Genomic DNA, 59,455 nt, shown 5'->3' with positions numbered 1-59,455 from the left:
CTTTTTGATGATGATCAAAAACTCCTTTGAATTAAAGCTTTTAGTAATAATCTGGATAAGAACATAACTTATGGAGGAAAAGAGCATTAGAGAATAACAATAAGCTTTAAACATTTTCTCTCCCTTTTTGATCATAATTAAAAAGTTGTGTTTCGTGTTCTCCCCCTCAGATAATATTCCCCCTTAATAAAAACATGTATGCATATGAGCCCAATATATTTCCGCTGCAGTCGATTTTAACAATTGGTATCAGAGCTCGCTTTGATAGTCATTCAAATGGCAGGATCACATCAAAAGGGTGTTAAGTATTTCCTGAAATATGTAGAATTTTAAAAAGGGTGTTAAGTATTTCATGTTCTCTCCTGATTTTTGTTTTCTTTCATTATTTTTTACCAAAACACTCCTGTCTTATTTTCTGTCGGCATTAGTTAATCTGTATATAAAAACTACTTATAATAAATTCATAAAAATAATTTACTTTAAATCTCACTCTTAAATAATTATGATACAAAATAATTCTTTATATTAAAAAGAAATGATACGCATGTGCTTTGACTTGTTTTCCACTATTACAATGCATAAGGTTTTTTTGATTAGGGACTTAAGCTTGAAGTAAGAGCTTGAACTGCCTTTCAGTTGCCACATTGTTGGATTTATAATAACATCTCATGGTTAGCTCAGAAGTTATTCTACAAATGATGTATACTGTTTATGGAGTAAAAGTTAGAATACTTTGTTGTGACACCTCACGTTTACATTTAATTATTGATTTATTTAAGGAAGTTATAATACACTAAGTATCATTTGGTGCATGTGAATGAGAAAAAATAAAAGAAAAGAAAAAGGAAAAATACAAACACGAGGGAATTAGATCAAAACTCAAACAAACATAACATCTCATCACATAATATCTTGTTTATGAACCATCTATTAATCAACTAACGTATAATGTAAGTATTAAGTTAGTTAATGTTGCATTTGTCATAACCTCATATCCAAAAACGTAGTTATAATTTTCAGATCTTTCTTAGTGTGATCGCACCATTATTGACATTTAATTTGATATGAGTAACCTGTTGGGTCTATCAAGGAGGGGGTTCACCGGCGAGATACAAACACCAATGAAATATGAGCCCAACCATATAAAGGATTGACACCACTCTTTACTTAAAACCTTAGGACAATGGGTTAATGAGTCTTTTATCTTTATATAATGCTCTACTTTCTCATTTTTATCCAATATAAGACTTGAACTCGCACTTGCATTTCCAACTTAACCTTTAGAGTTGGAGGATGTATGTTAATCAAGAAATGTTTCATAATAAATAAAGTTATGAATATAATCACTAACAGGTCTTGTGAACGTCTTTTAACCTAAACATTTTAAACCAATTATAAGATAAGAAGTTTGTATAACTTAGAGTTTAACCTAGGTTGTATATTAAAAGAAACATTGATTTGCAATCTAATTTTAATCCATGTTTGTTTATGATGATTTATTGGATATGTGGATGAAAGAGCGAGCAATGTACGACTTTGTTTAAGATGATTTGAGCGGAATTGCGCGTGTGGATTTGTGAGATGCAATGAAGAAGGAGTGCTTATTTGCTATCGTGATGAGAAGAGAAATGAAAAACACATCACACATATGAAGTTACACGTTTGTCCTTTGATAGAAGCCATTAACATGGAAGAGAAGGAACTTTTGCAGAAGAAAATCGATTTTGGAAAGAAAAGAATAGATTCACCTCTCTTTATGTTTTCAAGAAAATCGACTATCCTCTTTTACAAAATCAAAATCAATTCTTATTAGTGTTCTTACTTCCATGCAACAAATCCTTCTCTACCCATAACTGATTTAGTAGCATTTTGTGTTCGTTATTACTTTTTCATTTGTGATTTTGTTTGTGAACTAGTGCTTGTTGATGAGGTTGAAATAAATTGCATGGGAGACAAAAAAAAAAAAAATAATAATAATAATAATAAAAAATAATAATAATAATAATAATAATAATAATAATAATAATAATTAACTTTTACAAACTTTTCTCTTATTTTCGTACATTTCTAACCATAATTATTTGAAGACATAAGTCACTTCGACCTTTGTTTTTTCTTAAATTTACTTTCTCAAATTCATCTTCAACTGTTGCCAAATGAAAATCATTGATTTTCAGGTCTATTTGTAACCACAGAATAGAAGTATATGAACTTTTAAATATTTTTAATTTGAATTAACGAATTAGAATTGATATACTGAATTCAATTCAATTCAAACCAGCATCATGAAATAAACATAAGAAAACAACTATAAATATCTAAATTGAATCCAGGCTGTAATTGAAAATGTTTTACCAAACAAATTCAGTTGTATTTAAATAATATTGAAGTACGAATGTTTAGAATCATAGAAAAATCAAATCTCAATCAATAAGTAAAAGATACAATCGAAAAATGAACTCTAAAATTTAGGAATCCATAAAAGAGTAATGAAGTAGAAAATTAAATTATATTGTAGAAATGTAAAGAGAAATAATAAAAAGAAGGAAGCTAATGAAAGAACTCGTATTGAAATTAATTGAAGTTGTATAAGAGTGTGAAAATAGTTGAAACTGATCATGCTGATCTTAAAGAACATAGATGACTTATCAGAAGTCACATTACCACTTTCTTTATGAATCTAATGAGAGAATGTTTCTTTGGCTCAGACGCTTTTTCCATGTTCCTTGATTCACGACATATCAAATACACCGCTGTGTTCTTGACTACCAATCCATTACCGAAACTCACAAAAATCTCCACATTGTCTCCACATTCTAAATTTGACATTATGCAATGTGAATCATCATCATTAAAGCAAATGACTGTGTCACGGTTGTGTATTTGGAATGTACACTTTGTGTAATTAACAATTAAGACACTTTTAAGACATTCATTTTCCGTGATTTCAAGGTTTGATAAATAAACAATACACAAAGTCATTCCTTTCATGTCACGATCTTGAGGCACAATGAAAGAAACAGAGTGTCCATCACCCATATGGGCCAAACAATAAGGATCATTCACAGTTGGGAGAGAAACATCACCAGACTCACTGCTTGCTAATACCTGCACCATAAGATAAAAGGTTTGGTCATTTATATAATTTTTCTATTCAAAATGTCTTCTATAATCATTATTTTAACATTAATAATTACAAAGTAGGCATTTATAATCAAACAAACAACAATGCAAGTGCATAATCAAAACATACCAGATGCTAATTCATCTAAACAAATCTGATTAATAGTATTGTTCTGTAATTACGTCGTTAGTGATTTACAAAGCATTCATGTTTTTGTCTCCTTTAGTATATTTCTTTGACGATGGGAAATATAACCTGATATATGTTGTCGCTGACAGCATTGAAGAATTGATGGTATGCTCCAACACCAATCAAAGAACATCTAAAGTGCTGCTTTGAAATTCCTGATTCCGTAATACTCGGAAAGTATTCTTCCAAAATATTTTTCACTTGCTTAGATAATTGAAAATCGGTGTCACATGCTACCAAAACATTTGGAATATTTGCAAGGGTACTAAGAAACGGTGCAATATCAATCGTATAATCCTTCGTATCCATGCAAAACGAATGAATACAAGAGAAGGGATTCATTATTGGGGACATCCAAGACCGAATGATAGAAGGAAAAAGATTATGAGATAATCCCTCAAATCCAGGTAGAGATATATATCCAATGCTTTTTGAGCTTACAATTGAAAAAGGCACTTCTTTCACAGCTTTGTTTTCAGCAATTAGAGTTATCAAGGATCCCAACTTTGCTATATCTTTATCCATTATGTGAATCTTGGAACAACCAGAGAGAATGAAGGTTCTTAAAGATTTCAACTCATATATCTCTGTTGGAAGATTGTTTAGACTTGTACAGTCTTTCAAATTTAGCAGTATAAGACTGTTGAGTGATCCAATAGATTGGTGTACTTTGCTCAATCTCGAACAATATTTCAAAATGAGGTATTCAAGACTTGGTAATCCGGTAAAGTCAGGGGTTGTAGTTAAATGCTTGGAGTGACTGAGGTTAAGGACTTTTAGCGATGTCATAACCTGCACCAAGATAGTTTTTCATTTTAGACATATTAGAGTACAAATTAAAAATGAAGCAATAGCAAGCTACTAATTTATTTTAATGAAGTTGTATTTTAAGGAGAAGTGGGTGGTAATAAAACCTGGGGTCTTTTCCTGAGAAATCGAAGAAGACTGCGTTTTGAATCAATAGCTATTGGATCATGCTCTGAAGAAAGCCCATGCCAACTGATCCATTTTATTTTCTTAAGAAGGTACTCAAAATTTACACCACCTACGTTGTCAGTAAAAGGCAACCACTGCATGGCTCCTGTCCCCTGTGATGAAAAGAGCAAATAAAAACTAATGTACTACAGAGGAGAAAGAAAACGCTTTCAAAAGAAGTTTCAAACCACATGTAAAGAATTGTTCTTACATATATTTTATCCTTATGAAACCACAATAGCCTGTTCTTCCCAAGATCCTTTCCTGAATTTTCAATAACAATTTCTCTTCCGATTTTTTGTAGCAAAGGATGCATTCCAAATTTGTTGTTCTTGTTAATTTTGATGAGGTTACGCTCCATGAGAACTCTTATTGCAATATCAACATCTACCCCACAACCATTTAGGATCTTCGTGACATAAGCTCTGCTCTTACCAACAAAGAAATAACATATATCAATGAATATATCTTTTTCCATTTCATTCAGTGAACTTTCTATGCTTACTTTTATTATCTCTGGAACATAACGAGTCCTGTAATTTATCGAGCAAATAATAAACTGAACCATTCTTCTTTCGTCTTTTCAAATAAAGTACTTCCAATGACTTCAAGAGCTAGAGGTAATCCTCCACAATAACTAACAACTCTTCTTGCAAGGTCTTCGTATTCTTCTTTTGGTTTTGGTTCTCTAAATGCGTGCCAACTAAGAAGCTCAAGGGACTCCTCTGTGTTCATTCCCTTTAACCAAAAGACAGAATTAGCTTGATCTCCCAGCCCTATTCCATATGTTGTAACGATTATAACAGTTCCTTCAACTAACAATTTAAGACAATCCCTTAGGCCGAATATTTTATCGTAATGAACATCGTAATGAACATCGTTAAGTACAATGAGAACCCTTTTCCCTAAAAGTCTTTCCCGAATCATAGTTCTTCCCACATCAAGGCTAGGAATCTCCACCTTTTGTTTTAGGACATCTAAAAGAAGTTGTTCTTGTAAACGAAGAAACCCTCTTATATCTTTAACATGTGAAATATTTTCGATGAAACTTTTGTTCTTGAATGTCCAATGAATTTGATTGTAGATCGCTTTGGCAAGAGTTGTTTTACCAGATCCCCGCTCTCCTAATATCTCTATCATACAAACTTCAGTGGATTTATTTTTGATAGTTCGAATCAGATCTTCCACGCGGGATTGTAATCCAACAGGAAATTTAGTAGCAGACAAAACTGGTAAATTAACAACGCTCTCAACAATTTTCTTCACTAATTCAGCATCACTCCTTCAAGTTCAAGAGCAATAATAGAAGTAGTCATGTATTAGCAAAATGAAATCGGAGGCTTAAAAGATAGTTGATTGAGTGAGTGATGTACCTGTGATTGCTCTCATCCCATCCAAAGAAATTTGCAGCTTTGGTGAGTGCATGCCTCCACCTGGACATGCCATGCTCCAGTTCTTGTCCTGAAAATGTTTGTTGTGCAGTTGCCTCCAAGGCTTTTCCAAAGTCACCCATCTGAAGCCGTACATCAGATGGCTGGATTTCATAATATACAGGCAGAACATGTCGGCTATAAGTTTCGTGCCAGTTGATGATTCGTTGAAGCTGATTAAGACACCAAGCAGATTGAGAATAGGTTTGGGTGAAAACAACAATTACTACACGACAGTGACTGAGAACAGGTTCTTGGATTTGAGTTGACGTCACTGCACTGGGGTGATGAAGGAAAGTGGTGAGATCAACCGTAGAGAGGGCAGAATTGAGATGAGAAACAAATTTTCTGTGGATATCTTCTCCAGTGAAGTTGATGAGCACATCGTACTTCCGTGATAGTTTGTATGATGAGGAGGCGTTATCCATGGATAGGAATTGATGAGAGGTGAGGAAGAGTTAGAAAGAGAAACTAATACTAGAAGACAGAGAAGGAGATGAATGTATCTTATTACAATCATATAGTTTTAATCTTTTATTTATAAATGGGACGATGATACTTTGACAACTTTTTTTTAACAATTTTTTTACAAGAGGACACGTGTCATCATTTTATTGGTATGTTTGAATTTATCTTTAAAAAAATATTTAAAACAGACCAATCATAGACTGTCATGTATGTGTTGTCAAAAAAAAGTTATTAAAGAGATATTTTCTTTATAAATGTTAAATACAATGGACCTTTAGCGTGTCCTATCGGTCACTATGTTGACTTTAAAGTGTAGTATAATTATAATCGATTTCGCTTTAAATTTGGAAGTAATTATTCATTTGCAGTATGATAAAAAAAAGGATGTTAATATGTAATTGTTATCAAACATTTCTAAAAAACTGGTAAATTGTCCATCTTGTTCATATTTTATCCTATTACGATAGAAAAGAATAACTCTCAATAAGAATATTCTTTTCCAGTGACTAATATTCATTTTCCGTCTTCTTGATGTGCATTGGATTTGAATTTTAAAATATTCTTTTCCATGTCGAGATACTACTAAATTTAACTAAAACTTTTGAATTATATGAACAAGTTTCGAGCCATTCAATTAGTTTAATTATAAAATTTTAAGGAGAAAAAAATTCCATCATGCGATAAATTATTTTTAAAACTAATAAGAAATATATCCCTGGTCAAAATATAGAAATTTTGATTGGTTATATTTTTTTTTTGGAATTTTCGAAATAATATTTCTGAAATAAAATTTTCTGAACAGAATTTTTGGAATGAAATTTTTAAATGTGATTTTCAAAACAGCATTTTGAGAATGTGTTTTGAAATAAATATTCAGAATGAGATTTTTGGAAAAGATTTTCCACAACTCATAATGTCTTCCGGAACACTTACATGAAATGTATTATGAAAAGGTTTGTTCGAAATTAGTGAGATAAATCTTTTCAAAATGATATTTTTTTCTGCATTTTTTCTCTCTCTCTGAAACGGAGAATTTTATTTATGCAGAATGCAACAGTACAATCAGAGAATTCTGGCTTATAATTGGAAATAAACTGCAACAAATTACAGAATAGAAAAACTCATAGAATCTTCCATCTATAATTCCTCAGAGTGTATAGTTTGACCTGAAGAAGAAGATGAGAAAAGATGGGTGAATGTGAGGTTCTCTTTCAGACAAAGAGAGAGAAATGAGATCAGAATTCAGTAGAAGGAACATAATTTGGTTCAAAATGCTTTTTTCAACTAACCATTTAAGACAATCCAATACGTCGAATAAATTAAAGCAAACAACATCGTCAAGTACAATGAGAACCCTTTTTCCTAAAAGTCTTTCCCGAATCATAGTTCTTCCCACATCAACGCTAGGAATCTCCACCTTTTGTTTTAGGACATCTAAAAGAAGTTGTTCTTGTAAACGAAGTTGCCCTCTTATTCCGCTAACTTGTGAAGTATTTTCAATGAAACTTTTCTCCTTGAATGTCCAATGAATTTGATTGTAGATCGCTTTGGCAATAGTTGTTTTACCAGATCCGTGCCTCCTATTATCTCTATCGTAGAAACTTCAGTGGATTTATTTTTTATAGTTCGAATAAGATCTTTCGCTTGTAACTCAACTGGAAATTTAGCAACGCCTTAACAATTTGCTCCACTAATTCAGCATCATTCCTTGAAGTTCAAGAGCAATAATAACAAAATGTCATTAAAAAAATGAAATCGGAGGCTTAAAAGATGGTTGATGGAGTGAGTGATGTACCTGTAACTGCTCTCATCCCATCCAAAGAATTCTGCAGCTTTGGTGAGTGCATGGCTCCACATGAACATGCCATGCTTCAGTTCTTCTCCTGAAAATGTTTGTTGAGCAGTTGCCTTCAAGGCTTTTCCAAAGTCACCCTTCTGAAGACGTACATCAGATGGCTGGATTTCATAATATACGGGCAGAACTTTTAGGCGATAAGTTTGGTGCCATTTGATGATTTGTTGAAGCTGATTAAGACACCAAGCAGATTGAGAATAGGTTTGGGTGAAAACAACAATTGCTATCCAGCATTGGCCGAGAATAGGTTGTTGGATGTGAGATGACTTCACTGCATTTGGGTGAAGAAGGAAAGTGGTGAGACCAACAGTAGAGAGGGCAGAATTGAGATGAGAAACAAATTTTCTGTTGATGTCTTCTCCAATGAAATTGATGAGCACATCGTAGTTCTGTGGGAGTTTGTATGATGAGGAGGCGTTATCCATGGAAAAGAATTGATGAGAGGTCATCAATAGTTAGAAAGTGAAACTAATACTGCAAAGCAGAGAAGAAGATGAATGCATCTTATTATTATCTTTCAAGCTTTACTCTTTAGCTAAAATGTCTTAATCAGTATCCCTACAAGAAGAAAATTCCACACCACGTGGTGTGCCGCTGAAAATAATAAATCGAAGTTAGGTTAATATTATCTATATGTCTTAATAGCTTATTAAAATTTGATTTAGCGGTTATCAGTGTAATATTGTTTAACGCAATTAATTTTATTATTATTTCTTTATTCAATTTCGAACCCATCTAAGCCCTAAATAATATTTTTCATCCCAGTTTTACATATTTCTTATTTTTTTCTCCTATTTAATTTTTTTTTTTTATATTTAAGATTCTAATTTTGTCTTATATGACAAGAGAAAATGTTTTATGGAATTTGGGAAATTATGTGAGAATGAAGATGCAAATATAATATCTAAATTCATTCTTGATCTCCATTCTTAGAATCTAGGAAAGACTACTAAATATATGCAACATCCACAGGCACATTCTCAACACTCCTGCTGACCTTGGTGGTTGCAAATTCGTTGCTTCTTCCTTAAGAATTCAAACCTATTAACTAGAAAAGATTTGGTGAACATGTCAGAAGCTTGGTCTTTTCTTCAGTACGACTGTAAACCAAATTTGTGTAGCCATTTTCTTTAACTTCTGTTAAATGAAACAACTCCAGATTAAAAAGATTGATCTTCCTATAAAATAGGATTATGTTCAATTGAAATTGGTGTTTGGTTATCAACAATAACTTATGTTCTTTTAACTTGATGCAAATTCCATTATGTTAAAATATTCCTCAACCAACCAAAGAATTTGAATCACATTTGCTACAACTGCAATAAACTCAGCTTGTGAAGTTAATTGAACTACAACCTTTAACATCTTTGAAATCCAAAGAGAAAACACATCCCATACTAAAGTTCATATTAAAAATTTCAAATTGTTCCGATCTTAAATCTATTATTATCTTATAAATAGATTATTTTCTTTTATATTTATAAGAGATAAAATCTAATTATAATTTAACTTATTATATTCTATATATATCTAATATCACTACTCAATTTTCTTTTTGGGTAATTAAAATTTGTTTTTGAAAAAATCAACTAAGTAAAACAGTATTAATTTTAAAAAAAATATATAGAAAATATTAAAAAACAATTTAAAAGAGATGAGATTAGAAAAGATGGAAAAGCAACAAAGGGAGAAAAGATAAAAAGTAGATAGAAGGACACTGGAAAAGATAAAAAAAAAAAGAAAAGAAAAGGAGAAAGAGAAAGATAAAAAGTAGATAAAGGGACAGTGGAAAAGATAAAAAAGAAAAGAAAAGGAGGGGCTGCTATAAAAAGATAGAAAAAGCAGATAGCAACTGAAAATGTGAAAGTGGGAGATAAAGAAGGAAAAAAGAGAGAGGGAGAAATAGGAGAGAAACTAGTTGGGGAAAGTAAAAACATTTTGTACCTTTTTGCTGTCATTTTGTATTTATCATGGTGACGTCCATTGCAGGAAAATCATTTAACTATGACAGATTTCTGATAATAGCGTGATATTACAAGTTAGAACATATCATGTTATTAAAAGTTTGAAGGTTTTCGTTGTTTTGTGATATGGGTAATAATATTTATTATTATTATGATATAGCATGATTGTTGAAGTTTTAATGATCCAATTTCATGTTTCATTTTCGTAAAACATGAATGACAAGTTCTATTTAGTTGATTGCCCAAAAATGTATAAGAAATGCATATTCAGACAGATGTTGTAGCAGAAAGTATGAGGTTATGAAAGTGGTCCATTTATTACAATAATTTTTTAATAAACTTATAATTATTAATTATTATGTTGAATTTCAAATTCAGTTAATAATTAAATTTTTTATTTATATAATAATTTTAAAATAACACTGACTATCATATATTCATTTGATAATTAAAGTTTATATATATATATATATATATATATATATATGAAATTTGAAAATTATTTTATTGTTATGTTAAATCTTAATTTTTTATTTTCATAATTAAAATTTCATTTATATAATATTTTGATAAATAAATTCCATTCACATAAATTTGAGCAATTTTATTCTCATTTTATGTTTTGAACTTTTTTATAACAATTTTGTCTATATAATAAATTAAGGCTTGTATCAAGACCTAACTAGCTTAGGATTTTTCTTAAGTTAGACATTGAAACCTAGTGGAAAGTGTGTGTCATGTGTCATGCTTTCATTCAAGAGAATTTGTTTTTTAGAAGTGGCCACATGACACTCTAAGAGTGGAGAGGATTTTGTTTTAGTAGTGGCCACATGTACCTCCATCATTTGAGAGAATTTGCTTTTAGTAGTAGTCACATGACACTCTACGAATGGAGATGATTATATTTTTGTGAGCCACATGTCCTCTCATCATTGGAAAGGATTTATGGACAGTTGTCCTCTCCTTAGAAGGTCTCATATTTTTTGCCAATAAGAGCGAAGGTGGGAGATCATGTTTTTAGGGTTAGAAGGAGGCATTTTTGGCCTGTAAATAGAGGTGTCTCCACTCTTGTATTTCATCTTGGATTAATGTAATGTTATGCTGCTAAATTATGGCCATACACTTCCTAGATCAACTCTAGAGCAGGAACCTAAAGGCCCCTCTAGTCACCTTTCTGCTTGAGTTGGCCTCACCTCTCTTGCTGCCACCAAATACTACATCATCACCGTCATATCTTCTAAAAGCCATGAGTTTCTACGCCATCCATACTTTAGCTAATCATCCTTGATCATTTACCACCACTTTTTTGTACCATCCATCCAAGAAAACACATTTCCATGCACATCTCCTAGTTTTACCCCAACCTAACTAAGGAGGTTGCTATCAACTCAAGTCGATATGAAACTTTCAACACACATAAAACAAAAGGATGAGAATACAAATATATCTTTATTTTATTTTCCAATTTTTTGTACTTGTAATGACTCTCATGCGTGACTAAATTTCTTCTTGGATTAAATGTAATTTATTCAAACTCAAATGTATTAAAATGATATTTTGACATAGTAATCTAATTTATATGGATATCGATATTTTTGTTCTATTCTTTAAGGTTCATTCTATTCGATCAATTACTTTATAACATCTAATGTAATATTGGATAATCTTGTAATGACCTTTTTGCTTCCAATCATTTGGACACATAGAATGTACAATTATGCAACATGTTTTTGTTCATAGTTATGACTATATTATTGGACTTTAAGTGAAAACTCAAGTCTAGTAATGATTTGGATGATGATGTTTGAAGATGTTTTAAAACTTTGTAACTTTCATTGTATGTTGGTGATTATTTCACATAAGGTATTCACAAGGTTTCTAATATATTATGCATAAAAACATATACTAAAATTAACTAAAAGAAAATTGTTTTATAATATTAAAAATATTAAAATAAGTTTTATGACTTTGGTAATTATCTAATGGATTAAATTATTTAAGAGAAATTTAACGAAATCGATTATCAAATCAGTTAATCGATTAAATTATAAATATATTTAAATATTTTCAACATACTTAGATAATATAACTAAAATTTTGTACAATCTATTAACTTTTTTTTATAATAAATAAAAATAATATAATCAATTAAAACATGTCATAATCTATTAAAAATAATATCGTAACTAATTTATATTTTGAGTAAGTTTCTTATTGGATAGTTTGACCAATGAAACCTCTATCTTAAATATAACAAGAATAACCCTAACTACATACAATTTGTCTATTTTATTTTTAGTTGATATTGAAATTTTGATTCATTTATATTCAATTGTAATGGTATGCCTTTCCTTATCATGAAAATTATAATAAACAACAAAATGATAATAATTAATCATAGACAACAATAGAAGAAATCAAAAATGCATTAAAAATATAAAATAAACAATAATGATGGTTTATTTGGTTTTATTTGAGAAAACATAAATAGCTCAGGAAAATATGGAGAGACCAAAGTTTCAACACAAGCAACATTTATCAATATCTCGAATGCTCAAGATTTTCTGCCACTTAATGTTTAAGATCCTCCAAATGCAGAATCAAAGGACTGTCTTGAGTCTTTCAACATCATCCAACCAATCCTTATTGAAACCACAATTACGCAGTTCTTTTAACAATTCAACAAATTCAGAGTGACTTCAGTGATCTGATGTAGTTTCTCTGAAAAGGAGGGGAAAAGTAAACATACATGTGATTTAAAAGAAAAACATTAAAAACACATTCAAGTGATAAAATTCATGTCATCTCTCTTAGAACAATACGAAGATAATTAACAAAACGTACAAGAGATGTTCTAATAACCTGGAGAAGCTTCTTGAATGTCTCCAACACCAACATCTTCAAGTTCTATATTCACAACATGTTCCTACATAGATTCAATCAATCCGTTACAACATCAGCTTCAAGGCCTACACTATCACTCCATTCAAAAGTAACTCATAAGTGAACTAATGAACTAACTGATTCTGAATCACTTGACAATGCTATTGTCTCTGCATGTGGTGATATGGTTCCTTCTTCACATGTTCTCTTTATTCCCTACATAAAATAAACAAGATTGTTCACATGATGTTTTCTTTGTAAGTGGAGTTGTTAAGCATTTGTTTGACATGGAATGCTCTTGATCATTTAAATTAGTATTTGATTTTTGTATAGTATTTTTTTTTATTACATCCACAGTGTAATCATGTGAGACTAATTATTTTAAGGAGGGTTGATAGAAGGACTTCTGTTTTATCCTTGTGGTTGTTGACTGTTCATAAAAAAAGTAATTATTAACTCTAATATTAATGAAGGAAAAATTTGTTAGAAATAGACTTTAAATCTAATTATCTTCACAAAATCAATTTGTATAATAAGATTTACATCACTTATCTAATCAATAGGACTTCCAACAAAACTAAGAAAACCTGCACTAACATAATGGTTATTTGGTCTGAAACTTCAATTTAAATTGAATATTTGATTCGATGTCATTTTCATTTAGATATGTTAATGGAGATAGATTGATGTGTATATTGACCTTTGATGCAGTCAACTCACTCCCTGATGCTACTGCAGCTTTAGAATCCTCATCAAGATTATCCGGCATCTCCAGTAATATGTTCTTTACATGCTGATATTTCAGTTCTGACTCTGTAATAAAGATTTGCATATAAATAAAGAAATTAGAATGAAATGAAAATAAAGAAAAAATAGAAAATTATATATATATTCTTCATCAATTCTTTTTAACTATTACTAAAAGAAAATTTTTAAATATCAATCAATTTTAAAAACAAGAAATAATTGGACACAATAACTAATTTAGATATTAATTTATAAAATTAAAGATTATTAGTTTTTAAAATAATCATTATTATGCATAAAAAATTATAATTAATAATCAATTAGACTATAAATTAGTCATTGACATTAAATTTTAAGATTTTGCTATTTTTTATATTACAATTTTCTCTAACGGTATGGTAGGTAAAGAAAATAAATAGAAAAACGAGAGTCACATAACCTGTAGAATTAGTATTTTGAGAAACCACTGAGTTAGATGTTCTCTCAAAGTCTCCATCATTAACATCTTTAGGTGTAGCAAGCTCCATGTTAAGATTTGAAGAAGGTATCGCCATTTGTTCTTCATTTTCCTGCATAGATTCAGTGAAACTATCATCTTGTAGGTCATTAATGTTCATAAAGTCATCAAATTAGCAATATTCATTACTACTGTATGTTTTGTTGGCCATGTTACTATAATAAAAAAAAAATGAAGTCATCAAATACAGAAAAACTTACTGGTGAATCTGTTTTGTACATAGGAGTTTCTATTGGTGATATTATGGATGGTATCCGAAGATTGTGTTCATCTTCGATTGTTTCTTGGCTTTGGTTCTCTACTTCCTCCAATTCATTTGATCCAACGTCATTTTGACGTTGGTTGTCTTCGTCAATCTTAGTCAGGAATAAAATTCAAAATTTTGAGAGATAAAAACAACCTTAAAAATAAGTTTTTTTTTTTTTTATATTTATTTACTAATAAAATAATGGATTAAATATGTTTTTAGTCCCTATACTTTGAGGCGATTTTGGTTTTAGTCCATTTTCAAACTATGGTACAATTTAGTCCTTCAACTTTAGAAAACTCTGGTTTTAGTCTTTTTTATCAAATTTTTTTAACTTTATTTGTTGTTTCAAACGCGTTTCTCAGTTAACATTGAAGTAAAAATGTGTCAAACAGTGTAAACAATCCAAATGCTATAATAAAACATGCTTGAAACAACAAATAAAGTTAAAAAAATTTGGTAAAAAGGACTAAAACCAGAGTTTTCTAAAGTTGAAGGACTAAATTGTACCATAGTTTGAAAATGGACTAAAACCAAAATCGCCTCAAAGTATAGGGACTAAAAACATATTTAACCCTAAAATAATTTGTGTTAAAATATATCATAATTTTATTTAAAATTTAATTTTTGAGTTTCTTGAGACCTTTATTTTTTATTTTGTTAAGGTCTAAATTAATTAATAATAAAAACACTTTAAAGCAATTAATAGTAAAAATAGTTTTTTGAGGTCGTATTATTTTGAGGTTTAAATAAGGACTTACCTGTTTAAGTATTGGGCTGTCTCTAATCTTAGCATGACTCCATTTACTGCTTATCGATGTTACTTCAAATTGAGTTGCAACTTCATAGCCTATTGACATTCGATAGCCAATCTCTCCAAAAAGATAAAGATGACAAAGAATATCAACTAATCTTTTTGATATATCCCGATCTTCTTTAAAATATCCTGCAGGAAAAAGATTAACACCCTCTTCAGTAACTCAAAAGAATACAAAACTGTGTATTCTAATGAATCCTAATTTTAAGGCTTAAATATGTTTTTTAGCTTAACTTTAAGTGAAAATTGGAATTAGTCTCTCTTTAAAATTTTGGTCTAATTTAGTTTTTCAACTTTAGAAAAGTATGAACTTAGTCCTTTTAATTAAATTTTGTTAGGTTTATTTGATATTTTAAGCACGTTTCATGACAGTATCTGGGTTGTTTATAGTGTTTGACACATTTTTGTTTCAATGTTAACTGAGAAACACATTTGAAACATCAAATAAAGTTAACAAAATTTGGTTAAAAGGACTAAATTCATACATTTTTAAAGTTGGGAGACTAAATTAGACCAACGTTTTGAAGAAAGACTAATTTCAATTTTTACTGAAAGTTATGAGACTAAAAACATATTTAACCCTAATTTTAAAGTTAAAACTTTAAAACATATATGTTTTTTAAACACTAATGATTAAAATTCTTCAATGTTATATTTCTAGAGTATATCGTTTGTTATAATGAACAGACTAACAACGTTTAGACTCTTCACATAGTTTTCAAATATTCTAAATGGAGCATGTGTGTATGTACGTTTTGTTTTTCACATTCTCAATTCAATAGACCAATCTAGTTTTAAAAGTGTTGAATTGATTTTTTTTATTATTATTCCAAGCATGTGATATTATTATGCAAAACCAACTCGTAATGTGTAAAAAAATATAGTATTTAGTACCTTTGGCAGAAGCAAGAATATCTTCAAAACTTGGAAGGGATGAAGACAAGGAAAATTTTGGACCATTCTTCACCAAACTATGCTTTACAGTGAGAAATTCAATCTTCTGGCGAAGGCTTGGAAGTTCAGCAAATACTGCAGTTTTCAGATTTGGAATCTCAACCTTTTCATCACTGTTCCCTTCGAATACTTCCTCTAGCATACTTGCTTTTACGATTACCAGAACTTCTAACTTTGGTAGCATTTTGGAAATTGAGATGGGAATGATACATTTCAATTTGTTGCATTCTTCTATGACAAGTGCTTTCAGTCTAGGAAAAAATGGCTTTCTGTGATTCTTTGTATCCTCACCAATTATCTGTTTTAATTCATTGCATCCAAATATGGTAATTGCATGCACATATGGTAAACATTCCACCATAGAAGCACAAAATAGTACTTCAACTTTTTTACATTTATCAATCAATAACTCTGTAACGTTTTGTAGAGTCAGAAAAATGTTGGAGCCCACACGCATCTGAGGTGTATTATTGAATGCAACTTCTGTCAAAATGACAGTCATTTCTTGCGTTATAACATCATTTGCATTGGAGTCATTTACCTGCAAGTCATTCACCATATTCACTATATATACAGTAAGATAATGAAGTTCTTTATAATTGTTATATGGTTATAATTACTATATAAAATGATAAACCTTTACATTAAGATAAATTATATGCATAAAAATGAAGAAAAGATGTATGCTAAAAAGGGTGAGAAGGTTACCATTGAGTGAGAAGAGTCTTGCAATTGATCTGTGGAATCCAAAGAAATTTTTGTAGTTCTCCGTTTGTTTCTATATTTATGGATCCAATGTAAAATCTCACATTTCATGGGGTTTGATTCCTTTTGTTCTTTCGACTCCTCTTTGGAAGATGACTTCTTTACTGATGGACACATGAAAATGTCTAAAAAATTAGGCAAGTATTCAAGAACAAGTCGTTTCAAAGTAGTGAATAGGAGATCCTTTAATTCTTGATGTGATTCTTCCTCTTCATGCTTATCTTGGAATGGACAAAATATGTATTTTAGTCTTTCACAATACACTGCATAAATAGATTCAAGTTTTGGAACATTTCTTGGAACAACCACAGGAAGGATAGAATGTAACAGGGGACAATGGGCGACATGAAGAGTGGTTAAATTTGGAAATACTGAAACAATACTCTTGTTATCATTATGAGCACCAATTATCTCTTCTCCTGAATCTTTCCTTTTGCCTTCATCTTTTATTATACTTTTCAGTTGTCGACATCTGGTTATCGTTAAGTTCTCCAACAACACTAGGGTTTGTGTGGTCGACAACTCAAACAAATATGTCAACATTGGACATTCCGATATAGACAAGTGCTTAAGATTGTAGAGAGATATGTTGCTCTTAAACAATGTTCCTTCAAAATGTATGCAATCAGATAGAATGATTTTTTCTAAATTTTTCAGAAATTCAAAGGGAAGGGGTCCACTGCATAGTTCTTTCAAATTTTCCATATCTTTAAGTTTAAGTAAAACCAACTTGGATAAGGCATTTTGCACACGAGAGTCATTATTGTCAATTAGGCATGCGAGTTGTGAAATATCTTTCAATGCAATCTCAACTAGATTATTCATACCTTCATCATCATCTGGAAATATAATGTCAGGTATGAGACTTTTCCATACTCCTTCAAGTCCATTTAAACATAGAATTTCTGCTTTTTGCACTAGATTCTTGAATGTCTCTTTAGAGAAAACTTCATCAGCCATGAACATATTCAAGGAATTTCTTGCAAAAAATTCCTTCGTCATGAAGAAGCAAGAAAAGTCTAATATACAAAACCTTTGATAGTTAGGAAGATGTACTTTATGAGAAGTTTTTGAAATGCCTTCATGAATGAGATACAACTCTTCTAATGAACTGCAACTTTCAATCACTTCAAATGAATTGTTCCGTTTGAACATACAATCATTCAATTTCAACAATTGAAGTTTTCCCAATTTTGCAATCTCTCTCGGCAATTCAACTAACCAACATTTCACTAACTCGAGAGTCTCAAGGCCTTGTAGTTTTCCAAGAATAGAGATGTCACCTAAGGTGAAACTTTCAAGGAGTAAAGATCGAAGATTGGTTAGCAATTGAATTGATCGTGGTAATGACATCGTTGATTCTTTATAAGTATTGTTTGATAAATACAAAACTCGGATTCTTGATACATTTTCAAAGAATGGATCTGGGACTTTGACATAATAATCTTCCATTTCATTCAGATAGATAATTAGAATATCAAGTTTAGATCCATCAAACTTCAAGGAAGATAGATCTTTGCTCTTACCTTCGCATAACAAATATTTAATATTCTTCCCCTTTTCAACCATTGTCATTGCATTCTTGTTAGATGTCTTCACTGCCACAATCTCCTTGTTAGCTATCGATAGAGCCATTTCACGAACCAAATCATGCATTTTTACACTTTCAAATTCTTCATTCAATAATAAACATGAATCTATGAGTTTGTATTTTGCTACAATAACTTCATTACGATATACATCGTAATTGTAATCAACATCAATTTGCTCGACGAGACCTGCTCCAATGGCAAGCCTGACTAAAAGTTCTTCAGGTATTTCTTCATCTTCTCGAAACAAGGAACACAGAAGGAACAAATTCTTAGCTGTTTTATTCTTCATATTATCATAGCTATACTTTAAACAAGTATAAACTTCACTCCAATTTTCATCATCACCAGGTATGTGCATGGACTTTTGTAAGGATTTTAAGGCTAAATCCCATTCTTTTTTACGTGTTTGGCCCTTTAAACTACGAGCAATAACAACAATTGCAATTGGCAATCCTTTACATTCTTTGGAAATTTTGCGACCAATATCAAGAATACTTTTAGAGGATTTATCACTTAAAGCAGCATGCTTTTGGAACAATATCCATCCTTCTTCCTCTGGTAAGATATCAAGTTGAATTATCTTCTCACATTCCATTTTGTTGCATACTCTTATATCGCGAGTGGTCACAAGAATTCTACAATTCTTGTGGTTGTCCTTAAATGGAATACCTATTTCTTCAAAACTGATATCCCCCCACACATCATCTAGGATTACAAGAATTTTGTCACCATTGGTTAATCTATCCATCAACTTTCTAGGCCTCTCTGATTCTGTATAACCCTTCAATGACAGTCCTAATGGTCCTGCAATATCATCTTGAATCTTTTTTATATCAGGGGTATTAGATATTGTAGTATCAATTACTTGATTAAAACATTTTGACTTCTTCAGCTCCTTACCCACCTCTTTTGCTAATGTTGTTTTTCCTGTGCCCCCCATCCCTTGCAATCCAACCATATAGTTGTTGTCATCTTTCAAGGCATTAAAAAGTTCTTCAAATTTCAACTTTCTACTTTTGAAAGAAATGTAATTTTGAGAAGAGTGATATTCAATGTCAGGAACATCACGAGTGATTCCAACATTTTCAAAGTTGCATTCCATCAGTTTTTTAATCTTCTCTGTCTTGCTTTCCAATTCCTTCCCCCTACTATATTGCCATATACAGTTAGGACACCATCCAAAAAAACACTTCACTTTCATTTTGGTGTCTTCTTCAATAAGTTCTTTAGCTTGCTTTTGCCAATGTGTGACATCTTTTCGTATGTTATCACCTCTTCTAGTTACCACTCTAGCATACTCTTCCCATGTTTCCTTTTTTGCTATCAAATTTTCCCTTTCCTTTTCAAAGTCATCAGTAATGCATGTGAAGCAACAAATATAACGTGATTCTTCTATTGTTGCGTTAATCAATTTCTCCAGAGTTGACTTTGCCAAATCAGATACAATGCTCACCATCTAAATCAAATTCAATACATGAATGTTAATTTATAATAAACTGTTAAATTTTTTTTATGCATTGAAGAAAGAGTATAATCGTTTGTGTTATCCATGAACATGAAATATTTATAGTCCCAAGACAAAGAATGTAACATATATCTCGAGTTAATGGATACGTGTAATGTAGTTAGTTAATCCACATTAGAATTAATTTTTAAGATGTCTCACCAATTACTATGCGATAATATAACACATTTTAAAAAAATTAATAACACAGAAAATGACATTGTATCCATCCAAATAAAATAGAAATTTAAAAGCATTGGATTTATCTACTACCGTATTTAGACTAAGTTTAATATGTAATTTAGAGGGTGAGATGCTCACTATCCTCATTACAAATCTTTTACAATATACAAACAATACCAAATCTCAAATAATTAAAGTCATAAAATCACAACAAATTCATAAATAAGTGAGTGCTTTTACATCAATGTAGCATACTTTCTTCATTGATTCTTTAAGTACCCATTTGAATCAAACAAATTGTAATATTCCAAATACATATATACTGTTTTTATTTTTAATATGATTGAATGATTTGAATAAAATTTATGTTTCATGAATTGCAATGAAAGATCGATGAAATATTGCATCTAATTCAAAGATTAATAATGCATCTAATTCAAAGGTTAATTATGCATCTAATATTGCATCTAATTCATGTTGGGTACAAACAAAGTCCTACATCAGAAAAAATAAGAGATGGACATGAGTTTATATACACATAAGATACTTTCATTGATAAGAGGCTTTTTGGAGTGGTATTAAAAGCAAATCCATGAAGAGTTGTCTTAAAACAGACAATACCTTACTAGTCAAGGAATCCTAGTCTAGGATTCTTTTGTAAAGAGGGCATGATAATCTAGTTTACACCTAAAGAGAGATAGACTCAGTTTTGAGGCTTGATGTGAGATGCATGAAACTAGGGTTTCTTAAACCTAGAAGGTGTAAACTTGGAGTGCAAGACTCCTCCTTCATCACACTATGGTAAGGAAAATGTGACTTGGAGTGAAAGAATCCTCTTAGAGTTAGGATTCTATAATATTTGAGTTTCTATTCTACACTTTGATTCTATTTGGTTTCTTTTTTTAGAACTACTTGTTTATCTCTATTCTGATTCAAGTATTTTCATATGATGAGTATGGTGTAATGGTGGTTCTGTTTGTTGAGTTTGGGTTGCTCTAAAAGTGTTAAAATGGTACAAAAAGAGAAAAATGAGTTTGTGTTTACCGTGTTCTTTGCCTTAATTTTAGATTTTCATTTCTTGTGTACTCTCTTGAGTATGTTTTGGTTTAGTCTAGTTGTGTTTAACTTCCATTCATTTTGTCTTGGTTTAGTGATCTTATTCCATTAGGTAGCACGAATGATAAGGCAGACTCTCCAGGTTTGAAGTCAAATTATTATTAACTATTCATATTCATCTTCGTCTATCTAAAGACGTTGGAAATGGTAAAATATTTTATTTCTTCTTGATGCTTATTAAAAGTCTTTAAACATTATTAAAATAGAGGAAGACCAAGTACTTCGGTGGAAGTTATCAAGAGGAACTTCATATAACTTTTGTCCATTTAGTCCAAATGATTTACAACCAATCCTAAGTAATTATATAATTTACATAACTAGCTAATTTAAATATGATTATATTCATATAAATGAAGACGCATTAATTTAACATAACGTAATATAAGCTTATCTGGTAAAGATTATCTCATGTTTACAAACAAATTATTAAATAGAAACCAAATAGACAAAAAAAATTAGACATTATAGCGACTAAGTTCTACATTATTTTATAAATTAAAAATCATTGATATCTAAAATAGTTATTACTATTAATAAAAATTATAATTTGTTTATAAATGAAAGTCTAATAATTAGTCTCTAATTTAGAATTAATAATAATAATAAGTAGCTTAAATTTTGATAACTAAAGTTAGAGATCAATTTAAAACTAATTATAATTTTTGATTAATTGTAAAGATTATATTTTAAATACAAAAAAAAAATAGTTTATAAAAAGTTGTATAATATAGTCATTATGATGAATAATTCTTTTTTTTTATATTTGGTTGATATTTAATAAATATCTTGTAATACATGATAAACTTATTATCTTTAAAACAAATACTTGCTTGAAACAGGCATATTCTAGTTAGTACACAATTATAGTAATACAAATATGATAGAACAATTTGGAACAACAAAGCAAACAAGTATTTACCTTGATCCTTTGTGAAGTTTCTGTTATCTTACGTCTTGGCTTTAACTATGAACCTTAATCCTCTCCAATTAGGACAAACAAAGCTTTGTTTATGTTTTTCTTTGGATCTAAAAATAAACAAATGAATTGCACATGAGAAAAAAAAACAGTCTAAAATATTTGAAACGGATCAATCATAAACCATCACGTATGGGTTGTAAAAAAACTGTAAAAAAAAATTGTTAAAAAAACTTTTTCCTATTATTATAGTAATTTTCCTTGTAAAATCATACAATTATGATGGAATTAAATTCTACGTCTACTAAAAGAGAAAAACGGAAACTTTAGGACTAAAATAATACAATTATGACATTTAGAAATCGAAGTGCAATCAAACCTTGTGACGATTAACGTATACAAGTGATTTTGGATTGTTTTAGGGAAAATCAGTATATTACTTCAAGGCTTAATGATTTTTTATACCTATTTCTATTGAAGTAATTATTTAGTAGCCGTTGGTAATACTAAATGAGGCAAAAGAAAAAGATGGTATATTAGTGCAACAATTAAAAGGATTAAATGAGTTGAATTGAATACATATGGATCAACTAGTATAATGTTCATCTTCTAGGTTGGTGGTCTTCATAAAAGGCAAGAAAGCCAAGACGAAGATTAAGGATAATCAAAAGGACATTTACAAAGTACTACATAAACTCAATACAATGAAGGAGAGATTGTCTAAGATTGGGGAATATATAAGAACATAAGGTGGAGTTCTTTGATGATGATTAATCATACCAATTTAGGCTTTCTTTCTAATATATCAAATTGAGTGAAAATTTTGAAACTATCTGTTTAACTTTAATTTAAATAATAAATAGGAAAATTATAACAAATTAACATGTCAACATTTTGAAATTATCATTTGTAATCGCAAATGAAGAGAAGGAAGGAAAAATTGAAAATAGGAAAGAAAATAGGAAAAATTTACCTGAAGATATGTGTGCTCTGCAATGTTCCACAAACCTTCAAAGACTCGCTGCAATTAAGGCTGAAATGAAGCATTTCTTCTTTGCTCTTTTGAGTGTAAAACCTTTGAAGACTCTAGAATCTCATACTAATCCATTTCAACACGCATTCCTCCCTTCAAACAAAAGCATATCTTCCTTTTCTTTACAACTTTTCAATCATTTCTTCAGCTTTATTTTCATTAATTATGTTGGCTCACTTCTCAGCCCACATTGCTCCACGTAAACAAAAAGCATATCTGCATTCTCTTCACAACTTTTGCATTAACTGTTATTCTTTTAGTTTTCCCTAAATTTAGTAAAAAGATTAACATCCTGATTCTAATAATATCGTTCTAATTATTATTATTATTATTATTATTATTATTATTATTATTATTATTATTATTATTATTATTATTATTATTATTATACTTTTTTTAAAAAAAAATGAGAGTTTCTGATTGCCGTATTATTAAAATTCATTATAATTTTATCTTTTATTTTTTCACCTTTACAATTTCACTTTTTAAATACCTACACCTTCGCTAATTTGTTATCATTTATTTTGTTTGGCATGTAAACATATACTTTGTGATTTAATTGTGACATTACTTGTTGTTTGCCATATTTTAGATTGATCTATAAATAAAATATTATATAATACTTATTTCCAGATGTTTTAAGAGTAGGACTCACTACAAAGAAAAATGACCTATAGATTTAATCTAAAATTTATCATATTTTAGATTGATTTATAATCTCATAAATTCTTTTTAATCCAAAAAATGACGTATAGATATATCGTTGAAAGAGAGTGAAAGAGAATGGTATAGACACTGCATCACACTCATCTTAAGAACTAAAATATTCCAACATCCATTGTAGAAAAAGAAAGAGTATTATCATCATTCTCTTATCTCAATCTCATACAACAACAATGAGTCCTCCATATTCTCCTCCACCATGTTCACCCTATTATCCATACTATTCTCCTCCTGCTCCACCACAACCACCACCACATTGCAACAAGACAACACAAAACTACCTCCACCACAACCTTCACCTCCACCTTCAAACTGTAACACGATTAAACCTCCACCACCCATTTCCTATAACTGTTCATGCCTTCCCAATACTCCTATTGTTCCTCCTTCTCCTCCTCCAATTACACCCTACTCTTCTTTTCCTCCTCCTTATATTGTAGTGAAACACGACTACAAAGTTGTATTAGCAGTTTCAGCTTCTCTAGGAGGCATCTTGGTGACTTTTCTTCTCCTTTGGTGGTGTTGTCTTACTTTCAAGACTAATAAAGAAGCCCGTCGACTATCCTCTACCATCATCACCACCAACAATTTCACCTCCACATCAATATGTCCCAGAATATAACCAACCACCACCACCTACAACAACTTCACCTCCATCAATATGCCCCAGAAAATAACCAACCACCACTTACCACCCGCCATTGACAAATGTCAGAGGAAGCATGGAAAAAGGATACATGTCGCAAGCATAAATCATGTTGCTGAATGACTCATCTTATTAAATGGGTAACATGTGAATATATACACTGAGGGAAGAGAGAGAAAAGGCAAGTAACAAAAAGATAAAACAAAAAATCATATCAGCACCGCATATCACACAGGAAATGTGAATCTGATTAAAATGCTAATTATGATTAAGACCCCCCCTCAAGCTAGGAATAGAGATTGAACATTCCTAGCTTGGTACAAAGATCAGAAAACAGAGAAGGAGATAGAGATTTGGTGAAGATGTCTGCAAGCTGTTGAGAAGAAGACACAGGAAGCAACTTGACCAGTCCCGAGCGAACCTTTTCACGAACTAGATGGCAGTCAATGTCGATATGTTTGGTGCGCTCATGAAAGACCTGATTGGCAGCAATTTGGAGGGCAGATTGATTATCACAATAGAGAAGAGTTGGTTGCTTGAAGGGTATGTGTAAGTAAGTGAGCACATAAGTCAGCCATTGGAGCTCACATGTGGTGGTGGCAAGGGAACGGTATTCTGCTTCCGAGGAGCTACGAGAAACTGTAGGTTTCTTTTTAGAGCGCCAGGAAATAAGAGAATCCCCAATGTAAACTGAATAACCTGTAATGGAGCGGCGAGTTTCGAGAGAACCTGCCTAGTCGGAGTCACTGAAGGCTTTTAATTGAATGGAACTTTTGGTGGAGAAAAAGAGGCCTAAACTAGGAGCCTACTTTAGATACCGTAGAATATCACATGTATGACCATAAAGCTATTGAAAAGGTGTGTTATTATTGAGAAATGGTGTGGGAATAATATTAATCAAATAAGTGGCATGCAAAAGTGCATAACTCCAAAAACATGAAGGTAAGTTGGAATGAAAAAGTAAAGCACGAGTAACATTAAGTAAATGCTGATGTTTGCGTTCGACAATTCCATTTTGCTGTGGAGTTTCTATACATGATGTTTGATGTATGATTCCTTTAGAAGTAAAAAAAATCATGCATAGAAAACTCAGCACCATTATTTGTGCGAATGATTTGGACATGAGAATGAAACTGTTTTTTAGCAAAAGCAATGAAGTTAATAATGAGTTTGCGAGTGTCAACTTTATTACTCATTAAAAAAACCCCAAGTGAAACGTGTATTATCATCCACAATTGTGAGAAAAAATCTGTGACCATGCAAAGATGAGGTGGAGTAGGGTCCTCATATATCCATATGTAAAAGAGAAAAAGGTTTTTGTGCATGTGAGTGACTCGGTGAAAAAGGAAGCTTGCGTTGCTTTGCATAATGACAGGAATTACAAATGAAATTATCATTTATGGTCAAACATGGATATATCTTCTGCATAGTGTGTAGACGAGCATTGGATAAATGGCCAAGGCGAAAATTCCATAGGTCAATGGGTAAAATACTACAATTAGGGTGAACAACAAAAGAATGGATTCGGTGAGGGTGGAAATGCTGAGGAACCAGTTGGTATAAACCATTCTTCACATCAACTGAACCAATCTTCATCTTGGTTTTGGCATCCTGTATGAGACAAGATTCAGCTGTGAAAACAATGTGGTAAGGTGCATTCAAAACTAATTTAGATAGGGAAATAAGATTGAAAGTAAATGAGGGAACGTATAAAACATCAATAAGATAAAATGTGGAGGTGAAGTGTACAGTGCCAGCATGAGTGGCTATGACTTGATGGCCATTAGGGAGGTTAACAGTGACAGGAGCAATGGTATGATAAGAAGTAAAAAATTGAAGAGAATAGGAAACATGGTCTGTGGCCCCTGAATCAAGGATCTAGGGAGCAGTGTTGAATGTGTGTTGTGCAAATGGTGGGTTGAATGCTACCTGAAGAGTGTGGTATGTGTATGGAAGAAGAAACCGAACCAATTTGATTAATGTGTGCAGGATTGGAAGTTGATGTTGAAGCAGTATTAGATGGTTGCTGAATCAAGGCCAATAAAGCTTGGTATTGTTGAGGAGTAAACCGAATATAAGGAATCTCATAAGCATACGTATCCTTATCAGCAGCTTTGTTGTCAGTGATTGAGACACTGTTAGCAGAGGAGGATTTTCCATTAAATAGACGATGACCAGGAGGATAGCCATGCTTCTTATAGCAGACGTCAATTATATGGCCTGTTTTTCCACAATAGGAACAAATTTTTCCACGCGTAGAGACTCCTTTGCTGCTCTTAATATCAGAGGAAGTATTGGGAAATCCATGTTTCCGGTAACAAGTGCTTTCAGTGTGACCAGGTCCACCACAAAAATTGCAAGTCAAAGCAGGAGAGGTAACAGCGTTTATAGAATTTGATTTTGTTTCTGCATGAAAAATATCAGGAAGAGAATACTGTCGTTCTTACTGCGCAACATAGGAGAAGATTTTGGTAATAGGAGGTAATGGGTCCATCAAAATAAAACGTGAGAGCGAACATTAGCATACTGATCGTTCAATCCGCGAAGAAACTGCATAGCTTGATCTTCTAATTTTCTTTGAGCAAGAATTGAAGAAAATTGGCAAAGACATTTAACAGCGCAAACACAGACAGGATCTGGTCGAAATTTTTCGAGTTCATCCCAAAGAACACGAAGTTGAGTAAAATAGTCAGTGACTGTTAAATCACCTTGCTTAATAGAAGAAGCTTCAAGTTGGAGAGCAGAAATTNGAAGGAGATCTCCCTGCGAATATCGAGACTTAAGATCACGCCAGATCTCCTCTGCACAGTCCATCCAAAGAATGCTCTGCCTGATGGAAGAAGAAACAGAATGCACGAGCCAGGAGACAACCATGTTATTGCAGCGTTTCCAGGCTCCATAAAGACGATCAGAAGAAAGGGGTCGTGGGGCACTTCCATCAACGAACTCTACTTTAAAATATATATATATATATATATATATATATATATATATATATATATATATATATATATATATATATTATTCTTTATTCGATAAAAAAAAAATCTTTCACTTGTGTTTTGTTTTTTGACATTGCCAAGTATGCTAAGACCAAAGTTTCAACGCAACCAACATATATTAATAGAGAAAGAAACGGAAAAATAATATGAGATAGCCAAGTTTGTGCTCAAAGTAGTTCTGACTTGGAAACTTTGAGCCTGATATGTTCCTGAATATGATGCTTAAGATCCTCCAAATGCAGAATCAAAGCACTGTCTTGAGTCTTTCAACATCATCCAACCAATCCTTATTGAAACCACAATTACGAAGATCTTTTAACAATTCAACAAATTCAGAGTGGCTTGACCCCAACATATCATACACACTATGGCTTTGGAGAAACTTCAAAAGCTCAGCCAGACAAGTGTAGGCAAAGCCCTTGTATCTCTCACTCATGGCATCGTCTGCTAAACGAAGAGAAGGATGCTTCACAAGGAAATTGCTTAACAGAGCCAAGTTCTCTGACCCCAAATGCTTCTTAGAGACAAGTTCCTCAAGCTCCCTTCTTACAGTATAACCAGAACTTGAATCTTGAGTGATCTCATCAAGTTTCTCTGAAGAGGAAGGGAAAGGTAACCATGCATGTCATTCAAGTGATCAAATTTATGTCATTTCTCTTAGAACAATTAATATGCAAGATAAAACAAAATACAAGAGATCTTCTTGTAACCTGGAGAAGCTTCTTGAATCTCTCCAACACCAACATCTTCAGTGGTTTCAAGTTCTATATTCACAACTGGAAACGGTACAGATATTTGAGCTTCACCATGTTCCTACATAGATTCAATCAATCCGTCATAACATCAGCTTCAATCTCTTTATATTTTATGAAAAGAAAACAATCAACACTAGTTTTTAGCATGGGAAGTTATATATATAATATTTCACTACATTCAAAAGTAACTGATAAGTGAAGTAATGAACTAACTGATTCTGAATCAGTTGACAACGCTATCGTCTTCTCATACGGTGATGTAGTTCCATCTTCACAAGTTTTCTTTGTTTCCTGTATAAAATAAAACGAGTTATTAAATTGAGTATTTGATTGAATGTGATTTGCAGTTAGATATGTTAACTCCGGAAATAGATTGATTCGTGTTGACCTGCGATGAAGTGAAGTCACTTCCTGATAATACCTCAGCTTTAGCATCAATTGAAAAGTCTTCTTTTGCTTTTGTCATTTCATTCTGACTCCTAATATCTGTGGTTTTAGAGTCTTCGTCAAGATCATCTGTTATCTCTGTTAATATCTTCTTTATACTTTGATCTGTCGCTTCTGATCATATAATAAATATTAAACACCTCGATCACAAAGTAATTCACAAGATTAAATATGTGTGGTTTTAATTATAAATAATATTTTTATAGTTAAAAAGTGTAAGAGTATTTGTCTATAAATGATATTTTTATAGTTAAAAACGTAATTCACTAGCTTCTATTGCTTATTTTCTTCCGTTATTGTTTTTCCTCTTTACTTTTGTATTTTTTTCTCTCTGTCCAAAATACCATATATGAAACAAGACATCTATGCTAGAGAATAGTTTTACTTTATCACATATGAATGTCTTAAATAATCTGTTTCCATAAAATAAATAAATTAGAATGCCAAGGAAAAAAAGAAAAAATATGCGTCTGAAGAAAATATAAATAAATAAATACTTTAAATAAAAATTAATGATTTTAAAATAATATCAATTACATAAATATAATATGTTGGGAAAATTAGGGCGGTCAAAATTGGGTACTCACTCAGTTCGATTTGACTGACTATGAGTTGACCACATGGTTAAAAAAATTAGTCTGATGCGACCCATTGGTGAGTTTAATGAACCGATTCACTTTTCCTAAAACACAATTGTAATTTATTTTCTTCGATGAACTGTTTTCTAATTTGAAAAATGAACTCAAATTCTAGATTAATCGAATATAAGCATAGTAGAAAAAAACTCATCATATAAATATGCATCGGTGATCATGGCATAAGTAAAAAAATTTATATATAATAGTAATAGTAATACTAATAATAAGAGTTGTAAATGATAATTTAAATATTCATACCAATATGCATACTAAATCCAAACACTAAATGATAGTTCTAAGTAGTATCTAAATAACATTTATATAATTTAAAAAGTGGATCCAACGTATTTATTTTAAGACTTTTTATGAGAAAATAAATAGAAAAAAGAGAGTCACAACCTGTGGAATTAGTATTTTGAGAATTGGTAACCACTGAAATAGATGTTCCCTGAAAATCTCCATCATTAACATCTTTAGTTATAGGAGGCTCTGTGTTAAGATTTGAAGAAGGTATGGCCATTTCTTCTTCGTTTTCCTGCATAGACTTAGTGAAACCTTAATCTTTTAGGTTATTAGTGTTTATAAATTCAGTAATAATTCATTAACAGTATATAATGTTAGAGGAATATGAAGAGTAAATAAAATTAAAATCTCAAGAACTATTTCAGGATTGGTTTAATGAATTTTTTTTTTCTTATTATTTGAGTGAGCAGAAATAGTATCATTCACGTTATCTATAAACTCTCGTTATTTGATCTGTTTATTTTTCAAATGCAAGATATCATTCAAATGTAAATAACTTGTGTGAAAATCTAAAGTGGTTTGAATTTTACAAAAAAAGAGAATAGTATAATATTTTAATTATAAAATGTTTAAGTCATATATATATATATATATATATATATATATATATATATATATATATATATATATATATATATTTTAATAGCATATATAATTGTCATTTCTCGAAACCTTTTCTTTAAGCCTTCTCTATGTCTTGTCTCTTCTATTCTAATCCCAATCTTCATTTGAGACCATAGGATCGATGATAGCAAGAACTCTATATAAGCATAGGATCAAATAATATAACAAAGTAAGTTTTTATTCCATACTTGAAATTCATTTTCTTTTGTTGTGATTTTGAGCCTAGAATTATGATTTTCTTTTGGTCTGTGTTGATTGAATTGTAAGAGAAGTTTGTGGTATGTTGAAGCTGTTAAAAATATAGTTTTGTGATATGTGATATATTGAAGCTATTAAATCTAGTGTTGTGGTATGCTTGTGATAATAGATGGCGGAATTCATCTTTTGGCTAAAAATGGTGTTTTAAATCTATAATTGGTATATAATTGATTGGTTTAAAGCATGTTATGAACTTTGGTATGGATGGTAATATCCCAAATTGTAGGATTTTTACCAAATTGTAGGTTTTTAATGTCTCTATTATGCAAACTCAATGTAGGAGGTGGGCAAGTTCTAAATTTGAGTGTGATAAAGAGGCTGGGGAGACTTTCTTACTGGGCAAGACAACCTCTAGTTGGATGAGTTGGATTTTCTAACTTAGTTCTTATGAAATTTGGATTTCTTTCATTAACCGTTGAGTCAAGCTAAACTTTTGACAGGTGGTCTTAGACATACAATATTTAGTTTGATCATTAAGATATTGGATTAGAAGTTTGTGGTTAAAATAATTCTTTTCACCATTTCAATGTACTTATTATCCTAATGGAATGGAAAATAAATGATGCATTGTAAATGTGGTGAGTTTGGTTGCAAGTGGGAAACATATGTATGGCATTGTGTGTTATATTAAAATTATATGAGAATGTAATGTGTGAACGAGGTGTGGATGTTGTTTGTGCTTTTAAGTAGTGTATTTTACTATGGTTTGATATGAATTGTGTGAGTATGGGATGCTCAAATTCAAGGGGGATTACACATAATTTTTTAAGGATTGTTGTAAGGATTCGAGAATGGAAGTTATTGATAACCATTTAGACTCTTATATAGAAAAATGGGTTTGTTGGTTAGAGTAATATGAGGTTATAGTAAAAAAACAGTTTCAGTGTTCTTATGACAACAACCTTGTGTGTGATATGTTGTAATCCATTAATAATGATCTTACAAAGAAATAAGGACCACTACAAGTGCATAATTTCTATTGAATCCAACCTCAATGCATGATATCCAAATAATTAAGTCTAGATGAATGTTTTGATGTGTTGTATATATATAGTTTTATATCTATTTGAAATGTTTTGAGGTATACTATGATATGATTATTGAGATATGATGTTTCTTTTATAAATTAGTTTACCCTGATATTTTTTTTAATGATTATTTGAATGATGAGAAAATGAAAATGTAGAAACAACTCTAGAGAATGAGAATACAACTCTATATGATCAGATAGAAAAAATAGTTTTTGTAATGTATATAGTTTTGTGATAGAAGAGAACACAGTAGTTTGAGATGTATATATGTTATGCTAATACAATTATACTATAGTAATATATTATATACTATTAACTATGAAAATATTTTGTTTTATTAGTCTCGTGCTACAAAAATGAGATGTTACGAGTATTTTTTTTTTTAAGTGGTTAAAAATACTGCTTTTGTTTCCTATTATGATTTCCCGATTATGTGTGTAGTCTAATGGTATTTACACTATTGGAGTAAAGATTTATGCGAGAAGTATCATTTTCTTAGTGTGTCATCTTGGTTTATCAGATATGTTAATTGCTCATTGAAGTAAAACAAGAAACTTACTGGTGAATGTGTTGTATGTAGACGAAAATCTGTTGGTGATATTGGCATTGATGAAGCTTTTCCAACAACAATTTGTTGTTCTTCCTCTACTCTTTCTTTGCTTTCTTTCACTATATCCTCATGTTTGTTGTCTTCATCAATCTTGGCAAGAGAAGATTGGTTTGCATTGTTCTGTGATGAAGTTAACTCACTCCCTCTGAATGATGCTGCTTCAACTTCAGTCCCAATTGCAGAGTCTTCTTCATTGCGAATCTCTTCGGATTTAAGATCACGAAGAGCTTCAGGTATTGAGTATTCGAGATTCATATCTTTGAAATATTCTACAGAAAATATAGTAACACCCTATTCAAAAAATACTAACAAGAATAAAATAAAATGTGTGCGCTTAAGAATCATAATTTTAAAGTTAAATTCTAAACATATCTATATATGTTATCTTTTAAATAAAAAATAGTTAAAATTCTTGCATTAGTTATATTTATACAATATTTAGATCGTTTGTTAGTTAATATGAATATACTAACAGCATTTTAGATCGTTTACATATTTTTTTAAATAATTATAATAATGATTTTTTTGTTATTCCAAAGCTTGTGTTATCTTTAGTTAAAGTAATGCAAAACCAATGCATAATGTGTAAAAAATATCGTATATAGTACCTGTGATAGAATATGAAAAATGTTGGAGATCTTGAGGGAATGAAGAGAAGTACAGTTTTGGACAATTCCTCACCAAACAATGTTTTACGGTAAGAAATTCAATCTTCTGACGAAGGCTTGGAAGTTCAACAAAGCCTGCAGTTTTCAGATTTGGAATCTCAACCTTTTCATCACTGTTTCCTTCGAATACTTCCTCTAGCATACTTGCTTCCATTATTAACAGAGCTTCTAACATGGGTACCATTTCGGAAGTTGAAATGGGAAAGATGCATTTCAATTTGTTGCATTCTCTTATGATAACTGCTTTCAGCCTTGGGAAAAATGGCTTTCTCTGATTCTTTGCATCCTCACCAATTATCTGCTTTAATTCATTGCATCTATAGATGTGAAGTGCACCTAAATATGGTAAACATTCCAGCATAGAAGCACAAAATAATACTTCAACTTTTTCACACCTCTCAATATGTAACTCAGTAACGTTTTGTAGAGTAAAAAGAATCTTGGATGTATCATTCAATGACATATTTTCCAGTCTCACTCTCATGTCTTGTGCAATCACATCATTTGCATTGGGCTCATTTACCTGCAAGTGTTCACCATAGTCAGAAAATGCCTATGTTTTGAAAACACATGTGACATCTTACGAATGAATATTTTATGTTTTTGGTAAAATACTATGTAATTATACAATATCGTGCTTTAAAATTATCTGATTTTCAAACAACTAACGTCACTGTTAAATAATTTCATTCTGAAAGAATAAAGAACTCAGTTTTATCACATGTTAACTGTTTGGATGAATAATAAAAAATTGTGTGACACATGTAACAAATGTATTACGAATAACTTAGCTGTGTTAATGAAATATCTAAACTGTATAATTCCTCCAGATAATGTTTTATCAAACAATTTGATTTTTCAAATTTCAACCATCGGTTTATCTATTGTTGCATATCAAAAATTAATAATATCATGTTTAGGAAAATATTAACATAATGTTAACCTAATTGAGATGAGATGAGATTGCTATATGATTAGTCATAATTATATAAAAATGTTAAACCTTTATGATCAGATAAAATATAAGCATAAAAAGTAGAACACATGTAAGATAAAAAGGAGTTTGAAGGTTACCATTGAGAGAGAAGAGTCTCGCAATTGATCCTTGGAATCGAAAGGAATTTTGGTAGTTCTCCATTTGTTTTTATATTTATGGGTCCAATGTAAAACCTTACATTTTATGGACTTTGATTCTATTTTTCCTTTGGTCTCATCTTTGGAAGTTGACTTCTTCGATGAAATGAAGGACTCATCACATTTTTTAAAAATGTCCACAAAATTAGGCAAGATATGTAGATAAACATGTTTTGGAGATGTGAATATGACGTCTTTTAATTCTTGGTGTAAATCTTCCTCTTCATGCTCATGTTGGTATCGGCCAAATAAGTATTTTAACCGATCACAGTTGACTATTGTAATATCTTCAAGTTTTGGAATTTTTTGAGTAACCGGAAGTACAAAGTGTAACAGGTGACACCTTTGGACAAGAAGAGTGGTTAAATTTGGAAATATTGAAATAGTACTCTTGTTATTATTATGAGTATCAATTATTTCTTCTCTAGAATCTTTCCATTTGTTTTCATCTCTTATTATACTTTTCAATTGTTCACAAGACACTATCGACAATTTCTCCAACGACAATAGGCTTTGTGTCGTTGACAACTCAAAAAGACATGTCAACATTGGACAATAGCAGATAGACAAGTCTTTAAGATTGCAGAGGGAGATCTTGCTCTTAAACAATGCGCCTTGAAGATGATTGCAATTATCTAGACTGATTGTTTCTAAATATTTTAGCAGTTCAGAGGGAAGGGGTCCATTGCATATTTCTTTCAAATTTTTCATTCCTTCAAGTTTAAGCGTAACCAACCTGGATAAGGCACTTTCTTGCACAAGAGAATCATTATTGTCAATTAGGCATGTGAGTTCTGAATTATCTTCCAAAGAAATCTCCATTAGATTACTCGTAGATTCATCTTCAGGAAAAATAATATCAGGTATGAGATTTTTCCATACTCCTATAGGTCCCCTTAATCTAAGAATTTCTGCTTTTTGCACTAGATTCTTCAATGTTTCCTCAGAAAAAAATTCCATAGCGTTATCCACATCCAGGGAATTCCTTAAAAACCATTCAGGGTATTTGGCCCGGAACCAATCATCATGTTCCCCTATACAAAACCTTTGATAGTTAGGAAGCTCTAGATGGCAATCTTTAAAAATTTTATTATCATAAGTGGTTACTAAATGCAACTCTTCCAATGAAGAACAACTTTTAATCACTTTAAATACATTGCTCATTTCAAAACGACAATAATTCAACTTCAATAATTTAAGATTCACCAGTTTTCCAATCTCCCTAGGCAGTTCATACATCTTACATGCAACCAACTCGAGAGTCTCAAGGCCCTGTAGGTTTCCAAGAATCGAGCTGTTACCTAATGAGAAATGTTTGAGGTATAAAGATTTGATATTGGTCAACAATTTAATTGACTGAGGCAATGATAAAATTGGTTTCTTATTTTGATTATTTGATAAAATCAAAACTTGAAGCCCTGGTATGTTTTCAAAGAATGAATTTGGGACTTCCACAATACCATCGTCATTCATGTACACAATAAGAATATCAAGTTTAGATCCATTAAACTTGGAGGAAAACAAATCATTGATTTTTCCTTCACATAATAAATATTTAATATTCTTTCCCTTTTCTACCATTGTCATTTCATTCTTCTTAGATGTATTCACTGCCACAATCTCCTTGTTAGCTATCAACAAAGCCATTTCACGAACCAAGTCATGCATTTTTACACCTCCAGATTCACAGTTTAATAGTAAACATGAATCTGTGAGTTTATATTTTGCTACAATAACTTTCTTACGACATTCATCGTAACTGTAATCCTCATCAATTTTCTCAATGAGATTTGCTCCTTTAGCAAGTCTGACTAAAAGTTCTTCAGATATTTCTTCATCTTCTCTAAACAAAGAACATAAAAGGAACAATTTCTTGGCTGTTTCATCCTTCATATTGTCATAACTATACTTTAGACATGTATACACTTTTCTCCAACTTTCATCTTCATCATCATGTATGTGCATGGACTTTTGCAAGGATTTTAAGGCTACATCCCATTCTTCCAGAGGTCGTGGACCCTTTAAACTACGAGCAATAACAGCAATTGCAATTGGTAATCCTTTACACTCTTTAGAAATTTTGCGACCTTTATCAAGAATACTTTTAGAGGAATTATCACTTAAACCAGCATACTTTTGGAACAATATCCATCCCTCTTTCTCAGGTAAGATATGAAGTTCAATTGTCTTGTCACATTCCATTTGTTGGCATATCTTCATATTGCGGGTTGTTACAAGAATTCTACAATTGTTATGGTCGTCCTTAAATGGAATACCTATTTCTTCAAAATTGATATCTCCCCACACATCATCTAGAATTAGAAGAATGTTTTCCCCATTGGTTAATCTATCCTTCAACTTTTTAGGCCTCTCTGATTCGGTAAAATCCTTCAATGACAGTCCCAATGGTCCTGCAATATCATCTTGAATCTTTTTCATATCAGGGGTATTAGATATTGTAGTATCAATTACTTGATTAAAACATTTTGACTTCTTAAGCTCCTTACCCACCTCTTTTGCTAATGTTGTTTTTCCTGTGCCCCCCATCCCTTGCAATCCAATCATATAGTTGTTGTCATCTTTCAAGGCATTAAAAAGTTCTTCAAATTTCAACTTTCTACTTTCGAAAGAAATGTAATTTTGAGAAGAGTGATATTCGATGTCAGGAACATCACGACTGATTCCAACATTTTCAAAGTTGCGTTCAACAAGTCTTCTGATCTCTTTTGTCTTACTTTCCAATTCCTTCCCCCTGCTATATTGCCATTTGCAGTTAGGACACCATCCTAAGAAACATGTCACTTTCATTTTGGTGTCTTCTCCAATAAGTTCTTTAGCTTGCTTTTGCCAATGTGTGACATCTTTTCTTATGTTATCACCTTTTCTAGTTGCCACTATAGCATACTCTTCCCATGTTTCCTTTTTTGCTATCAAATTTTCCCTTTCCTTTTCAAAGTCATCAGTAATGCATGTGAAGCAACAAATATAACGTGATTGTTCTATTGTTGCATTAATCAATTTCTCCAAATTTGACTTTGCCAAATCAGATACAATGCTCACCATCTAAATCAAATTAATTACAAGAGATTTAATTTATAAAATCATATTTTTTCAATAAATTAAAGAAAAACTATAATACATTTCCATGTTATCGACGAACATGAAATACTTATAATCCTAACAAATATAATGTATAAATCTATTTAATGGATACATGTAATGCTATTAGTTAATTCATATTAGTACCACTATATGAATCTAGCATACTTTCTTCATTATTCCTTACGTACCAATTGGAATCTTGCAAACGGTAACATCCGAAATGTGCAATATAACTAGTGCATAACATAATTATGATGAGGAGATCAACATTGTAAATCTCGAAGGAGGCAAGGAGGTTAAGGTCGACACAGGACTACTCAATATTGAAGATGTTGGTGGTTTTCGACATGGTATAAGGACGGGGGAAAACCTTTGTAGATAAGGGAGGTTGATGACTTGCTATCTCAATGATGGCGAATGGAACTTCTAGTAGGAATAAAAAACACACACAATGTGGAGGAGGATAGAGAGAGGCAACGACTTCATTGTCCCTATGTAGATCCAACTATAAATATGAACTTTATGTTGGAAGTTCAAGTATTCCTCTATATTATATAGGATATGAATTCTTTATGAATTTTCCCTATATTGTTTTATAACCTAACTAGTTAGTGAGAAAAAATATTATCTAAACTATGTATTCATATTTTTTTTATATGAAGATGTTGGAAATTGTAAATATTTTATATTTCCTCGGAGTGTATTAAAGGCTAAAGAGACTAATGATAAATAATATGAGATACTTTTTATAGCAAAACAAGCTTTATGTGAATAAATTTATTCACTTTTCAGATATATTTCATGTAAACAAAATATTACAATTTATAGACTCTAATTTTCTTTTTTATCATTTCCAAGTCTTAAATACTCAATGATGTTCCAACATACTCTACTTCACATGTAGAAAATGTCACACCCGATCATGGACGTCCATTTGTTGGGAGGGGTTTGTTGGGAGGGGTTCAACACTCACATATACACATAAGTCTCCACACTGATAAGATATTGTCTGCTTTGGGCCAAGCCCTCACGGATTTGCTTTTGGTATCACTCCAAAAGACCTCTTATCAATGGAGGTATCTTATGTGTATATAAACTCATGTCCATCTCTTATTTTTTCTTATATGGGACTTTGTTTGTATCCAATAATTTGGCTCCTCTATATAGCGACATACTATTCCAACACTTAATAGTAAGTCCAGTCTTATACTTGTCAAGTAATGAAGACTTCCAATCAAACTTCGATAGTTGCTAGCACAGTCTCTACCATCGAAACTTGAAAGTTTTGTACCGGGTTCAATTAGGTTCAGGTCAAAACTAGGTTGCAACTTGTCATCTTAAACTTGCTTAAGATTTCTCTGGCTTTTGAGACACAAAGTTACCTGTCTCAAGTTGTTTGAATTCCAATATAGGGAAGTACTTCATGTGTCCTAAGTTGGTCCTTTCAAATTCTTTCTCCATGACACTTTTAAACTCCTTAATCATTTATGCATTATTTCCCATGAAATTAAGATCATAAAAATAAGGGTTCAATATGTTTTTAGTCACTGTACTTTGGAACGATTTTGGTTTTAGTCCCTCTTTCAAACTAAGGTACAATTTAGTTCTTCAACTTTAGAAAATTCTGGTTTTAGTCCTTTTTATCAATTTTTTTTAACTTTATTTGTTGTTCCAAACGCGTTTCTCAGTTAACATTGAAGCAAAAATATGTCAAACAGTGTAAACAATCCAAATGCTATAATGAAACGTGCTTGAAAGAGCAAATAAAGTTAAAAAAAAAAATTGGTAAAAAGGACTAAAACCAGAGTTTTCTAAAGTTGAAGGACTAAATTGTACCTTAGTTTGAAGAGGGACTAAAACCAAAATCGCTCCAAAGTATAGGGACTAAAAACATATTTAATCCTAAAAATAAAGATCAATGAACATCACAGGGACACATTACCTCACATTACATTACTTTTGAGGGAATGTTCATATGAACATTGTTCATATCTATTCTTCTTGAAATAAGTGTCAATGCGACCATTCCATACTCAATGAGCTTGCTTCAATCTCAACACTTTCTTTTCTTCTGCTATTCTCATATATTCAAGTGGTTGTTCAATATACACTACTTTCTTAAAGACTCCATTCAAAAATTTCGACTTCACGTCCATCTAAAACATCAGTCATCTATGTTTGCTGCTATTGAAATCAACAATTAAAAAATCTCCATTCTTGTGACTAGCGCAAACACCTCGACATAATAAACTCATTCCTTGTTTATAGTCGTCTGCAACAAGTCACGATTTTTTCACTCTATCTCTCCTTGAGCATTCATCCTCTTCCATAATACCAATTTCACACCAATTGCTCGAGCTCCTTTTGCGAGATCAAACAAACTCCCATTTGTTGTTACGTTATTTCACATATCTCCTCGTCCATTGCAACCCGTCATTTCTCTTCCTGAATAGCCTCCTCAAAAGTTATGTGCTTCGAATATGCCAAAGACAAAGAATATGTACCTCTTCAATAGACTTATACAGATCCTATAAGGTCCGCATTCTAGGCCTTCGTGGTTCATTCTCATCATAAATCTCCATATTTTCTATAATTGGTGGTATAACAATTGACATGCTAATACTTTAACTAACCTTTTCATTGGTGACATCAAAGACTAAAAATATTAGCGGTTGAAAGAAATGCAAGCACAACTACCCAATCAAGGTGAAGAAACTTTGACGCTTGATGAGTGTGATTGACTTACGCGATCAATCACAATGTGAATTAACCTCTCAATTACAAATGGCGTGATTGACTTACGCTTGATGAGTGTGATTAACTTCTATTGTAGCATCAATCTCAACCGAATGGTGTTTCGAACTTAGGTTCCCCTTCCGTTACCTCGTTGCATACTCCATTTTCAATTACTTGTCTTCTTATTGACAGTGTCAATTTGATTTTGGAGGTTGTGGTTAAAATAATTGGCCCTTACATTATTGATTATGCTTCATTATAGTTGAAATGTTTGCATCAAGGATCATTTACCACCTAACAGGGTGACATGGACCTCTTCCCTACTTAAGCTCATCTTCTACACCATATTCGAAGGATGATGCATATTGATGCCATAGCAAAAGTTTTCAATCTACATTTAGTTCATTCTAACTCGCACCAATTTCCTTTGTTTAGCTTGCCCAATGAGACCTCTAGCCTACTATGTTGGAATTTAAGAGTATTAGAGACAATTTTCAGATTCTTGAAGAGTTACAATTATTCATGAAAAGTTATCATTCATGAAGAGTTACAATTATTAATGAAGAGTTATCATTCATGAAAAGTTACAATTATTCATGAAGAGTTACCATTCATGAAGAGTTATCATTCATGAAGAGTTACAATTATTCATGAAGAGTTGTTATTCATGAAAACTTACAATATTTCATGAAGAAATGTAACTAATCAGAATCTGGTATCTCTTGGATTGATGCCTGATCAACATCTATATAAAGGGATCCTGTGCTTTACTGAAATTCATTCAGTCATTCTCTTAACACACAAATCAATTCTTGAGAATCATATTCTTGTTTAACGGCAATACTAAGAGTGAGTATCATCGTTGTTGTTCTTCTTTGTATCTCAAAAGCGGATTTCGTGATCCCCTCCACTCTTATAAGGGACGAAATATTGCTTTTAGGAAAGTGTGTATTCACGCCTAGAAGAATATATCAAGTCTAAATTGTTGTTCATCTTGTTTCCCTAAGTTATTGGAAAATTGTTACAACAGTCTAAAAGCAATATCTTCTCTAAGATGACAACAATCCGTGAGATGTCTGCAAACTTTCACAAATTAGACAAGTTTGAAGGCGTTAGTTTCCGACGATGGCAAAAGAAGATGCATTTCCTTCCTTCGACTCTAAACGTGGCATATGTTCTAAGTTCTCCCTAACCTAAAGAAAGCGAAATCGAGACATCGGAGGAACAACGAAAAAGGAACAAATGGGAGAATGATGATTATGTCTGTCGCGGTCACATTCTAAACGGTATGTTTGATCCTTTATTTGAACATTTCTTTCATCTTATTTCTCTATGAAGGATATGGGAGAAACAGATGTTATACTGGGTATAAAGATTAAGAGAGAAAATGAGAAATTAATTTTGTCTCAATCTCATTACATTGAGAAAGTACTCAAGAAATACAACAATTATGAATGCTCTCTTGCTTCAACTCCTATGGACCCTAGTTTAAAGATATTACGTAATGGTGGTAAAGCAGTTTCACAACTGGAATATGCAAGGGTAATAGGATGTTTAATGTATGCAATGACAAGTACAAGGCCAGATATTGCTTTTGCNNTAAGCANATTGAGTAGATATACTAGTAACCCTAGTCTATCACATTGGCAAGCAGTACGTCGAGTACTTAAGTATTTAAAGAAAACTATTACTTATGGATTAACATATAATGGTTATCCTTCAATTTGGAAGGATATTCTGATGCAAGTTGGATTACAAATGTAGAAGATCATTCTTCAACTAGTGGTTGGATTTTCCTCCTTGGGGGAGCTGCGATTTCTTGGTCGTCCAAGAAACAAACTTGCATTACAGATTCCACTATGGCTTCAGAGTTTATACCTCTAGCCTTGACGGGAAAGGAAGTCAAATGGTTGAGGAATCTCATGTTCGAAATACCATTGTTACCAAAACCAATATCACCAATGGCAATACATTGTGACAATGTTGTAACATTAACAAAGGCTTATAGTCAAGTATCAATGGCAAACCAAGACATATTGGTGTGAGACATAGTTATGTCCAAGGACTCATCAAAGATGGAGTTATTATAATAGTTTTCGTACGAATAAAGTTTAATTTGGCTGATGAATTTAGTAAAGCATTAGCTAAAGATTCCATTTTCAGAATGGCAATTGGAATAGGAATGAAGCCCACGATTAATCACAAGTAAGGGAATCTTAACTTAATGCTTAATATGACATTGAGTCTTAAGTTCAATAAGATTAAATCACTTATTTGATAATTGAAAGCACAAATAATTATTTCAAGAGTGCTTTAGATCTGTGATGCTTAGGAGGTTGATTAATTCTTAATTGATTTCTTGAATTTATGTTTTGTCACAGAAACATGTTTACCTAAGAAATCAACCTATGTAAGTGCGAAGTTTGGCCGCTTCAAGAAGTCAAGGGGGCATGACTTTGTCACAATTATGAATATATATGGACGCATGGCCTTATTGTGTCAAGTATAACAAGATTATGAAATTTATCTTATATGTAGAGTATCTTCAAGAATTCATTATGTGTTATGTTGGTTCAATCGTTGCGACACCAATAAAATACAAATTCCTGAAATGTGTATTCTACTAAGTGAAAGTTCAAGTCTATGTACACTTTCATTTATGTGTAAGATTGCAATTATTAAATTGATTTTTGTAATTATACAATACTCTCAAATGGTGGAGGATTGTTGGAATTTAAGAGTATTAGAGACAATTTTCAAATTATTGAAGAGTTACAATTATTCATGAAGAGTTACAATTATTAATGAAGAGTTACAATTATTAATGAAGAGTTACCATTCATGAAAAGTTACAATCATTCATGAAGAGTTACCATTCATGAAGAGTTACAATTATTCATGAAGAGTTGTTATTTATGAAAACTTACAATATTTCATGAAGAAATGTAACTAATCAGGGTATCTCTTGGATTGATGCCTGATCAACATCTATATAAAGGGATCATGTGTTCTACTGAAATTGATTCAGTCATTCTCTTAACACACAAATCAATTCTTGAGTATCATATTCTTGTTTAACGGTAATACTAAGAGTGAGTATCATCGTTGTTGTTCTTCTTTGTATCTCAAAAGCGGATTTTATGATCCCTCCGCACTTATAAGGGACGAAATATTGCTTTTAGAAAAATGTGTATTCACGCCTAGAAGAATATATCAAGTCTACATTGTTGTTCATCTTGTTTCCCTAAGTTCTTGGAAAATTGTTCCAACATACTATGAGTCTCTACCTTTTGCGACTTTTAACGGTCAATGTTCCATACTAAATACCAAAGATAATTAAGAAAATTTGATTCCAAAACTGATGAACGAATTATGCTTGGATATTCTGAAACTTCTAAAGCATCTAAAGTCTACAACTCTAGATCTTCTAAAAAATGAAAGAAGTCATCCATGTAAAAATCAATGACTTTGAGCATGACCATAAAACATCATAGCTAAATGATGAATTTTCAAAATTGTAGATAGACAAAAACCAACGTCCAAAAGTGAGTAATCCCAACCCAAATATAAAAATTGATATATATAAAACAAAAATGACAAGGTAAATCCTACTTTTTGGCATCTTTTCTTACAAAACCCACTGAAACAATAATTTATGTTTCTGACTATCTTCAACTCCAAAAAAATAGTTCACCAACCGAAATCCCAAGTTGACCTAAGCCTCTACGCTCCCAAATAGTGAAAATGGTGGGACACAAACTCATGAACGAGGAAGAACAAAAGGGAGAAGCATGAACGGAGAAGATGAATGTAGAAGTGCAAAAAAATATCTACAAATGGGATTCAAGATGTTGTTCGATGAATAGTTTTCGTTCTTCGTGATTCCAAGGTAATATGATGTATTTATGTGAATCGCAAACCTAAGTTTGGGCATCTTTGGTCTTTGAAAATGGGTTTGAAAATTTTGTAAGTTGTTACAGAATTTGGTTTTAAATGGTCTTGATTAAAATTTATGACATAATTTTATAAGTTGGCAGCAAGAGTGTGGCAGGTACCTAGGATTAAAGGAATTGGCTCTTGAATGAGTTGTTGTCAATGGAGTTAAATTTTATGGTATAGTCTTTATTCATAAATCATTATGTTGTATTTTTTGTTCTATATACATCCCAATGATGCTTTGTTTCAGAAACGTAAATGACCCTATATCTAAATAAGCTCTCTTTCTCGGTTGTCTTGAATAAAGCAACCTTAAATTCATCCTTACCAATTGCTCCATAACTAATTTCTGCACTAAGTATTTATATTCTTTTGCTTCAAACGTCTTTCAATGTGACTTATATTAAAAAATGTGATATTCATTCGTATTGTATATGAATATTAAATCTCTCTCTCTCTCTCTTTTGTTAATTATTTAAATTAACAAGTGAAATTTAAATAATTTATGAATAGATTCGTTCTTTTAGTTGTAATATATCTCAGCAAATGTCTTTTGCTAAGGAAAATTTAGACAAAACAAATGTTTTGAGAATATCTACTAATCAATGGGATATTCTCAGCCAAAATGGAGCAGCAAATCCAAATTTGCTTTGTATTTGCAAATGAAAACAGGGAAGAAAAAACTGAAAAAAAAAGAAGGAAACTGATGAAAAGAGGAGGATGTGTTTTGTGTTTACCTGGAGATATGTGTTTTGTTCAATCTTCCACGAACTTTCAAAGACTCAGATAATGTTCTCTGCAATAAGTGTTGAAAATGAATCACACCCGTTATGCGTATAACTTGTATCTCTTAGCTTCTTTTGAGTGTAAAACCTTTGAACACTCAAGAATCTCATACTAATCCATTTCAACACGCATTCCTCCTAACAAACAAAAGCATCTCTTACTTTTCTTTACAACATTTCCGGAGTATCGTTTTCCTGTTGCTGGCCCACATGTTTATGTGGACTTCATCTTCTTATATTAAGATCCAATACTGAATTATATTTACATAAAACTTTCACTTTAATGTTTTAATATAAAACATAAATAAAAGTTATTCGGCAGATCATATTGTAATTAATAAATATTTCGTAAAGTAATAAAATTATTAAAATGTTTCAAAGTGCAGACTGTATTCACTTTATGAGCTGTCAACACATAATATATGCATAATTATTAAAATACCAAAATGAAAAACAATGGAGGGTAAAAACAAAGGAAAATTTCAGAAACGTTTTGTCGAGGAGAACTGTTCAATATACTCTTCATATACAGAGAAACAAAACTAGGTCTTTTAATGTAATATTCATTAAAAGATGAATAATGCATCTTGATTCATTAAAAGATGAATAATGCATCTTGATTCAAATAATATCAAACTATGCTTTTCCTTTTTATTTATTAGTTTAAAATATATAAACTTTTTATTCCTAACAATGAAGAAATATATCACATCCCCTCTCTTTTCTCATTTCTTTACAATCTCTTATGTCTCTTTTCACTCAAACTTCTCCCAAAACGTCAATCTTCTTTTTTTTTCTCTGTTTTTTCTCTTTAATTTAGAGTTTTTCAAGTTTCTACACCAAAAACCACTCATTTCTCTATATTTTAATATTTATAAATGCATTCAATGTTATCTTTATTATCTTCTCACTTATAATAATACTTTATATTCTAATTTATTATAATGAGTCTATCAATAATATATATTATTATTATTTAGCCGTAATATCTAATTATATATAATAATATCTCAATATATCATTTAAAATATCTACAATATATAATAGTAACAATATCTCTAAAATATCTAAACACACCCAAATTGTATCTTTTATTTTTTTCGAATCTTACAGCCTCACTTATATGCTTAACCGAGGTAATACATGGCCTACTGCCTCGGTTCTATACTTAATCGATGCCTAAAGTGTTTAAAAGAAATTCAAAATGAAAAATCTAATGGTAATTTTGAAATTATTTTCAACCTATACGTCTCGGGTCGTGATTAAACCGATGCCAAAAACGTCTTGGTTCTGAAAAGACCGAAGCATAAGGGAGAATTATGAAGTTCAGTTTGAGAAATGTGAAGGCGTTTTTTGCTTCGATTCTCTAACCAATCGAGGCAATATTCCCTTCTAAACTTGTCCTGTCAGTGAAGTTTATGATTTGCAGAGGAACAAGGGGAATTATTAGGGTTTATGCCTCGAGTTTGTGACTAACTGAGGCAGCATCCCTTTCTGAACTTGTCTAGCCAGAGAATTTGGTAAGTTGCAAAGGAATAGGACAGACTTTATGTCTTGGTTCTCTGACTAATCGAGACAATATGTCCTCATTAAAAAAGTATTTAGAAGAAAACTATGTTCTACAAGGAAACACGTGGGATTTTGCAAACCTTTATGTCTCAGTTCTACAGCAACCAAGGTAATAGATTCTTTTCTGCCTTGATTCTCCTTGAATCAAGACCTATAAATTTATTGAAATTACAAAAATATCACTGTTTTTATATTTTTCGATTTTCTGAAAATCAAAACGTATGACCCGTGCTAGAAACCTCGTTCTGCACTATTAAAAGAGAAAGGGGCATGGGATAGAAAGAGGGATGGCATGTAAAATAAAGAAGAAAAAAAATAGAGGAACAAGAAAAGAAAGAAAAATAAAAAATGAAGAAAGAAAAAATAGATGTACATACCCTTAAACTTTACATGGAGAAAAGGGTTTAGAATTTTGAGTAAGCATCGGAAGAAAAGAGAATAAAAAAGGGGAAGGAACTAGAATTTTGAAAGTCACTTTTCTATTTATACACATCGTTAACTTTCACTTTCTACAAATTTCTATAACAAGGAAAAACTAATTGCAAACTAGGACTGACAAAATAAGACAATTTTAATTGTTGACTGATAATTGGTTTGTAAAACCGTGATAAGTTAAAGCTAGCCAACCGTACTAATACCGACTACAAATCTTAACGGGTTAAAAGACAGATGTGTTCATCAACTTTGTCTTTTATTTTTAAAATTCATTTATATATATTAAAAATATATTTAATCATATAAATATTTTTTAAAATTTAAATTAATTAATTAATTAATATTTCTAATAAAATAAATTAAAATAATCATTCTATTTACGTCTTTGTATATTTGCGTCTCTAAAATAATATAATATAGAAAGTTCTAACCCAATCCACGCCCTGATCTCAGTTTTGTCACCCCTATTACTAAGCATGATCCTGATTAAACGTAGACGTGATATTTTATATATGGTCTATACACCCAAACTTATAGAAACTACACATCTTTGTACCTCTAATCTATATTTATTTTCTGGCTGATAAGGAAAACGAAAACACATACACACACGTAAAGCTTGTAGGGCTGATATGTGAATACTTAGACTTCTCTCATTCCAGAAGAAAAAACTAGTGATTATGGTATTTTCATAAAAAAACTAGAAAAAATTCTATCCATTAATCCACTAAATGCAGGACCACAGATCGACGTAATCACACATAATATCATTTACTTTAATTTCTATGCTCATAATTTCTACGTTCTCATTTTAATCCGTCTGAGAATGAAAGACCCTGCGTTTCTTTCATATATAATCTGGAAACTTCAAGAGAAAATGATACGAAGACTTCACGATAATCCACATCTCAACGAGTGTTGCTTATTGAAAGTGGACCATTAGTTTGTCCCATACACACCCTCCCTATTTTCTTAGGTTACAATTAACCGTTATATCCAATTTTTTTTTGGCTTTTTTCAATTATAGAAGGAAAGTATATATGTGTACCAATAGGGAAAAAAATAATAATTCTTTTTAAGAAGTTTTAGCCACATCCTCTTCACGTCGAGGTATAGACATCATTTCAAATATATACCATGTTAAGAAGTGGATTTTAAGTCTAACTCAATTCTATAAAATCGACTTGTAAGATGAAGTTTGTACCCACTTATATATTATAAATTGATCTTATCTATAATTGAAGTGAAACTAATAATTTTTTTTTCAAAAGAAAAAATACCGACAAGGAAAAACCTTTGCTTGGTCGTTAGAATTGGCATGTCTAACACCACACATAGTTGTGGCATTTTTGGTTTTTTTATCTAGTTATCGTTTTGTCTGGTTATTGGGACAACTACTTTATAATGCTCTGATTGGTTCGATTTTTCATTCGTGAACATTAAAGACGTGGTTGAACTTCAGTAATGGCTCTGAATTTGCCCTCTCCTGCACAAGTGAAGCCCTTGTTTTTCTCATCAAAAAACTACCCAAAACTTCCAGGTTTCTCCTCCCGTCTTTGTCTCAAACGCACTTCTGCTTCTTGATAAGCAAAAACAATAAGGACTTCTTCACAACTTCTATACTTGTCTTAGCTTATATTCCCTTGCTTATCAACCTTTTTTTTTTTCTCTTTCTAATATTTTCTCTCCAACGTTATTAACTAATATTGTCTCCCTCTTTTATTATTTATGTTTACCTTTTTTTACCTAGCTACTTATGGGATATTATCATAGTTTGAAATTTAAGCAGTTCTAAGTTTCATGTTGAATAAAAAATAAAAAAGTTGAATAAATACCCATAAATTTGTCGTTCTAAAATTTTGTATTAAGATGACAGTAATCTTATTACATCAGTGAATCTCCCTTGAATCAATCATGAAAAAGCACTCATAAAGGTAATGACAAACGCCACTTTTATAATTTTGCTTTAACATCCCGTTTTCATTTTACTATATTCCCTCTTCGTCTTGTTTGGTTAGTGTAAATTTTTTAACTGATCATAAATCATTATTGTCAATATCTTCTCTAAAAACATTATTCTATATGCATGACTAATATTACCCTTTTTATGATTTTTATGATACAAAAAAAGTAAGAGGAAAGAATACTCTTTACGTGTATACACGAATTAAACTGATCAGAAATCATTCTCAGCATTATTTTTTAGAAAACTATATTAAAATTGAGTAACTTTATTCTAAATCATGGCTCGTGATTTGAAGGGATATGGTTATTTAAATACACTATTTGCATGACCTTCTACGTAAATGTTTGTTTTTTTTTTTTTTTTATCTTATATGCCACGAAGCTTAAAAAAAAATAAGAAAAAAAAAACTTTCACCTTTATCTTCTATCGTTTTCAAAAGTTTGAGATTATTTTCTTTGATAGATGGAAACTGAGCCATGTGTTCCATGGAAGAGATTCAACGATAAAAAGATAGAGAGATGGAGATATTTAAGTGCTTTCCTAGGAAGAAACGTGGAAGATGGGTCCACACCTTTCTTTAAGATTCTCTAACTTATCTTTCACAAGGACCACGTACATATTTTGTACTAGTATAATTATCCAGTTTATCTTAATTCCTCATTTTAATTAATTTAAGATAATTTTAAATTGCTAACTAATATATTGGACATGATAGTATATATTAACTTCATGCATGTAATAGTTTTCATTTAGATCCAATAAACTCAAAGTCATAAAACATGATTATTCAAAGCATACTTTTTGTTTAAACTTGTTCTCTCTCTCTCTGACAATATATATATATATATATATATATATATATATATATATATATATATATATATATATATATATATATATATATATATATATATAGAGCTTATGAATGAATTCCATAACTTGAAAATTTAATATTAACTTTTTATTATAATATATATGACCATTTTTTGTTAACTAAAATTTTTTCTGAATTAATAATACTATTGTTATGTTTGGATGAGAGATCGTCGGTTTAAAAAAAAGAAGGAAATACAACATTTTTAATTTTTGTTTGAAATATATATTATTAATATATATAAAAAAATAATTACAAAATTATGACTATCATTGCATCTTCTAAAAATAGAAATAAATATTTTCCTCAATTAACTCTTTTCCATCTAAGTTCTTGCATGAAGACAAAATAAATAAAAATAATGAGTGTCCAAACAAATAGTTCAATCCCAATTTTCTAGTTGTGCTTTTAAGAATCTCCCATGGGTCTATTCTTAAAAAGGATAGGTGAAGGACCACTAAACGAAGAATCTATTTTGTAACATATTAGTTTATATTAAAGAGTTTATTATCTAAGATTTTATTTTGTATTTGGAAAATTACTTTTTTAATAAAGTATTTTATTTTGAAAACTTCTTTCAACTCCAAATGTGGAGGTTTAGAAAATATTTGTTACAGTAGTCAACCTGATGCCACTGAATTTATGTTATTCTGGTATTTTTCTACATATAACTTTTGTTTTAAATGAAAATGAGATTTGTATAAAATTTTTAAAAAATTGAATTAGTATGCAAATTTAGAAAATATATTTTATTAGTTTTAATAGAGTGATTGAAGATTTTAGATGATAATATTTTATTATATTATTATGACACCGATTATAATGTCAAAAATATGGTAAATAAATAGTCTAAATATAGTAAATAAATAACCTAAATCTTATGTTAAAAGTTGATGATTAAAGTAGGTTTTTAATTATTAAGTAAAATAAAATAACTTATAATTAAGTACGTTAGCTTTTTTAAAAAAAAGATAAACTTTGACATTCATAGAATTTTTTATATTTATTTAATATTATTTTTATTTTATTCTTTTTTTAAAAAATACTACAAAAATTTATTTTTAAATGATTATTTTACTTTGTTACGTGTGTCAAAATAAATATAATTCTGTATAATTCTATCATTACTAATTTGTTTAATGATTAATTTGTTTTGGTTTTTTAGACAGTTTTTCTTTGAAGAGAAAAGAGAATGAGACAACAATAGAAAGAAGAGTTTATTGCTCTGCTGCAGTTCAACCACTGCCACCAGCTTGGCCGGGAACAGCTATTCCAGAACCCTCTGATTTTAAGACATGGGACGGTCCAAAACCCATTACTGTCTTAGGATCAACCGGTTCAATTGGAACTCAGGTATAGACATAGACAACACTTTTTGACAATATTTGAACATCAATCATACGTGTCATTGTGTGATTGGTCCAAATGACACAGTGACACTACCATGAACCAATCACACAATGACACGTATGATGATATTTAAATGTTGTCAAATATATATATATATATATATATATATATATATATATATATATATATATATATATATATATATATATATATATACTGTCTCTCTCTTTATCTTTATATATAACAATTTTATAATGTAATTTTTATAATGATATTATGTAAGCATTAAGTGTTATTATTAATTTTTTAAAGAACAAAATATTTTGTTAATTATATATCATTTCGATAGCAGTATATCTCTTTTTTTTTTTCTTATTATTAATAACACCATTACACTTTTATGCTCTTGTGTGTTTCGAAATAAAAAGTTAGAGAATTTTCAGAGTTTAAACTCACTGATTGGGGTTCCTGCAGCTCCATGAATTGAACTTATATGCATGTAACTTTTGTATTTATGCATTTCAGAATACAATAAAAATTATATTGTAAATTGTATAATTTATAATATATTTATATTTCAAGTTATACAGATTAATTGTTTTTATAATTTATAATATAATTTTATATTTTAGATTGTATTTTTGGAAATATAAAATACAATATATATTGGAAATTGTTGAATCTAAATGTATAATTTAAATATAAACTACACAATTTAAAATACAAGATTTTTACAGATGCAAGTGAAAATTGTGGAGGTGCAGAAAGAAGTTGTCCACTATTTTTTGTTTAAAAAAATCTTATGAAACGGACAAACTCATAACATATATGTAAGATTTAAGCCGAACCACTTTATTTAAGCAAGTGGGGCAATAGTACAAAATTTCCTTACAGAAAAAAAAAATATAAAAGTAAAAAAAGTCGTTTGAAATATAAAATAACAAATATAGAATATGCTTCTGCAATTTTGTTTAATATAGGTACCTTTTTAACTTGTGATTTTTAAGATTTATAATTTGTAATTTGTGACTGCACATATAATTAACAAAAACAATTTTAGATTTGACGTATTTTTATTAAGAGTCTCTCCGTTTAAGACAATAATAATTAGATCCGATATTTTAATAATTTATTTTAATAATTTTTTTGACAATAACATACGTCTCATTATTTTATTAATATGTTTTATTAATATGTTTGAATTTATTTAAAAAAAAATATTTGAAATAGACCAATTACAAATTATCATGTATTTATTGTAAAAAAGTTGGTGAAAAAAAGTTATTAAAAGAAATTTTTCCTAATACTTATTTCATTATATAACTATTTTCCTAGTAATCTTAATTATTTTCCCTGGTTGATTTTGTAGACACTGAGTATAGTGGCTGAGTTTCCAGAAAGATTTAAAGTTGTATCACTTGCTGCTGGCTCAAATATTACTCTTCTTGCTGACCAGGTAACGATAACTTACCTTCAAATATCTAATGAAACTTTCATGTCTGTGACTTCAGTGAATTTGAAATCTTATCAAAACAGAGTTTATCAGTTATCAAAGTAGTATTGTTCAGAGATTTGGATGAGAAGACTTGTATTTCAAAAGCAAAATGTAACATCAAATGCACTGATATATGTTCATCTCTTAGAATTTTAAACAAAAATCTCATGTTCAAGATATTTTACACATTGCAGATAAAGACATTTAAGCCTCAAGTTGTTGGTCTTAGAAATGAGTCCTTAGTGGATGAACTCAGAGAGGCTATTGCTGACATGGAACACAAACCTGAAATCATCCCTGGAGAGCAAGGAGTCATTGAGGTTGAAATCTTAGCTTGGTCTTATCTTATGGTTTAATGATCTTTTCAAAAATCACAAGCAACTCTGTTTTTTTCAGGCTGCCCGTCACCCTGATTCAACCACAGTAGTTACAGGAATAGTTGGTTGTGCAGGATTGAAGGTAATTTTGAAGAAAATGTTTCTTTCATTCAATCTTCATAATCTGTCCATTCTGCATATATTTACATATTGGTAAAAAATAAAAAAGTCTTAGCAATATGAACTAGTATGTATAGATGGTAAAACTAAAAATGTCAATGGTTATTTTCTTCAGCCAACAGTTGCAGCAATTGAGGCAGGGAAAGACATAGCTTTGGCCAACAAAGAGACAATGATTGCTGGAGCCCCTTTTGTTCTTCCTCTTGCTCATAAACACAACATAAAAATTCTTCCAGCTGATTCTGAACATTCTGCAATTTTTCAGGTACTTAAGTCCATTATCAAGTTGCAGACATATCATATACTGAGTATATCAATCTTTGCATCTTTTCTGTTGGTTTGAAGCAATGGATTTATTATATGCTGAACTTCATGCCACTGTTGATCACTGATACATAAAGGATCTTCTCTGAACAGTCTATCCAGGGGTTACCAAAGGGTGCACTCAGGAAAATCCTTTTAACTGGATCAGGAGGTGCTTTCAGGTAAGGGAAAATAGTTTTGATGTTTCCAGATAAACCCTTTTCAAGGCATTACTGTTTTATAAGGGAAACCTTAAATCATTCCATCTCATACTTCTGTTTAAGGCTCTTTATAACTGACCTGAATTATCTGCCATTCTGGTTATTAACAGAGAATGGCCAGCTGAAAAGATGAAAGACATTAAACTTGCTGATGCATTAAAGCATCCCATATGGAGTTTGGGGAGAAAAATAACTATTGACTCTGCTACCCTTTTCAACAAGGTTTGTTTCCTTCTACAATCAATGCATTTGAATGAAAAAGTTGTGTTTTTTATTTGATGACAAAATCCATTTATATGCTTATAACTATGAAAAATAAATTTAAACTCATTGCAGGGTCTAGAAGTAATTGAAGCACATTACTTGTTTGGAGCAGACTACGATGATATTGAGATTGTTATTCATCCACAATCTATCATACATTCCTTGGTTGAAACACAGGTTAAAACCTTGCTATATGCTGTGTTAGTTTCTGCTAGTTAATAAACTTAGAAATTTTCACACACATACTGAATAATGAATGATATTACCTACATGTAAGAAGGCTTGAACATGTGAATTGCTCAAGATCAAATTGAAATACAAGGAATAGGTAATATAAAAGAAAAGGCAGAAAGGTAAGTATTAATTTGACCCTATTTGTATTTCTGTTTTTCTTTCTTTTCAGGATTCATCTGTTATTGCACAGTTGGGGATACCTGACATGCGTTTACCGCTCCTTTACACATTATCTTGGCCAGAGAGAATCTACTGCTCTGAAATAACTTGGCCTCGCCTTGATCTTAGCAAGTACAAACACTTTCCCCTGTATCATATTTTCTCTTAACCTTTATCTTGGAAAATTCATCACCATCATGAAGCCCTTCTTGGTTGAATTTCATTTTTCTCTCTTCAGGAAATTGCTAACTAGATAGCACCATTTTTCTTTACTTACATGTTTATGTCATAATGTATGATGAACCAGTTTATAGTGAAATTGTTCAACTTATTCAAACATCTGTATTTAACATCTCTTACTCAGGTATGGTTCTTTAACATTTTATTCACCTGATGATAAGAAGTTTCCATCGGTGAATCTATGTTATGCTGCTGGACGTGCTGGGGGCACCATGACAGGAGTTCTCAGTGCAGCAAATGAGAAAGCTGTAGAACTGTTTGTTGAAGAAAAGTAAGCATGGTCTTAGTTATTTTCATCACGCAAATATTGCTATGAGAATTTCACTACATTTATGTATGTTGAAGATGTAATGTTGATTAAAAATAAAACAAATCTGAAATATATAAATTGGTATAAATTTATAATATATAAATGAATGTAAACTTCAATGAAATTAAGTTAAACTTACAATCCAATTCTTAATATTTATATTTCGTTGGGATCTGTTTTCCAAATCTTTTCTACATAGCATAAGAGAAAGTACATAACATTTGACTACTTAAAATATTGTGATGTTTAAACATTATCATCATGAGGGTAGTTTATATGCTCAGGTAATTTTCCATAAGAATGTATTGTTTTTCTTTTCAAGGTGATGAATCCTCTTTTGATTTCCCTTTTATCCCTGCTTGCAGGATTAGTTACCTGGATATATTCAAGGTTGTGGAACTAACATGCCAGGAACATCAAAAAGAATTAGTAGCATCTCCTTCACTCGAAGAAATTATCCACTATGATCTGTGGGCAAGACAATATGCTGCTAGTCTGCAAACAGCTTCAAGTGTTTGAATCCACCAATATATTGCAAAAAGCTCTGGTGGATTATTGCCAATGTAAATATATTTGCTGGTTATCCAATATTTTTAGGTGTAGCTATATGAAGTACATGTATATGTATTCCTAAGGGGTTTCAATAAAAGCTCTTCATCTTTTTTACATCTTGTATATTCCCTATTTATATGTTTATGAAACATTTAAGTGTTGCAACCATCTACAATGAAGTCATGATGATAATATCAAGCAAAACTAACTTTATGTTATTTTTAATGGCCAACATGTTCAAAGAAAATACTTTGTTATACTTATGTGTATCTAGTGATACTAAATGTACTTTACTTGTCTAATTTCGTTTATTTTTTTGTAAAGAAAAGTTAATTTATATTCATTTAATAAATACCAGACTAAATAAAAATATATCACTCAAATGTAGGATTGGGCACAGTTCATTTAAAAACTTTAAACTATCGTTTATCTATACTATTTTGTACTTAAAAAACTTAAACTATTTTTACTCAAAACCAATTATATTGTTTAATAGTTCAGTTTAAAAACACTAAACTTATTGTACAGTTAACACAGTTAATTGTTAAATTGTGGTTTAGGTCTTTCTCAATCACAGTTTTCTCCCATTTTCTCCTAGTCTCTTACATCCCGTTACATTTCTTTCTCAACTCACCGTTGCCATTGTCGAAGGCTCGGAAGGTTCGTCACCGTTGAAGGTTCGCCACCGTCGAAGGCTCGCCACTGTCAAAGGATCGTTATTGTCGAAGGCTCATCACTGTTGAAGGCTCCCCGCTATCGAAGGCTCTTCCGCACTCTGCCGTTGTCGAACTGAAGGCTCTACCACCATCGCCGAAGGTTCTGAGAACACTTATCCTTTAGTTAGAAAGAGAAGCAAAGGAATATTACTCTAAGGTACGAATGTTTTTCCCTTCCTCTTTCAAAAGGGATAAATAAAATTGGAAAGCAATGCACTTTGGTGTTTGTCTTGAGGGTGTATTCATCTGGGATGATCCATGGAACTTATAGAGTAAGTGGCAGAACTTTGATCAAGTTTTGTTGTAGTTGGATCACAAAAGGGACCATATATATATATCATAAATGTCAATCGTTCCAATCTCATTATCCCCATTCGTTGTATTTCAGTCTTGTTGCACCATGTTGGTTTAAATCTCTTTTTAATCCATAGTTTAGTTTGTAATTGGCTTTTATTTAGAAGAATTAAAACATGTTAGGCACTAATGCTTTTCCAATTCAATAGTAAAAACATTGTTACAGATTTGAGGGAGCCTTTCAATCTTCAAAAAGGTTGGATTTTATGGGTTGGAGTTGGACTTGTTGGTTCCATAATTGTCATTGCATTGACCAGAGTTGTTGTGTCTTCCTTCAATGGAGAAACCCCACGAAGAGAGGTTTATACTCTATTTTTCAAATTTTACTAGCAGATGTAGATGTAATTATTGGTTTCTACTTGTTAAATTGTTTTCTTTGTAGCATGGGAGGAGGAAATTCAGGGTCACTGATTTTCAAATAGCATTAGTATTGAAACACTGATCTTGCAATTACATCACAACTGTTTATAGTATGATGTTGACTAGCCATCATGGTATGGATAATCCACTACTACAAAATTGGCCTTTAACGTCACCCTTTAGACGTCGGACCACAAAATATCCAATGTAAATTATTGATCGGTGGCATTTTCGTAAATAAGTGATCATATCGACGTCGGTTAGTAGGGTTCCCGACGTCTATAATTTTATAGACGTCAGGTCCCCCCTAACAACCGTCTACGGGACTGACAGGTAGGTGAAAAATCATTTTTTTTCCGCCATATAAACGATTGTTTCCGCCACTCCGACGTCTATAATCGCATATAGACGTCGGGCCCCCTTGTAATCGACGTCTATACTTTAAATGGCCTGACAGGGTAGGTAAAAAAGTTGTTTCGGATGTCGGCTCCCCTTACATCCGACGTCTAAATGGCCTGATAGGGTAGGTGAAAAGTTGTCTTGGACGTCGGCTCCCCCTAGATCTGACGTCTATATACACTGCGAATATTAATTTTTAATTTAAGTGGACGTCACATTAGCGAGGTCACCGTCGTCTAGTCGAGAATAGACGTCGGGCACTGGGGAATCCGACGCCTATATTCCTGTTAAATCAAAATTCGTGAACCTGCGGTTATGCGCACATCATCGTCTTCCTCCTCGCCTTTTCTCTTTGTGACATTGCATTCCAGGTGCGTTTTATCACTTTTGAACCGTTTAAACTTACTTTTACTCTAATTAAATTAGTCTTTGATGGATTATCTTCTATTTGAACCGATTAAAATGAGTTTTCATTGTGTTTTAGTGCAGTTTTGCTTGTGTCTTTTGGTAACGTAGTAGCACCTTCTCCCTTTGCTAGCTTCCTCGTATGAAAAGTTGCGTCTTTGGATCTCTTATGGCATTTCAAACTAAAACCAAACCTAGGTCCTTATCTAGTTCTCATGTCACCGTATTCTTTTTCATTGGCGATTGGAATGGAACTACGCAAAGACCCAAGTTCGGTTTTGGGTTGAAATGCCATAAGAGATCCGAAAGACGTAAGCTTTTCTTATGAGGAAACTAGCAAAGGGAGAAGTTGCTACTAGGCTACCCAAAGACACGAGCAAAACTGCACTAAAACACAACAACTTAGTAGACGTCGGTTAATGCCATGTCCAACGTCTATAGTGCCCTCAAACGTCGGTTAGTGCCATGTCTGATGTCTTTATAGTGCCCTTAGACGTCGACGTCGGACATGGCACTAACCGACGTCTGTATAGTGCCCTTAGACGTTGGTTAGTGCAATGTTCGACGTCTCTATAGACATCGGATTCTATAAGTCCGACGTTCCATTAACGTCACCCATAAAGATGTCAGATCGTGATCTGACGTTAAAAGCCCTTTCTACACTAGTGATCATAGCTAACTAGGAAACTCTGTATGTTTTCCTTATGTACCTTAGCAAAACTAATCTTTCTTGATAAGATTCTTACTTTTCTCTGTTAAAGTTTGTCTTATATCATAGTGTTTAATAAAACCATGTGGGTATCTCTTATGTGCTTCTATAATATGCTTTTTAGACTGATGCTCTTGTTCGCTTGCTTTCGTTAATTGGATCTTCAAATCTCAAGTAATTTAAGATATTCATAATTTGTTCCCTTATTTTAAATTGAAGTTTCAAAAGCTTTGATTACAGAAAGTGTAGACATTTGTAGTAAAATATGGCTTATGCAGCCAAATTGTAGTTATAGAGGTATCTAAAACCATAACATTGTTATTAATTAAATGAACTGTATTGCAATATAAGTGAACTAAGAAAATAGTTCAGTTCAGTTACTCTGAATTATTTTTTATTTCAGTGCAGTTTTCTTGAACTAGTTTATAGTTAACTATAAATTTTTATAGTTCAGTGCAATATAGTATACTTTGCCCACTGATAATGCTAATTCTTACCATTATTTAAGCATCATTTTAGTAGCAAAATCAACTCCTTTATAGCTTGTAACTTGCTTAATCCTCTTCTTTTGTCTTGTTTTCTTAATAAGTGTGTTTTAGGCTACATTGATGTAACTTCATCACTAATCCCATTATTTTGCAGCTAAAATATGCTTGGAAGAACCTCCACCAAAGTAAAGAATTGAATCAGCCACAAAAGTAAGTAAAATAGCAAAAAGAGAGAATTTTGGAATGTTGTGGCAGGGCTGCAGCTGGGTTGCAGTTGGGCTGCAGCTGGGCTGCAGCTGAGCGCTCTGTTCTCTGCAATGCTGCGGCTGGGGTGCAGCTGGGGTGCAGCTGGGCTGCAGCTGAGCGCCCTGCTCTCTGGAAGGCTGCCGCTGAGGTGCAGCTGGGGTGCAGCTGAGCGCCCTGCTCTCTGGAAGGCTGCCGCTGAAGTGCAGCTGGGGTGCAGCTGAGCGCCCAACTCTCTGGAAGGCTACGGCTGGGGTGCAGCTGGGGTGCAGCTGAGCGGTGGCGCTGCTGATGTGGAAAATTTGGTTTATTTAGACCTAAAACGCGATGGGAAAGGGGTCTTTGGTTCTTTGGAGGTGCGATTCTACTGCTGGAGCTCATGGAGGGCNTGAGGAGCTTGTGGGAACATCTCCTCCTCTTCATTTGGATCTCCTTNTTCTTCCATCTTCCATGTTTGTAAGCTCTAGGGTTCTCCATGGAAGTGGAGAACCAAACCCATCTTGTTGGGATTAGTTGTAGCCTTTGAATTCTTGTGTAATGGATGAATGATTTGATTATATATATGCCTTTTCTATCAATTGCTAGTATTCTTGTTTCCGATCTTAAAGCTTGCATGTAATAGGAATGTTCATGAC

At 31.4% G+C, this 59,455-nt stretch overlaps 6 protein-coding genes across 8 annotated transcripts; 1 reads left to right on the top strand and 5 right to left on the bottom strand.

Annotated features, from left to right (window-relative positions):
• Positions 1-2,554: 2,554 nt before the first annotated feature.
• Positions 2,555-6,253, bottom strand: LOC106772917 (TMV resistance protein N-like). Of its 2 annotated transcripts, none has more exons than XM_022786307.1 (5): positions 5,662-6,253; positions 4,500-4,713; positions 4,228-4,401; positions 3,380-4,105; positions 2,555-3,108 (listed from the first exon to the last, which is right to left on the bottom strand). In XM_022786307.1, exons 1-5 carry the CDS (start codon positions 6,144-6,146, stop codon positions 2,656-2,658), a joined length of 2,052 nt encoding a protein of 683 aa, XP_022642028.1. In that variant the 5' UTR covers positions 6,147-6,253; the 3' UTR covers positions 2,555-2,655. The 2 variants fall into 2 exon arrangements, with proteins under 2 accessions (XP_022642028.1, XP_022642029.1); XM_022786308.1 differs by having other exon boundaries at positions 4,500-5,570; positions 5,662-5,776.
• A 945-nt stretch (positions 6,254-7,198) lies between these two features.
• LOC106773790 (disease resistance protein RLM3-like) lies at positions 7,199-8,586 on the bottom strand. Of its 2 annotated transcripts, XR_001376683.2 has the most exons (3): positions 7,982-8,586; positions 7,476-7,893; positions 7,199-7,352 (listed from the first exon to the last, which is right to left on the bottom strand). XR_001376683.2 is itself a non-coding variant. In XM_014660540.2 (2 exons), the coding sequence occupies exons 1-2, from the start codon at positions 8,488-8,490 to the stop codon at positions 7,806-7,808; spliced, it is 597 nt and encodes a 198-aa protein (XP_014516026.1). In that variant the 5' UTR covers positions 8,491-8,586; the 3' UTR covers positions 7,428-7,805. The 2 variants fall into 2 exon arrangements, 1 of the variants encoding a protein (XP_014516026.1); XM_014660540.2 differs by lacking the exon at positions 7,199-7,352 and having other exon boundaries at positions 7,428-7,893.
• Positions 8,587-12,464: 3,878 nt separating this feature from the next.
• Positions 12,465-16,554, bottom strand: LOC106773398. The gene is made up of 8 exons (XM_022786287.1): positions 16,111-16,554; positions 15,161-15,345; positions 14,353-14,508; positions 14,075-14,204; positions 13,589-13,701; positions 13,027-13,104; positions 12,868-12,931; positions 12,465-12,726 (listed from the first exon to the last, which is right to left on the bottom strand). The coding sequence occupies exons 1-8, from the start codon at positions 16,529-16,531 to the stop codon at positions 12,677-12,679; spliced, it is 1,197 nt and encodes a 398-aa protein (XP_022642008.1). The 5' UTR covers positions 16,532-16,554; the 3' UTR covers positions 12,465-12,676.
• A 1,034-nt stretch (positions 16,555-17,588) lies between these two features.
• On the bottom strand, positions 17,589-23,290 carry LOC111240528 (probable disease resistance protein At1g12280). Its single transcript, XM_022785922.1, has 4 exons — positions 23,220-23,290; positions 22,250-22,356; positions 17,763-19,983; positions 17,589-17,614 (listed from the first exon to the last, which is right to left on the bottom strand). The coding sequence occupies exons 3-4, from the start codon at positions 19,981-19,983 to the stop codon at positions 17,589-17,591; spliced, it is 2,247 nt and encodes a 748-aa protein (XP_022641643.1). The 5' UTR covers positions 22,250-22,356; positions 23,220-23,290.
• Positions 23,291-27,703: 4,413 nt separating this feature from the next.
• On the bottom strand, positions 27,704-37,181 carry LOC106773397. Its single transcript, XM_014660094.2, has 8 exons — positions 34,059-37,181; positions 32,925-33,507; positions 32,266-32,585; positions 29,890-30,025; positions 28,794-28,966; positions 28,619-28,696; positions 28,361-28,463; positions 27,704-28,244 (listed from the first exon to the last, which is right to left on the bottom strand). Exons 1-8 carry the CDS (start codon positions 37,179-37,181, stop codon positions 27,895-27,897), a joined length of 4,866 nt encoding a protein of 1,621 aa, XP_014515580.1. The 3' UTR covers positions 27,704-27,894.
• Positions 37,182-48,095: 10,914 nt separating this feature from the next.
• Positions 48,096-55,263, top strand: LOC106772984 (1-deoxy-D-xylulose 5-phosphate reductoisomerase, chloroplastic). The gene is made up of 12 exons (XM_014659643.2): positions 48,096-48,221; positions 50,687-50,874; positions 52,241-52,327; positions 52,561-52,686; positions 52,763-52,825; positions 52,979-53,128; positions 53,281-53,348; positions 53,498-53,609; positions 53,724-53,828; positions 54,055-54,176; positions 54,409-54,555; positions 54,960-55,263. The coding sequence occupies exons 1-12, from the start codon at positions 48,146-48,148 to the stop codon at positions 55,111-55,113; spliced, it is 1,398 nt and encodes a 465-aa protein (XP_014515129.1). The 5' UTR covers positions 48,096-48,145; the 3' UTR covers positions 55,114-55,263.
• The last annotated feature ends 4,192 nt before the right edge of the window (positions 55,264-59,455 follow it).

The sequence above is a fragment of the Vigna radiata genome, chromosome 9 (assembly GCF_000741045.1).
Source record: "Vigna radiata var. radiata cultivar VC1973A chromosome 9, Vradiata_ver6, whole genome shotgun sequence".
NCBI classification, from domain to species: Eukaryota; Viridiplantae; Streptophyta; class Magnoliopsida; order Fabales; family Fabaceae; genus Vigna; species Vigna radiata.
The sequence above is the reverse complement of the archived record's forward strand: the minus strand, read 5'-3'. Positions and strand labels throughout refer to the sequence as shown.

Coding starts and splice junctions, on each gene's coding strand:
- LOC106772917 (XM_022786307.1), bottom strand. CDS start 6,146: ATGGATAACGCCTCCTCATCATACAAACTATCACGGAAGTACGATGTG. Junction 4,106..4,227: donor TTCTCAGGAAAAGACCCCAG/GTTTTATTACCA, acceptor ATCTTGGTGCAG/GTTATGACATCGCTAAAAGT. Junction 3,109..3,379: donor TCAGCGACAACATATATCAG/GTTATATTTCCC, acceptor CTTATGGTGCAG/GTATTAGCAAGCAGTGAGTC.
- LOC106773790 (XM_014660540.2), bottom strand. CDS start 8,490: ATGACCTCTCATCAATTCTTTTCCATGGATAACGCCTCCTCATCATAC. Junction 7,894..7,981: donor TGGGATGAGAGCAGTTACAG/GTACATCACTCA, acceptor TTGAACTTCAAG/GAATGATGCTGAATTAGTGG.
- LOC111240528 (XM_022785922.1), bottom strand. CDS start 19,983: ATGGTGAGCATTGTATCTGATTTGGCAAAGTCAACTCTGGAGAAATTG. Junction 17,615..17,762: donor ATTTCCAGATGATGATGAAG/GTATGAATAATC, acceptor AGAACTATGCAG/TGGACCCCTTCCCTTTGAAT.
- LOC106773398 (XM_022786287.1), bottom strand. CDS start 16,531: ATGGTGGAATGTTTACCATATGTGCATGCAATTACCATATTTGGATGC. Junction 14,509..15,160: donor ACAGCCCAATACTTAAACAG/GTAAGTCCTTAT, acceptor TTCCTGACTAAG/ATTGACGAAGACAACCAACG. Junction 14,205..14,352: donor TGTACAAAACAGATTCACCA/GTAAGTTTTTCT, acceptor GAATCTATGCAG/GAAAATGAAGAACAAATGGC.
- LOC106772984 (XM_014659643.2), top strand. CDS start 48,146: ATGGCTCTGAATTTGCCCTCTCCTGCACAAGTGAAGCCCTTGTTTTTC. Junction 52,328..52,560: donor TTACTCTTCTTGCTGACCAG/GTAACGATAACT, acceptor TACACATTGCAG/ATAAAGACATTTAAGCCTCA. Junction 53,610..53,723: donor CTGCTACCCTTTTCAACAAG/GTTTGTTTCCTT, acceptor AACTCATTGCAG/GGTCTAGAAGTAATTGAAGC.
- LOC106773397 (XM_014660094.2), bottom strand. CDS start 37,181: ATGGTGAGCATTGTATCTGATTTGGCAAAGTCAAATTTGGAGAAATTG. Junction 30,026..32,265: donor TACATACAACACATTCACCA/GTAAGTTTCTTG, acceptor AAGTCTATGCAG/GAAAACGAAGAAGAAATGGC. Junction 28,464..28,618: donor TGTCAACTGATTCAGAATCA/GTTAGTTCATTA, acceptor GAATCTATGTAG/GAACATGGTGAAGCTCAAAT.